This window comes from Monodelphis domestica, chromosome 8, assembly GCF_027887165.1.
Source record: "Monodelphis domestica isolate mMonDom1 chromosome 8, mMonDom1.pri, whole genome shotgun sequence".
Taxonomy (NCBI): domain Eukaryota; kingdom Metazoa; phylum Chordata; class Mammalia; order Didelphimorphia; family Didelphidae; genus Monodelphis; species Monodelphis domestica.
In genome coordinates this window covers 70,180,454-70,245,599 of record NC_077234.1, presented here as the reverse complement: position 1 = coordinate 70,245,599, position 65,146 = coordinate 70,180,454, and the positions used below count along the sequence as shown (strand labels likewise).

The 65,146-nt window shown below is 45.4% G+C and overlaps 3 protein-coding genes and 1 non-coding gene across 20 annotated transcripts; 1 reads left to right on the top strand and 3 right to left on the bottom strand.

The window, feature by feature from the left end:
- Positions 1-17,945: 17,945 nt before the first annotated feature.
- Positions 17,946-28,142, top strand: DNAJB2 (DnaJ heat shock protein family (Hsp40) member B2). 15 transcript variants are annotated; one of them, XM_016425075.2, is made up of 11 exons: positions 17,946-18,104; positions 21,583-21,683; positions 22,816-22,925; positions 23,371-23,424; positions 23,617-23,730; positions 24,269-24,346; positions 24,621-24,720; positions 25,043-25,113; positions 25,452-25,877; positions 26,629-26,708; positions 27,018-28,142. In XM_016425075.2, the coding sequence occupies exons 2-10, from the start codon at positions 21,616-21,618 to the stop codon at positions 26,664-26,666; spliced, it is 1,059 nt and encodes a 352-aa protein (XP_016280561.1). In that variant the 5' UTR covers positions 17,946-18,104; positions 21,583-21,615; the 3' UTR covers positions 26,667-26,708; positions 27,018-28,142. The 15 variants fall into 15 exon arrangements, with proteins under 15 accessions (XP_016280561.1, XP_056663529.1, XP_007501729.1 ...); XM_056807551.1 differs by lacking the exon at positions 26,629-26,708 and having other exon boundaries at positions 26,918-28,142; XM_007501667.3 differs by lacking the exon at positions 27,018-28,142 and having other exon boundaries at positions 26,660-26,709.
- Positions 28,143-30,694: 2,552 nt separating this feature from the next.
- On the bottom strand, positions 30,695-51,539 carry PTPRN (protein tyrosine phosphatase receptor type N). Of its 2 annotated transcripts, XM_007501660.3 has the most exons (23): positions 50,975-51,539; positions 49,293-49,343; positions 48,930-49,043; positions 47,402-47,498; positions 46,441-46,690; positions 45,971-46,346; positions 45,436-45,567; positions 44,839-44,873; positions 44,199-44,464; positions 43,568-43,654; positions 43,232-43,311; positions 43,003-43,067; positions 40,204-40,422; positions 39,362-39,562; positions 39,078-39,225; positions 38,786-38,859; positions 38,226-38,303; positions 37,940-38,059; positions 35,643-35,809; positions 32,548-32,601; positions 32,104-32,168; positions 31,802-31,875; positions 30,695-31,497 (listed from the first exon to the last, which is right to left on the bottom strand). In XM_007501660.3, exons 1-23 carry the CDS (start codon positions 51,069-51,071, stop codon positions 31,426-31,428), a joined length of 2,922 nt encoding a protein of 973 aa, XP_007501722.2. In that variant the 5' UTR covers positions 51,072-51,539; the 3' UTR covers positions 30,695-31,425. The 2 variants fall into 2 exon arrangements, with proteins under 2 accessions (XP_007501722.2, XP_016280558.1); XM_016425072.2 differs by lacking the exon at positions 39,362-39,562.
- On the bottom strand, positions 34,689-34,778 carry MIR153-1 (microRNA mir-153-1). Its single transcript, NR_034980.1, has one exon. It is a non-coding gene; the product is annotated as a microRNA mir-153-1 (primary transcript).
- A 4,626-nt stretch (positions 51,540-56,165) lies between the features above and the next one.
- On the bottom strand, positions 56,166-63,921 carry DNPEP (aspartyl aminopeptidase). 2 transcript variants are annotated; one of them, XM_056807536.1, is made up of 16 exons: positions 63,695-63,893; positions 63,422-63,493; positions 62,953-63,046; positions 62,763-62,851; positions 62,477-62,590; positions 61,020-61,145; positions 60,472-60,602; positions 60,020-60,095; positions 59,826-59,933; positions 59,671-59,748; positions 59,325-59,408; positions 57,408-57,568; positions 57,287-57,326; positions 57,033-57,134; positions 56,699-56,866; positions 56,166-56,315 (listed from the first exon to the last, which is right to left on the bottom strand). In XM_056807536.1, the coding sequence occupies exons 1-16, from the start codon at positions 63,698-63,700 to the stop codon at positions 56,265-56,267; spliced, it is 1,500 nt and encodes a 499-aa protein (XP_056663514.1). In that variant the 5' UTR covers positions 63,701-63,893; the 3' UTR covers positions 56,166-56,264. The 2 variants fall into 2 exon arrangements, with proteins under 2 accessions (XP_056663514.1, XP_056663515.1); XM_056807537.1 differs by lacking the exon at positions 63,422-63,493 and having other exon boundaries at positions 63,695-63,921.
- Positions 63,922-65,146: the final 1,225 nt, after the last annotated feature.

The following is a 65,146-nucleotide window of genomic DNA, read 5'->3' as shown; positions in this document are numbered from 1 at the left end:
CCACTAGACTGGAAGCTCTTTAATGGCAGGACTATTTTTTAACTTTATATACCTACAACTTAGAACAATGATTGGCATATTTTTTGTTACTGTTTAGTAGTTTTCAGTTGTGTCTGATTCTTAGTAACCCCTCTCCTTTTATTTGGTTTTCTTGGCAAAGATACTAGAGTGGTTTGCTTCTCTGGCTCATTTTTCAGATGAGGAAACTGAGGCAAATGAGGTGGAGTGACTTGCCTAGGGTTACACAGCTACTAAGTGTCTGGGGTGGTATTTGAACTTAGATTTTCTGACTCTAGTCCCAGTGCTCTATCCACTGTGCAACCTACCTGCCCCTAATTGGCATATGATAAATACTTAAAATGCTTCTTCATTGCTTGTTTACTTTAATTGTTTAGGGGCTAAGCTTGGTCATTTTCATATCACAGCATTCACTTTCTTTTTCTTTTTTCAAAAAACTGTTACCCTTCTGTTTTATAATCAATATTGTGTCCAAAGCAGAAGAGAATTAAGAGCTAGGCAACTGGGATGAAATGATTTGCCCAGGGTTACAAAGCTGGGAAGTATCTGGGCTCTTATTTGAATTTACCACCTCCTGTTTCTAGGCCTGGCTCTCAATCCACTGACCACCTAGCTGCTCCCCTGCACTCACTTTCTATCATTTAGTTTTTGTTCTTTCCATTTATATCATTGTAGTCATTTATATTATTTTCCTGGTTCAGATTATTTTACTTTGTATCACCTCATTTGTCTTCCAATGTTTCTCTGTATAACATCATGAACCACAGCATGTTTAGTACTTCATCAACAGACGATCATCTACTTTGTTTCCAGTCCTTTGATACTAAAAAAAAAATGACACAAATCTTTGTTGTGTATGGATAATGTGTGTTTTGTTTTCCATCATTGACCTCCTTAGAGTACATCCTTAGCAGTGAGATCTTTGGATCAAAAGGTATGGACAGTTTAATGACTTGCATAATCCCAATTACTCATTAGTTCACAAATGCATTATTATGTGCATTATTGTGTCTGCCTTTTCCCAACCCCTCCATCAATGACTATTCCCATCTTTGCCAATTTTCTGGGTGTGAGATGAAATCAATCAACAGTATTCATTAAGTCCTTACAAGTAGCCAGGCACTGTGATTGATAAACACTAGAAGATTAAATTTAAAAAAGCAAACTAGAACTTTGATTTCATTAGTGTGGGGTGCTCTGAGCAAGGAACACCCTTACTAATAATGCAATTCAATTCTTTTTCTACAACTTAAGAGTTGACCAAGGGCACTGAGAGGTCACACAGCTAGTGTGTATCAAAAGTGGGACTTGAACTTCCTAACTGAAAGGGCAGTTGTACCCACTGTGTTCTGCTACCTCACCAGTAAAAGTTAATAATGCAAAGACAAAAGCAAAATGAAGTTTCTATTCTCAAAGAGCTTCCATTCTACTGGAGAAGATAGCATGTAGCAATAGAGGGGTACACATACATACTTGAATACATTTGTATAGATGTATTACATAATTGATATTATGCATTTACATGTATACATTCTGTGTATAATATACACATATGTATATATGATATATGGATGCATACATACTTGCATACCTGTATTGGTATATAGATAGGTATGTATATATGCATATATGTGAATATATGCGTATATATACATATTACATATAAGGTAACCTTAGAGGGCAATAATATTTGTAGAGAATTGGTAAAGTATTCTTGAAGAAGGTGATGTTTTTGTTATCTTTATCTTTTTAAACCCTTACCTTCTGTCTTAGAATTGATATTATGTGATGGTTCCAAGGCAGAAGAACTATAAGGGCTAGGCCTATTGGAGTTATGTGACTTGCTTGCCCAACTATCACACAGCTAGGAAGTGTCTAAGACTAGATTTGAACCCAAGACTTCCCAAGTCTAGGCTTGGCTCTCTCTCTCCACTAAAGCACCTTGAGTTGAGTCTTGTGCAAGGGGCAACTGCCTGTATATACAATATGTAAAGTGTAATCCTGGAAAGCAGGACAGACTCAGCTTTTGAAGAGTTTATAATGACAAACAGAAGAATTTGTAGTTGTTCCTAGAGGTAATAGGGAGCCACTGGAATTGACTGAGTAGGAGGCTGTGTGTGTGTGTGTGTGTGTGAAGAATGACATGATCTGCCATCTTGTACTCACCTTGGTATCTCTGTACAAGATGGATTAAAGTAGGAAGAGACTTGAGACAAGGAGATTAATTAGAAATTTATTGAAATAGTCCAAATGAGAGGTAAGTGGAGAGATATATTCAAGAGATATTGTGGAGATAGAAACAAAAAAGATCTGGCAACAGATCTCTCACCTGATCGAGAGAGGAATGAAGGATGTTACCAAATCTGTGAACCAATGTGACTGGAAGAATGGTGGGGCCCTATACAGCAGTGGGGAAAAGATAATGAATTGTTTTGGACGTATTGAGTTTAAGATGCTTATGGGACATCTGTACAAAATATCCAAAAGACAGTTTAGGATGCAGGAATGGAGCTTAGGAGAGAGTTTAGAGATGGATATGTAGATCTGAGAGTTATCTGCATAGAAATGAAAATTGAAGGAGCTCATAGGAGCTCATGACATCATGAATTGAAAGAATATTTCTATAACTCCTCTATCACTGACTATATTCATTTGTATGATCTTTGCCCAATATTCTAGGTACAAAGCAAAATAAATATAAAATAAGTCAAAATTATGAGCATTAAAAAGGATGAATTTATAGGAGCCCTAGTTCTATACTCAAGTGATCTCTGTGGTTTTGCTTTGGTGTGAATGGGGTTTTGTTGAGACTAGAACGGCTCCCCAAATCTCAGTCAGGAGCCAGGGTGTCTCCTAAATCACCAGCAAGGATACATACCAATCTACTATATGACTAAGGCAAATCAAAGTCATCTTCTTAACTACATTGTAACATCTGGGATACTGTTGTCTTAACAGAAGGAGGTATGGTCTTCTCTGAGTCTAGAAAAAGCAGAGCCAACTGGTAAGAATCTGTCAGCATAAACCCAGCAGTGCCTGGAGGAAGGAGTGCTCTGGTTCTTCTAGGTGATTAGTACCGTACTTTAGAAAGAGCCACCCCCAGTGTGAAGGATAATTCATCGCATTACCACAGCTTGATGGAAGGATCCCTAAAGAAACTCAAGTTGGTTTGTTCTAATTCTCTGCTCACCAAGAAAACCTTCTGGTTCTTTGTAATTTGGTCTCCTGAGTGGACTTAACCATCAGGAGGGAGAGCCCATGTAGACAACCAGCCCTGGCTTTCTCGCCAGCTAGATCTCCTTGTATATTAATAAATTGGCATAATGCTTTATTATGTCAGTCTCTTGTGTGTCTGCTATATGAGAGCCAGTTCCTCAGAGCCCCAGGGTAGGCTGAAAAAACTGAGCTGCTTAGTCTGCAGGGTTGAACACCTGGCCAGGAGCTTTCACACCAGTATCACCAAGGTAAGGAGGTGTGGTCTTGTCTTTCTCCTCTTACTTCATCTCACTTTTAGCTTCATTTGTTCTTTCTGATCGCACCACCAGAGCTGACCTTCCAGGTTACAGTTTCCTCTACTTCTCCTGGCCGGCGTGTTCTCAAATCCCATTTCTCCTTAGGTTAGCCGAGACTAGGTGGGCTTTTCAAAAGGAAATGAGTCATCTGCATAGAGGTGAGAATTGAACCCATGAGACTTAATGGCATCATCGATCCAAAGAATCTTTCTATAGTCCCCTTATCATTGACTATTTTCACTATCTATGCTCTTTAATAAGAAATGAAAGGGAAAGGGGGAAAACAGTAGAAATGCATAAAAAAGGATAGATCCCGAAAGAGTTCTGAGACAGAAAGGTCCCTCACCCACTGCTGTTTGTGGTAGCAGAAAACTAGAAATGAAGTAGATGCCCATTAGTTGGGGAATAGCCAAATAAATCATGCTATGTGAATGCAATGGAATGTGACATATGGAGATGAATATGAAGAATTCAGAGAATCCTGGTTATGTGATTAGTTAATAGGAAACATGTCCAAGAGCCTGAACCTGGATTCAAATCCTTCCTCAAGCACTAACAGTGTGATCTTTGCAAATCATTTCACTTTTTTGTGCCTTAGTCTAGAGAGAGGCAATTGGACTCCCTGGTCTCTCAGGTACTTTCCAGCTCAAAATTATTTCATGAGTTGATACAGAGTGAGCAATACTGGAGAAATAATATACAAAAGGGCTACAATATAAATGGAAGCAGCAACAACAAAGAAGTATACATTGTATAATTATAAAGACCAAGCTTGTCTCTGGAAGAGAGCTGACAGTGCACTTCTCCTTTTTCTTGGTCGAGGTGAGGGATTATGGGTGTGAACTATAGCATATAAAATCAGATTAGTTTAATTTTGCTGAAGTCCTTCCTCTTCCCCCACCCCCACTCTTTTTTAGGTTTTTGTTTTGAAGGATAGCTCACTGGCTGGGTGTTGGTGTATAGTGAAGGTGGTGGTGGTGGAAGGTGTGGTCAGAAAGGTAAATCATATAAAAATATTTATTTATTTTACCAATTACATGTAATAACAAATTTCCACATAAATTTTCCTAAATTATATGATTAAATTCATCTCCCTCCCTCCCCTGTCTTCCCCCTCCTAGTGCTGGCAGGTGATTTGATCTGGGTTATGCATTTATTTTCACATAAAATACATTTCCATATTGTTCATTTTTGCAAAAAAAAATAAAAACAAAAAACTCATTTTGTAAATGAGTAATCTTATAAAACCAAAACCCCCAAATATAAACCCAAATAAATTAAAAGTGAAAAACCATGGAATTTCATCTGTATTCTGACCCCAACAGTTCTTTCTCTGGCGGTAGATAGCATATTGTTATAAGACCCTCAGAACTGTCCTGGATCACTGTATAGCAGATAGTAGTTAAGTCTTTAAGTGATATAAAAGATAAGTGATATAAAATAAAAGATATTGACAGAAATGAAAAAAATTAAATTAAATTAAGATTAACCCCCCCCCAAACCAACCTGACAAAACATAACAATAAAAGAGTCTATAAACATAGAAAAGGATGAGTTTACAGAGCATATATTTCTTACTCAGATACTCAGAATGCTTCTTCAGCTCATTGATTTGGATGCTTTCTCCATGATGACTCATCCGTGTCATCCTCTGGGACTCTTGTCCTTGTCCTTCCATAAATTCACCACAGGGGGTCCACTCAGCATGCTGGAGGCCTTCTTATCCTAATTTTATTTTTAATATTTTATTCCCTTCCATTACATATAATAAAAATTTTAAACATATATTTCCCCCAAAATTGAGATCCAAATTCTTTCCCTCTCTCCCTTTCCCTCCCTGTTCCCTTCTTATCCTAACTTTATTTATTTATTTATTTATTTGTTTGTTCAGGGGGGGGATTTTATTTAATTAATTAATTTAGAATATTTTTCCATGGTTACATGATTCATGCTCTTTCCCTCCTGTCCTCCCACCCCACTCCCATAGCCAATGAGCAATTCCACTGGGTTTTACATGTGTCATTGATCAAGACCTATTTCCATATTATTGGTATTTGCACCCAGGGTGATCGTTTAGAGTCTACATCCCCAATTATCTTAACTTCAGATACTGTAGAAGTCATCCGTTGGCTTGAATTTGTCCAAGAATGCTTCATTCAGTTCTGTTCTGTTCACTTGAAGGGGGCTGAAGAGTCACTTTAGATTCCAATTTGCATTGTTGTTGGCCCTAACAGTTTTCTCAGTTCCTCCCAGACTGCTTCCTTTCTGTGCTATGTTCCTGTCACATTTCTGCTCTGTTTTGGCCTTCAGAAATTATTCCCTAGAAATAGGTATCAAGGAATAACACATGTATAACCCAGGGGAATTGCTTGTTGGCAGGGAGGGAAAAGGGAAGGGAGAGAAAATGAATCATGTAACCATGGAAAAATATTTTAAAATAAATAAAATTTTAAAAAAGAACAATATGATTACACATACAAAATCATTCCCTTGTCTTTGAGGGAGAATGTTGCTTTGATCCCATGATTCTTCTACTGGGCTGTCTAATAGAAAAATCTCATATATAACCCAGTGGAATTGCTTGTCAGATTTGGAAGGGGAGAGGAAAAAGTGTGTGGTGTGGGGGGTGGTGAGATCATGAATCATTTAACCATGGAAAAATATTCTAAATAAAAAAGGAAAAAGAGAAAAAATAAAAACCTCAGCATTACTGTCTCCAATATCTTCTAAGTCTCTGTGGTTCCCACGACCTCTGGAAGTCTCATCCTCAACATTGGTTTATTTATTTATTTATTTTTTGCCTCATTCCTTTTATCCAAAACTGCCATGCTGTCAAGGTAACTTCGATCTGAAATGGAGTTTAGCTAAATTTAACATTTAAATTGAGTAAATTTAAGCAATCTCAAGATCAATGTAGTTTGCTGGGAAAGCAAAAGTATGTCAATGCTTATCAGAGAAAATTCCCTATGCTCTGTATCTTGTTTGAATAGATGGTACATCTTTACTATGTAGCACCTATATCCTACTTTGATTTTTCAATATCATACAATCACTTCTATTTTAGATATATTTTTAAAAATTCATTTTATTTTTCTCAATGATCAAACATTAATCTCTCTCAATCTCTCTGTCTCTGTTTGTCTGTCTATCTCTCTCTCTCTCTCCACCCCACCCCTCTTTTTACTGGGTTATGAAATCAAATGAAAATGTATATAGCTCTTTAAAAGAACAACTTTAGGGGGCAGCTGGGTAGCTCAGTGGATTGAGAACCAAGCCTAGAGACAGGAGGTCCTAGGTTCAAATTTGACCTCAGCCACTTCCTAGCTGTGTGACCCCTGGGCAAGTCACTTGACCCCCATTGCCTAGCCCTTACCACTCTTCTGCCTTGGAGCCAATACAAAGTATTGACTACAAGATGGAAGGTAAGGGTTTAAAAAAAAAAAAAGAACAACCTTACCTTCCATCTTGGAAACAATTACATGGAAATAAGACAGTATTGGCTCCCAAGGCAGAAAAGCTATAAGGGCTAGGTAATTGGGATTAAATGACTGACCCAGGGTCATACAGCTAGGAAGTACCTGAGAGCATATTTTAACCCAGGACATTCTGCCTCCATGCCTCACCTATATCTAAAGCAGAAATTTCATAATAATGAAAAAATTTAAAAAATATTTTCCTGGGACAGCTAGGTGGCTCAGTGGATAGAGAGCTGGCCTGGAGATGGAAGGTCCTAGGTTTAAATCTGATCTCAAATACTACCTAGTTGTATAACCCTGAGTAAGGCACTTAATCCCAATTGTCTAGCCTCTGTCATTCTTCTGTCTTAGAATCCATGCTGAGAGAGAGGTAAGGGTTTCATATATAATATTAAATAAATAAATATATATTTATATATACACACATATAGATGTATTTCTGCACTTTGCTAGCATAGCCACTCAGAATAGAGTATTTCTTTTGATTTTGTTGCTTTCTTACATAAAATAAACTATCTTACAAATCTACTTGTATTTTTATTGAGATAGCTCTCTTTTTGGATCCTACGTGCTTTGCAAGTAAAAAAAAATCCTTTGACTAATGAGTAAATCTTGAGCTTTTCTTTCAGCTATCACAATATTCTAGTTGGCTGAAACTTGACTTGTTCAAGAATTATTCTAAGTTAACATCTAGGCCTAGTTTTCCCATGAGCCCTTGTGGCCTTGATTATGGAGATCATTTTCCTTGGAGCCTGTCTTCATTGTACCAGTTTCCTTCTGTGTCAGAATCTCTGTCTTCTTATTTTAAAGCTAATGCTCCCTTTTGAGAGTATTCTTAGGTTCCTATCTGTAGGATGTCTCCTGTTCTTTACTCCCTTAAAAAAGCAGAAGACAGACATCTCTATCAGACTCATCCAGGCCCCCCCTCAGGTTACAAATCTCATACCCACTCATCCTGGGTTCTCTCTCTCTTAAAAAAAAATCCCTACATTTTTTTCTTAGAATCAAAAGGAGTATCAGTTCCAAAGGCAGAAAAGCAACAAAGGCTAGGCAGTTGGGGTTAATTGCCTTGCCCAGGGTCACACAGTTAGAAAGTATCTGAAGCTACATTTGAATTCAGGTCCTCCTGACTCCATGACTGGTGCTCTTTCCACTCTGCTACCTAGCTGCCCCTAGGATTCTCTGTAGCAATTTATTGCTTCCTCACAGACAGCAGAATGACTTCATATATAAAATACAAAGGCCATTTCTACTAACATTCAGAAAGTGAGCTTCATTTGTTCTTTCTCACTTCATGCAATGGTCTAGTACCTTTCCTATTCTCTTAAGGTCAGGGAACCAAGTTGTGAGGAAGAAATCAAGAAAGAAAAAAAGGAAAAAAGAAAGGAAGGAGAGGGAGGAAGGAAGGAAGGAAGGAAGGAAGGAAGGAAGGAAGGAAGGAAGGAAGGAAGGAAGGAAGGAAGGAAGGAAGGAAGGAAGGAAGGAAGGAAGGAACTGGAGCAAATTGTCCAATATTCTCTGACCATCTTCATTATCTCCCTGAAACCTTAACAAACCTGCCCAAACCTTCACCTATTCATCACTTTGAGACCTTTCTTTATCACCTTAAATAATGGTACTCTTCCTTTCTATATTACTTTGTATTGTTTTATATATACTTTGTGACTACATATATGTATATAAACTGTATTCTCTTTCCTCCTACTCCTCTCTTTTTAAAAAAACCCTTACCTTCTGTTTTATAATCCATACTAAATATCATTTCTAAGGCAGAAGAGCAGTAAGGACAAAGCAATTGGAGTTAAGTGACTTGCCCAGGGTCACACAGGTAGATCATGTCTGATTACAGATTTGAATTCAGGATGTCTTGTCCCCAGGCTTGGCTCTCTATCCACTGAGTCACCTCTTCCCCTTCCCCCTACTCTCTGAACTGTAAGCTCCCAAGGGTACAGATTAGTTTCTTTTTCTTTCTTTCTTTTTTCTTTCTTCTTTCTTTCTTCTTTCTTTCTTTCTTTCTTTCTTTCTTTCTGTTCTTTCTTTCTTTCTTTCTTTCTTTCTTTCTTTCTTTCTTTCTTTCTTTCTTTCTTTCTTTCTTTCTTTCTTTCTTTCTTTCTTTCTTTCTTTCTTTCTTTCTTTCTTTCTTTCTTTCTTTCTTTCTTTCTTTCTTTCTTTCTTTTTTTTGTTCTATCCTCTGGGCATATGACAGTATCTTGACCAATATTAGGTATTTAATAAATATTTGTTGGATTGAATTAGAGTTTAAGTTTTATCATAATCTGAAAGAGAAGGGAAGGAGAGGGGATGAGAAGAGGAAGGTGAAAAGGAAGGTGGGAGAAATGATACAGAACAATTAGCTCACTTCTAGAAGTGAGCAATGAGAATCAAATCACTTGAAGAGAAATCAGGGCCTTCATTGCTTCTCTTTCTCTTAAGCCCTTTCTCTGTCCCTTTGTTGCCTCCCCCTCCTGTTTGGGGGTGGTATAGCTGACATTCAGTCCCCTTCCCTATCTAGGATAGGGAGGACCCCATCTTTTCTGATGCCTTTTCTTGTGGGTCCACTTGATATTTTGATGCCCAGGTTGTGACTCAATCATCCTGGAGGCAGGGAAGGATGTTTACCTCTCACTAGTCAAGACACCAGGAAGTCAAAAAAATAGGGACACCTTAATCTAGAGAGGGGGAATAACAAGAGATTCCCTAGGACCTGAGGTGGGGTTGAAATTGAGGCCATTTTAAAGAGGGTAGATGAGGGGCAGCTGAGTAGCTCAGTGGATTGAGAGCCAGGCCTAGAGATGGAAGGTCCTGGGATTAATCTGGCCTCAGACACTTCCCAGTTGTGTGACCCTGGGCAAGTCACTTAACCCCCATTGCCAAAGACTCTTCTGTCTTGGAACCAATACACAGTATTGATTCCAAGATGGAAGGTGAGGATTAAAAAAAAAATAAAGGAGTAGATGAAAGAGGAGATTGAAATAACAGGGAAAGGAAGAATTAGAAGTAAGGAAGGGAGAGAACAAAAATGGCTATTTGATAGAAGGGGACCTAGAAATTGGGTGAGATGTCACCAGAAGTCTTCCCATGCTTTAAGAGGTTTGGGAATGTTCCAAGTTTCAAAATGTAACAATATTACTTGATGTAGAGTTTTTATGTTGGGAAGAGTTTGTTCTTGTTATAAAAGCACTTCCCAATTACCCAAATGTAACTGAGCCCACTGTTTTCCTCCTGCACAATTATGAGCCCAACTCATCACACACATGAAGTGTCTGTCTTTGATATATTATGTACTCTCTCACTGGGCTGGCTATCCAAACTGCATCTCATAGTCTACAGAATAGACTAGTTTTTGCCATGTTGTTTTTCCTTTGTAGATTTCTTTCCTTTAGAGATTGCTAAGCCACTTTTTTTTTTTTTTTTATTAATCATGAATCTCAGGAGGAGGCCTAGAAAGGTCTGGGGTATTGATTTAATCACTCCATTGATATGCAGAACAACCACCACAGTTGGACTCTTAACCCTACAGTCTCTTGTATGTTATGTGAGAAAGGAGAAACAGTGTTTTAAAAATACAAACTTAGGAAGAATATTTATACAAGTCCAGGTAAATACCAAGGAAATTTGTGCTAGAGGTGATACAACATGGGAGCCAAGATGGCAGAAAAGGTACACAGACCACCTGATCTCTATGAAAGTACCCTCCCCAAACTATGATATAACATTTCAAAACAAATTCTAGAGCAGGATAGAACACAAAAAACACAGGGTAAAATAAAATTTCAGCCCAAAACAACTTAGAAAGGCTCTTGGAGCTCTTAGTCACAGATGGTAAAGGGGGTCAGACATCTGTTGAGAAGGAGATTATGAGGGTCCCTTTGCTGGCTCTAGGTGCAAGACTTGTTAATTGCCCAGGCAAAGATCCAGGTCACAGTTCTGGGTCAGAGTCTCAGGGTGGGGAGGAGTACAAATGCAGACCATCGCTTGCAGCCATAGGCAATCAGGGGACCCTGGTCACAGTTCCAGGGGAGAAAAGAATGCTTGTGGTTTCTCACAGATCATAGCATAGATCAAGAGAGTATCAAATCACCTCTCCTTATATCATACCACTGTGGAAGAATTGAAAGCAGATAGATCCCCAGTGCCAGCTCTGAAGGCAGCTGCACAAAGAACCTGAAACTTGGAACAGGGCTCCCTTCCTCACAGTTACAGAGGCCAACTTGAACAGTTTTAAGTTAAAAGAAAAGAAAAAGTCTAGAAAACGAGAAAGCAACAACAAAAAAAGGAACAACATAGAAAGTTTGTTTGGAAAGACCAAAACACAAATTTAGGAAAAGACAGCAAAATCATCCAAAACCTCCAAGAAAAATAGGAATTGCTCTCAATTAGAATTAATGGAGGAGCTCAAAAAGGATTTTAAAAATCAAATAACAGAGGAAGAAGAAAAATTGGGGGGGAAATGAAAGTGATACAGGAAAATCATGAAAAAAGAATCAATACAACTTGATAAGGGAGACGCCAAAAAATACTGAAGAAGTTAATACTTTAAAAAATAGGATAGGCTAATTGGTAAAAGACGCACAAAATTTCACTGAAAAGAACTTCTTAAAAACCAGAATTGGCCAAAAGGAAAAAGATATTTTAAAATGCATTGTAGAGGTGATACAACATTAAAAACACTATGGAATCATTTAAAAAGTTTTCTCAAGAAGGCATATACCAAAAAAATGGGGAGTGGGACATGCATTTGCTTTTATTACTTAAAAAAAAGGAAATAAAGAGAGGATATCAATAATTACTAAAGCAGAGACTGTTTTCCTGTCTTAATAAAATCTCTCTGAGAAAGATCTACACTAATAGCAAAAATAATCTCAGTGAGAACATGAAGGGACAGGAAGTTTTTATAGCTCATTAAAAAAAGTTTTAGTGATGTATTTTGTTCTGGAGTTTTAGATCACATTTATTTCCAAATATATCTATATCTATCTATCTATCTATCTATCTATCTATCTATCTATCTATCTATCTATCTATCTATCTATCTATCTTCTCTACTCAGATCCAGCAAATTGTCTTCCTTCCTTCCTTCCTTCCTTCCTTCCTCCCTCTCTTCCTTCCTTCCTTCCTTCCTTCCTTCCTTCCTTCCTTCCTTCCTTCCTTCCTTCCTTCCTTCCTTCCTTCCTTCCTTCCTTCCTTCCTTCCTTCCTTCCTTCCTTCCTTCCTTCTTTCTTTCTTTCTTTCTTTCTTTCTTTCTTTCTTTCTTTCTTTCTTTCTTTCTTTCTTTCTTTCTTTCTTTCTTTCTTTCTTTCTTTCTTTCTTTCTTTCTTTCTTTCTTTCTTTCTTTCTTTCTTTCTTTCTTTCTTTCTTTCTTTCTTTCTTTCTTTCTTTCTTTCTTTCTTTCTTTCTTTCTTTCTTTCTTTCTTTCTTTCTCTTTCCCTCCATAATAAGTATTGGTTCTAAGGCAGAAACGTGTTAAGAGCTAGGTGATTTACTTGCCCAGGGTCACAGAGCTAGGAAGTATCTGAGACCAGAATTTAATCCAAGATATTCTGTCTCTAGGCCTGGCTCTCTAACCACTGTGCAACCTAGATATCCATCAGTAAGCTTTCTATAATGCCAAAGGTTAAAAAAAAAAAAGACTTAAAAAATTCAGTTCACCAACTAGGTTCACTAGCATATATTTCATTCCTCCTTTCCAGGAAGAGGAGAAAGGTATTACAAGACTGAAGAATGATAAACTCATTCCCATTTTCAAAGAATGGAAGAGACCAATGAGTAAATTATAGGGCCATGAGCTTGACTGTAATTACTGAGGAAAAATCTAGAATGGATCATTAAAGAAATGCTAAGCAGACAGATAGAAAAGGAGGAGTGATATAACCATCATGGATGTATGAGGAATAACTCATTCTAGACTAAATCTATTTCCTGTTCTTGACAGGGTTACAAAACTGATAGAACAGTGAAATCTGATAAAATTTATCATACCATTCTCATGGAAAAGATGAGGGGATGTAAACTAGATGAAAATGTAATTAGATGAATTTGAAACTGGTTGAATTTAAATTTTTAAAAAGTAGTTTAAAAAAACCTTATCTACCAAATTAGAAACAACACTATGCATTGATTCTAAGGCAGAAGAGTAGTAAAGATTAGGCGATGCAGGTTAAGTAACTTGCCCAAGGTCAATCAGATAGGAAGTGTCTGAGGTCAAATTTGAACCCAGGGCATTTCATCTGGCTCTCAATCCACTGATCCACCTAGCTGCCCCTTCAAAAAGTAGTTTAATAGTTCAACAGCAACTTGGTAAGCTTCCATTCAAATGCCTCAGGGAAATATACTTTGTCCTCTGCTATCTAACATCTTTATCAATGGCTTGGCTACAATCCTAGATGATACTAACATCAAATTTGCTGAGGACAGGAAGTTAGGAGGAATACCTAATAGACCAGATGATATAAGACCTTGACAGGAGAGGTCATTGGGCTGAACCTAAATTTAATAGGGTAAATGTAACATTTAATGGCTGGCTTAAAAAAAATCAGCTTCAGAAATATGGTGTGGGATAATGCAATTTTAGCAGACTGCAAGCTCAATATGAGTCCACAGTGTGATGTGACAGACAAAAAGGGAATATGATGTTTGGCTATATTAAGACAGGAGAGCAAGTTTCAATGGGTCTATGAACTTGGATGGGAAAAAGTACATCTTTATTTTCATTGACTTCTAATGGAAATTGAGTATGTTTCCTCCAGTTACAAATGTAGGAAAGAAATGTTATTCTGAAAATGGGTCTTCCTTAGACCCAACAATACCACTGCCCAATCAATTTCCCAGGGAGATCAAGGGAAAAAGAAAAGAATCAATGTGTTCTAAAATATTTATGGCGGCTTTCTTTATGGTGTCAAAGAATGGGAAACCAAGGGGATGCCCATGAATTGGAGAATGGCTAAATAGAATTGTGGCATATGATTGTGATAGAATATTGTTGTGCCATAAGAAATGATAAACCGACTAATTAAAAACAATAATTGGAAACATCTATAAAGGATGATGAACAGCAAGTTGAATAGAACCAAGAGAACAATATCCACTGCCACAAATTTAATACTTAAAGAATAAATTGTGAAAAATTAAAATAAAAATAAAAATGAGTAAATTATGAATGTTATATGCAGAGAATGAACTGGAAAAATAGAAACATGAAAGATATTATTTTTATATTCTTATCTGTCTCATAGATGATGCCTTCCATAATGTGGGGAGGGGAGGGAAAGGATGAGACATTTGTAAATAAATTCTATTAATTAAAAAAGGGACCTATAGGCTCCACTAAATGACCAAAAGGATCGATGATAGCAAAAAAGTTTAAGAGGGGCAGCTAGGCTGAACTGTTGATAGATCACCAGGCCTAAAGTCAGGGTTCAAATCCGGCCGCAGATACTTTTTACCTGTGTGACCCTGGTCCAGTTACTGAACCCTGTGAAATTAGAATCTGTTACTCTAAAAAACTATGATTCCCCAGCAAAAACTATGATTCCCAGAACCCCACTCACTTCCTGATGTTACATGCTGCCATAGACAGGATAAATTGGGTGAAGTTCTGTGTCTAGCTTTCTTTCCTTGCTGTTAGCGGTTTTGATGGAGCAGGGATTTTTGAGCAGGTAGAAAACTTAGTCACATGTTTCTATTTTGTCAGATAATAAACTTAAAAAAAAATAATACTTGAAGTATTGGACATTAATTTAACTCTTACAACCCCCATTGTCTAGCCTTTGCTTCTCTTCTGTCTTAGAATTCATACTAAGAGAGAGAAGGTAAGAGTTATAAAAATAGTTATAAAAACTATGTCCTGACCAGATTACATCTGAAATATTGTGTTCCATTCTGTGAATGTGAAATCCCCTACCTGCCCCACCCCCATGATTACATCATCAGTAGATATGATAGGTATTTTACATCTTATTTTAGGTATTTTAGATATTTGCAAATCCTAACAATCTACCTATGTAAATACTAGCTATGTAAAATATTTGGTGGGCTGTCCTGTGAAAGAGGAATTAAACTTATTTTGTTTGGGCCATAGAAGGTATATTTAGAAATAATGAATGGAAGGTAGCAAAGTGGTGTAATGGATCAAGTACTGGGCAAACAAGTCAGGAAAACGAGTTCAAATCCAGCCCCAAACACTTACTAGTTTGTGACCTTAACTCTATTTGGGTTAAGAGAGAAGAAGTGGAAGTTGCGGAAAAGCAAATTTATATTGGATGGGAGGGGGGGAAACCCTTCCCTACCCTTAGAACTGTCCAAAAGTGGAATAAATTGCCTCAAGAGGCTCTTCTTTATGGGATGTCTTCTAGTAGAGGCTCATGACCACTTATTTAATATTTTATTATACTGAGCATTCATTCATAATATGGGTTACCCTAAATGGCTGTTGAGATCCCATTCAACTTTAAAATCACATGATTCTGTGATTCTCTCACCTCTCTCTCTCTCTCTCTCTCTCTCTCTCTCTCTCTCTCTCTCTCTCTCTCTCTCTCTCTCTCTCTTTTTAAGGTACATAGGATTAAGTGACTTGGCTAGGGACATACAGCCAGTAAATGTCTGAGTCTGAGATTTGAATTTAGGTCTTCCTGATTCTTAGCCTGTAGCACCTAGCTGTCCTCACCTCTTCTCACACCTTGGTAATGATCATCAGAAAGCATTCTGCTTCATTATATTCCCCCTTTCATTTACATTGTTGTCATCTCTGTGCCTGTTGTTTCCCTGGTTCTGCTTACTTCAAGTCAATTTTCCCATATTTCTCTGAATTCCTTAGATTTGCTGTTTTATATTCCCCAATTAAATGATACTCACTTGGTTTCCAGTTTAGGTATGGAGTGGGATTACACATGGGTTTTGTTTCCTTTGCTGTTTCTGGTGATATCTGGCTCAGTACTAAAGGCCTTGTCTTTGGAAATGAAGAAACAATCTCCTTATTGGGTCCTTCATCTCCTGACAAGAGAAAGGGAGACTGGGCTTATTTTAGCGTCTTAGCCATTGATCCAAAATGAACCATTCACTCAGTAGACTTTGATGGGAGAGACAACCTCCACTCTTGCTTTTTTCCTTTCTGACTCCAGGAAGTTGGCATGGAACTCTTTGTTATTTCACATGAAGGTTGGGGAAGAAGACCTCCTCTTAACCTTAAGCAGTGATGCTTCCCAGCTAGAATGAGCACTGTCTACAGGAACCTGAGCCTGGGCTGAAGAGATACAATAGATTTTGGAATGTGCTGGCCCCATCTCCTCTATGCTTATTGGTCTTTTATTTATCTTTCAAGGCCTAGTTCAAGTTCCTTATTTTCTATGAAACTTTCAGCTCATAATTATCTCATTCTCTTTTGAACTTCTTTTGTACTTGCTGTCCATACCAAGCTTTTGATACTTTGACATACCACCCTGAATTTATTTTAATTCAGCTCATATTTAATAAGTGCCCAAGATACTGTGCCAGATGCTGGAGATTCAACTCATGGAGTTTTCATTCTACAGGAAGGCAGGGATTTGACACATGAATAAATGCAAGATAGGGTGTTATGGGAACAAAGGAGTACAAATTGTTCTAGGAACAATTCTTGTTCTAGGAATAAAAGGAACAAATTATTCTAGAAAATTCAAGGAAGGATAGAATATTTTGAGGCAGTTAGGTGGGGAGCAATGGATAGAGTTCTAGGTCAAGAAAGAAGATTTATCTTTGTGAGTTCAAATCTGGCCTCAGACACTTACTTGTTGTGTGATCCTGGGCCAGTTACAACCCTTTTTGCCTCTGTTAGATGAGTATCTTTGCCAAGAAAACCCAAACTGGGGTCACAAAGAGTCAGACTTGACTGAAAAAAAATGAGTGAACAACAACAAAGGATATTTTAATCTGTGGGGACCCTAGAAAGCTTTAAGGAGGCAGTGGCATACCATCTGTGTCTTAAAGGAAGAGGAGCATTCTGAAAGTCAGAGATAGGAAGGAAGGAAATTTTTAGCATAGAAAGACAGGTTATACAAATTTATGTAGATAGAAATCAAGCTCAGGAAACAACTAGAGGTCCAGTTTGGGTGGAACATAAGGTGTATTAAGGGGAGTGATATGAAAAAAAGGTCAGGTTATATGGAGGACCACTGAGGTGGCTCACTGGATAAAGCACCAGGCCTGGAGTTGGGAGGGTCTGGGTTCAAATTTGACCTCAGATATTTCTTAGCTCTGTGACCCTGGGAAAGTCATTTAACCCCAATTGCCCTGCTCTTATTGCTTGTCTGCCTTGGAACAGATACCTTTATTGATTTTAAGACAGAAGGTAATTAGGAGAAAAAAAAGCAGAAGATAATTAGGAGCTGGATTTGGACTGTGGAAAACCTTAATTACGTAGAAACAATGAGGAACCACTGAGGTTTTTGAGCTGAGAGGTGTGTGTAGTATAGGTAGAAGGATAATATGGTTAGATCTGTGTTTTTGGAAGATTTCATTTGTGGTTTTTGAAAAAGGGACCAGAGTAGTGAGAGACATGAGGCTTTTAAAATAGTCTAGGTGAGAAGTGATGAGGCCCTGGATTAGAATTGTAGCAGTAGGGGGCAGAGAGAGGGGAGAATGAATGCAAAAAAAAATGGTGTGTAAATAGAATTTATAAGACTTGGCAACTTATCCAACTTAGCATGTGAGAGTGAAGGGGAAGTAAAGGATGAGGCTGTGACTTTGACCCTGAGCTACCAGAAAGATGCTGGCACCTGACCTCAATAGGAAGGGAGAAAGTGAGAGGAGGTTTAGGAAGAGTTGTCTGGTCAGGGCCATTCTGAGCTTGAGGTGCTTGTAGGATGTGTGGGTGGATATATGCAAAAGCAGCTGGTGATGTAGGATCAGAGTTATCAGAGAAGAGATCAGGGTTGGGCCCGATGCCTAGGTTTTTAGCATGTGCAGAGAGGTGACAATTGAATCCATGGAAACAGAATGAAATCATCAAAGAAAAGAGTGGAGCAAGAGAAAACCAGGATCAGAGCTTTGGGGGACACCCACACTTAGGGGTAGGGAAGAAGATGGTGAACCAGTAAAGGAACCGACAAAGGAATCCAGAAAGAAGGTAGGAGAATAATAGAGAGAGTAGAAGCCAAGGAGGAGAGAATGTTTGGGAGGAGAGGGTGGTCATGGGTTAAAGGTTTCAGAAAAGTAGGAGCTAAGCCAGAGAGACTTTTCTTTCTCACTAGCTTTTGAAAGCTCTAGTTCTGTGTGTTTATAGTTTACTTTGACTTTTGGGTTGTTAACTACAATTCAACAAGGATTGAAGTGCCTGCAAAAAGCTAATGTACTGAGCATGGGGATAAAAGGCCAAAATGAAAGTCAGTACCTGCCCTCAAGGAGCTTACATTCTGTGGGAGAGATACATTAATACATATACATATAAGTACATACAAGATTATTTGAGGAAAGAGAGGATAAATTGCTCAGGACATCAGAATTAGTTTCTAATAGGTATAGCTTGAATTGAGCTTTGAAGAGAGGTGAGGATTGCAAGAAGCTGAGAAGAATGAATATGGCCAGTTGGGGGGAGTTGGGTAAGACAGCTTGTAAAAAGGGGAAATGAAACTTTGAATCTGGGAAAAACAAAACAGGCTAGTTTAACTGAAATGTAGGGCTCTCAAAAAGGAAGAACAGGAAATAAATCTGGAAAGGTTGGCTGGTGTCAGATTATGAAGGATCTTCCCCATGTAAGAGTTTGCAATTTATCTTAGAGCCAATGGGAAGTCATATGTTCCCTGGATAGGAGAGTGACTCAGTCAGATCTATACTTTGGGAAGATAATTTTGGCAGATTTTGGAGGATAGATTGATGAGATCAGGGACCAAAATCAGAGAATACAGGTAGGAGGCTATTAATTTATGTCATGCTTTATCAATATTTACCTCACCTGATCCTCATGACAACCCTGGGAAGTATGTACGTGTTATTACATCCCCATTTTACAGATGAGGAAACTGAAACCAACAGAAGTTAAGTGACTTGGCCAGGGTCACACATCTGGTAAGTGTCTGAGGTCAGATATAAACTCAGGTCTTCTTGACTTCATATCCATTGCTCTCTCCACTGTGTGATCTAGCTTTCTCTGCACTATTATACTTATCTAGACAAGAGCCCAGACAAAGGTGAGTATAAAGAAAGGGATGGGTTTAGGAAATGTGGGGGTAGAACTGACAACACTATACAACTTATTGGGTATGGGGAAGTTAAGGAGAGGGAAGAGTATGACAATGAGACTGCAGTCATGGGTAACTGAAAGACATAGATGCCTTAAACAGAAATCAGAGAAGTTTCAAGGAAAGGGAGGTGGGTAGGAGTAGGGCCAGATAATGAGTTCCATTTAGGGACTGTTGGGTTTGAGATGACTGTGGGACATCAGAAGGAAATGTCCAACAGGCAATTTGTGATGCCTAACTAGAGCTCAAGGGAGAGATTAGAGCTGGATATATAGGTCTGGAAGTCATTTACCTAGAGATGATAATTAAACCCATGGGATCTGATGAGATCAGTAAAAGAGAGGGTGTAGAAGAAGGAAAAGATATCAAGCCTTTGGGGACACTTAAGAATAGGGGCAGGACCTTGAGCACCCAGGTTATATCCAAAAGTTTTCTGTATTCTTCAGTTTCCAACACACTGTTGGCACAGGGCAGGTGGTGAAGAAATATTTGATTGAGGAATAGATAAAAGTAGACAGAAGCTCAAACTTAGCTTTCTGTGCTTGCATTAAGGGGTGGAAATCTGATGATTCTGAATTAAGAGGGAATATAGAAGCAATAGGTTTGGGAAGTAGACAATGAATTTAGTAAGTTTCTCTTCTAAGTTTCCTTTAGAGGCCTTCCTCCTAGTATTTGCTATTGCCAGAATAAATTAAGCTCCTTGAGGGGGATTATTTTGAGAGTGTGTGTTTGTTTGTTTTCATTTCAGTATTTCCCACATCTAGCACATAAATGCTTGTAAAATCACTTTGAGTTGAAGGGATTGGTACAGTGGAAAGAATGCTGTGGAACATGGCTAATGCAGACATTTGTTTGCCATGATTACACATATATGTATTTTTAAATCCTTTCCTTCCATCTTAGAATCAATATCGAGTATTGGTTCTAAGGCAGAAGAGTGGTAAGGGTTAGGCAATGGAGGTTAAGTGACTTGCTCAGGGTCACACAGCTAGGAAGTGTCTGAGGTCAAATTTGAACCCAGGACCTCCAGTCTCTGGACCTGACTCTCAAACCACTGAGCCATCCAGCTGCACCCGACTATACATATTTGTAGTGGAACTTGATTTTTTTTTTCCATTGGATTTTTTTCTTCCATTCTCAACCAATAAGGGAGGGGAGAGGGAGAGAATTTGGAACTGAAAATAAGATAAAATATTAAAAAAAGAAAGCACTGGGTTTGGAAACGGTGGTCTTGGGTTAAAATTCCATTTTTTATGAGCTATGTGATCTGCTACAGTAGAAAGCAACGACAGGCACTTAATACAGGTTTATTGACTAACTAACTGGAATTAGAGAGACTGGGTTCAAATTCCCACACTGCAGAGTATAGTATCTCTGTGCTCTTGCATAAGGCCCTCTCTGACCCCTGGTTCTTCATCTGTATAATAAAAAGTTGAATTAGAATGGTTTCTGAGATCCTTTCCAGCTCTGGAGCCAGGATCCCTAGGTTTGGTGTTTGTGGGATCCTTGGGCTGTGCGTCCAACTTTGTGTGAAGTGTATGTGTCTGGGGAGGATTGTTGCTACAGGCACGCAATGAATACCAGAGGGAGATGGGCAACTTGTTTGTATGAGCCTGTTTGCCTGGCTGGTCCTCTGTTTTAGAGTGTGCGTCATCCTTGGAGCGTGTCTGTCTCTGCCTAGGCCTGTTGGTCCCGTCGCTAGTGTCGTCATGGTACGAGCCCAAAATAGCTTCGGCTCCGCCTCCACCTTCGAGCAGCCTCTGCTGCCTGCCTTTCTTCCCTCCCACTCCCACCCCCACCCCATCCCGTCTCCCAGGCAGGCTGGGCGCCAGCTATTCGCAGTCTAGTAGCTTCCTTACCTCCAGCGCATGCTCGGGCCCTTTGGCTAAGCTAGCGCTGGGCCGAGCTGCGCAGTTCGGGAGCCAGAGCCGGGAGCGGAGGCTGCCAATGTTAGCACTTTTCCTTGACAGGGGGCGGGGCGGGGCTCCACCGCACTGGAGGGCTGGCCTGGGCTGGGGGGTCGGGGTGGCCCCTCGGGATTGGAGGGGGAGGTAGGGATGGGGATGGGGATGGGGATGGGGATGAGGAGGGGCCGGTTCTGTTTCCTGGGGGAGAGGGCTACAGGGAATGAGCGCAGGGAACTCTGATAGGGCTATCTGAGCCTGGGCTCTGTGAGCTAAATAGGTAAGAGCCAGGGCTGGCGTGTTCCTGGGGCTGACTGATAAGCCTCTGGAGAAGGATGGTGTAAGCGAAACCCAGTGAGGTTTGAGCCGCCCTTCTGCCTAGGAATTCTCCGTGGAGGAGTACGTTCCTCCCCAATCACTTGGGGAAACTCTCATCTCTTACTGACAGACTCCTTTTCTGCAGCTTCATTAGGGACAGATAGACAGACGTGCTGCTATGGAATCTTCCTACTACGAGATCCTGAATGTGCCTCCAAACGCCTCCCCTGATGACATCAAGAAGGCGTAAGTGCCCCTCTCCCTGGGCATCAGCGAGGCTTCTCCTCTCAGGAAGCTTCCTAAAGTCAAGCCTGCACCAGGGGGTATGCCTGGCAGCAGCAAAGAGGGAGCAAGGCCCTGTGGAGGATCTGGGGCTTTCTCAGTCTCCTGGATTGAGGAATGATGACCTGGGGGGCTGCCTTAGGAAAGGGGAAGCCAGTTCAGTGCTTGAGCTGTAGCTCCTGGAGTGATAAAACTGAAGCAAAATGAAGGTGGTGTGATACAGTGAAACAAGTTCTGGACTTGGTGTCAGGGGGTCCTGGGTTTGAATCTAGATTCTGTTACTAACAGCTGTGATCAATGACAAGTGAGTTCATCTTTTGTAGAGTGAAGGGATTGGACAAGATGATCTGTTTGAACTCCATGATCCTGTGCAAATACTCATGTGGGTTGCACAGAGGGTTCCCTCTCTGAACCCAGCCCCATTAAGTATCAGATTTCTCCCTTTACTGGAGATGTCCATGGACAGCCTGCTTTTGGATTCATGGAGCCTGATTATCATGAGACAGAGTCAAAATGAAGCTGAGGTAGAAGGGGCAATACTTAGGGAAACAGAACAATTGACTCTGCCCTCTCATTGGTTACTGCAGACTTACTTAAAGACTCCCAAGTACATCTGGGGAGATCATTGGGTGGGATAAGAGGGCTATTCTTCCTTTGATTTCATTATCAACAGACATTTTCTCAGTACCTACCAGTTCCAGGACATAGTGCTAAGTGTTCTAGAGGGTAGGGTAAAGTGGAAGGATAGATCCCAAAGTACAAAACACAATCCTGTTCTCCAAAAGTTTACACTGTAGTTGGGCAGGTGGGATATAGCCACTGAAAGAACATAAAAACACAGTAAAAACAAACATGGCAAATCACTCCAGTGTCTTTGCCAAGAAAACCCCAAATGAGGTCAAGTAGTCAGGACTGGACTGCAAGGAGAGAAGTAGGAGGGTTGGGGTGAATTGCCTAGTAAGGCTTCCTAGTGGAGAATGGACTGGGAGAGAAGGAACCCTGGCAACCTTGGGCAAACATTAGAAACAAGGAAGAGATAGGAAGATATTGAGTGTCAGCAGGACCCCCTCACACTGTCCCGTATCCTTCCTCCTAGCTATAGAAAGAAGGCACTAGAATGGCATCCAGATAAGAATCCTGATAACAAGGATTATGCTGAGCAGAAGTTTAAGGAAGTTGCAGAAGCCTATGAAGTGCTTTCTGACAGTAAGGGCCTGAAGCCTGTTTACCTCATTTGGGACTAGAATTTTCATCAATCCCTGTAGCCATTACCTCTTATTCCTCCTCACTCCCCCTTGCCTGCTTCTGTTTCAATTTGCATGTCTCCCTGGGATAATCAATGCTCTACCACCCATCTGGAGGGGACTTCTGGGATATCCTCTCTCTCTCTCTCTCTCTCTCTCTCTCTCTCTCTCTCTCTCTCTCTCTCTCTCTCTCTCTCTCTCTCGGCTTTAGTCTTCATTCATTTTGCATATATCCCTCCTGTCCACTGACCCAAGACAAACCTGATAGTGACAACCTCAGTCAACTCATGGATGGTCTCAGGATTGTGGCAGTTGGGGGAGGGAGGGAGTAGAAGGACATGACTGTGTTGCTACCACAGCCATTGGGGAGAACTGACACACATGTTTTTCTTTTTTTTTTTTTTCAGAGAATAAGCGGGATATCTATGACCGCTATGGCAAAGAAGGACTCTCTGGGACTGGTAGGTAGAGTAGTTATATGTTGTATGAGTTCCTGTTGAGGCAAAAAGGGGAAATGAATGAGGATGGTCAAGTTTAGTCACTTCCTTCTGGCTTTTCCTGGGCAGCAGTTGTGTATATCCTCCATATGGAGTGTTACTTGGAGCAGTAAGTGAGTTATGTGTTCTGTCCTGTCCTGTTCTCCAACTCCTTAGCAGATTCAGGAGGTCCGTGGGCTGGATCCAGGGGATTCTCCTTTACTTTCCGAAATCCTGATGAAGTCTTCAGGGAATTTTTTGGAAACCAAGACCCATTTTCTGAAATGTTTGGTGAGTAGGTGACCAGATATGCCTCTTCCATCCTAGTGATGTTTAAAACTAAGGGTGGGAATGAGAAGATCTGAGGTTTTTGGGGAAAAAAAGATTTTCAGGTATGAGTTCCAGAACTGGAAAGAGGGGGATTTCTTTGCAGTCTCTCAGGCAAGGGTCTTCAGTGGAAAAATCTACATGAAATTATGAAGAGTAGAATGAGTAGGACCAGGAAGGAGAATGTTATATACAGCAACAGAAATATTTTTTGAAGAATGACTTATGTATGTCTAGCTCCAGAGAAAAAACTGATAAATAGAAATAAGCAAGACATAGTTTTATACACATATACATATAATCTTTTGGTCAAAGTATGCCTTCTCTAGTTTGGTGAGGGGAGGGAGGGAGGAAAGGAAGGAGGGAGATACCTGAGAATGTCAATATAATAAACAAATTTAAAAAAAGAAAAAGATAGGAAGCTAGGAGTAACCCTGATGATAGGAAGAGAATCTTTCTCTCCTGTTCAACCAATATTGAGGGAGTTGTTTGCTGTTTGCAGATGACCGAGGCCTAGGACAGGGCCCAACGAGTCGTAGAACCTTCTTTTCCTTTGGGTCTCCCTTCTCTTCCCATCCAGGTAGATATTGCTCTTCCCTCACATTTTAGGCCCTGATCCCACCTTCCTTCAGCTCTAACCTTGGATCCTTTCTTCTGCTCGATTCCCAATATTTGTTCAATTGATCCATAGGCCCCTAGTCTACTCCACTCTGACTCCTGAAGTCTTTCTACTTTTGACAGAAGGCATGCTCATTTGGTCCCATAGCTGCCTCCTCAGCCCAGCCCTTTCTTTGCTGGTGCTTCCAGTCATTAGATAAGTTTGATTTTGTCCTCTCTTCCCTTCATCTCTACAGGCTTCGCTTCATCCTTTTCCTTTGGTACTGGAGCCCATGCCCTACGTTCTGTGTCCACCTCTACCACTTATGTGGACGGTCGTCGAATTACAACTCGACGGTAGGGCTCCCTGGGGCATCTGATGTAGACAAAGAATATAGTCATGGATTGGGAGTCTGTAGATGTAGCTTTTCATTCTACATCAGCCCAACTTAATATTTGTGTCTCCTTAGAAGGCATTACATCATCTCTCTGGGCCTCAAGTGCATCTTTTATACAATGAAGGGTTTCTTTGGGGTCCCTACAGGCTCTAAAATGCTCTAATCCTAAAAACAGGGAGGAGAGTGTGGAGGCAGGAGTTTAGAGATTGTGGCACTCTGGGGAGGAGGATGTCTGTGAGCAGGGCACAACCCAACAGAAATAACTGTGCCTTCTGTTACAGAATCAGGGAGAATGGAGAGGAACGGGTAGAGATTGAGGAAGACGGGCAGCTAAAGTCAGTCCTTGTCAATGGTAAGAGATGGCATGGTCACAGAGCTCCCAGATGGGAATTCCTAGCTTCTTTTCTTTTGGGGCTTCTCACTGGGTGGGAGAAGTTGCCTTTGGATTGTTCATAGGGCAGGTGTGAGAGGATTAGGGCTCCCCGTGGGCATGGGAGGGGCTCTGAGAAGGTACCAGCCTGGTGACATGGGACAGAGGAGGAGAATACAAACAGACATTTGGAGGGTTCTGCTGGAGACACAATTAGTGACATAGATGAGAGAGTAGGTGAAAACCTGTGGCATGCATGACAGAACGTGCAAGGTTTTGGCATAGAGGTCAGGCAGAACTGATTCCTTTTTCTGTTATAGGAGTCCCTGACGATTTGGCACTGGGCCTGGAGCTCAGTCGTAGAGAACAGATGCAGTTGGACAGTGAGTCTAGTGATTCTCTGCCCAGGGCATTCCGTACTTTAGGCATCTCAGACAGTGAGCCTTCTGATGAAGATGAGGACATGCAGCTTGCCATGGCCTATAGCTTATCTGAGCAAGAGGCAGCAGACAAGCACACAGGTGGTCGTCGGGTTAGCCAACGGCATGTAGGTCCTGGGACTTGGACTCAGGAGGCAACCCAGAAGAAGTCTCCAGGTGGGCAGCGGGCCAGTCCACGACTCCGGAATACTGGGACCCGGGCCCAGGATGGAGCTGAGAAGAAGTCTGCAGGTGGGAGGCGGACCAGCCCACGACTTGGAAGTCCTGGGACCCGGGGCCAGGAATCACCCCAAAAGAAGTCTGCAGGTGGGCATCGGGCCCACCAATGGCAGGGAAGTCCTGAGGCCTGGGACCAGGATTGGGATGTGGGGATGGTTCAAGAAGGAGCCCAGGGAGAGTCCAGAGAGCCCAGCCTGGCCTCTGAGGATAAGGCATCTCGCTGTATCATCCTCTGAAAACTTTGAGAAGTTCTCTTCTCACAGCTGGGGCTCAGCTCACACCCCCCTAACACTGTCTAAGCCTCCATGGCTCCCTGGGCTTCCCTTCTTAACCATTAGCCCTGTTTTGGGCGTGAGTCCGCTATGGCCATAGGGTTTTCTGCTGCTCTTGCTTCTGTTGTTGCTTATGCCCAGCACAGAAGAATCAGGCTCTGTCAGATGAGAACTGGGCCTAGTCACTGAGGAGGAAAAGGTCCTCTGGAGGAAGGAGATTATCCTTGGGCAGGGGTCAGTGGGGTCCTTAGGAAGGGCTCATCCTGGAGTTATTGGGGAGCCTGTCTGGGGTGGGGCATACTTTGTGGTCTGGGAGAGTTTGTCTTAGATTGATGGTGGTGAGGAATGCGGTGAATATCAACCTTTGTTCCTCTTGTGCAGTTGTAGACCATCTACCCCTTGCCACTTGGGTGGCTCTGGGGTGAGGCCTCAGGTGCAGTGATGAGATCTGACTGTCTCTGTTGCTTGCCTCCTGCAATTCCTTGAAGCTGTACCCGCTGCCTCCTTCCTCAGACATCTCTCTCTCTCTCTTTTTTCCCCTATTCCCTGCTGTCTGGCTGGCTAAGATACCCCTCCATTTCCCTCTTCCCCCAAAAGGCCTTGACACTGATTGAGGAAGAAGCTGGAAGGGCCATGGGTCTTCAGGGTAGGTTGGCTAAGGTGGCTAGAGTACATTCAGTAGTCCCTTGACTCTGAAACCAGCTCCAGTCCATTCCCTTCTTCCTCTAGCTGTTCCATCCCCTGTTGGGCTTTTGCACTGGAGAATAGAGGTTTCCAGAAGATAGGGGGGTGGTCTGGGGTAAGGGATGATCACCAAGGCTTGGCCCAGATGGGGACCCCTCCTTTGATCCCCAGGATGAAGCTTCAGGGGGACCCGTATACTTGGCTGCTCTGCTGTACTCCAGGCTGCTTGGCGCTGACCCGTTCTTTCCTGTATCCCCTGCTCTCTCCCCAGATGTATTCTGAACTGGATGTCCAGGACCCAAAGCCGTCGCAAAGCCCCTCCAGGATGTCGCCCTTCCCTGGGTGCAGGGTGGGGGGATTCCCCTCCATTCCTCCCCCCCATCCATGCTGAGCTCTGAGCCATGTCCTGGAAGGTGTGCTTCAGGGGCAGGGGGGAGGCGGGCTTAGTAGCGGTAGACCACAGACTTCCCAGGGGGATGTGTTCAGTAGCCCTTGGAAACTACGTGTCCCATAATGCTATGTACCCCTTCATAGATTGCCTGGGTGAAAGTGTAAGTGGTGTTGGAAGCAATGCATGTTAGGACATGCAGTTTCCACTAGTACCAGCCACGGGCTGCCTCTCCAGCCCTGTGACGGCACAGAGGGATCCTTATCCCTCGAAGAGGTGGAGAACGGGTGGGTACATCGAGGAAGGTGGGGAGTCCCGGGTTGGAGTTCGCCGGCTGAGCCCCTAGGCTCTTTCGACTCGGTTTCATCATTGGATTCCACTAGTTGGGGGAGGAGGAGGAGGAATCGATCCCTCAGAAATGGGGTGGGGGGGGGAGAGAAGGGGAGGGAGAAGCTCTATTCATCTGCGCCAGGAAAACAAAGCAGCCACACCCCCAACGAGTGCCTGAAGGGCAGCGGGACCAGCTGACCAAGAAGAGGCCTCTGAAGGCTGAGTGGCGGCGGCGGCGGCGGCGGCGGCGGCGACGGCGGCGGCGACGGCAGCGGCGGCATGGCGTGGCGTGGCGTGGGGAGGGGTAGGGGAAGGGGAACAATCGGGTTTTTGTTGGGTGCGGTGTGGCGTTAGGAATGGGGTGCGGAATGGGAAACTGGAACTGGTCCCCACAGGCTGTGAGTGTGAGTTGTGCTTGGGACAGCCGAATGATGGTGGTGAAGGGTTTGTCGCTGCATGTATGGCCCTCAGCCTCTAACGCGTTCCCGTTCGTGATGACGCGAGCTGCCCTTCCTCTTTCTGGCCGAGTGGAGGCTCAGAGGGGAGGAGGTGGGGGTGGAGGAAGTATGAGCGCCCCACTAGGTCTGGCTTGGGAGAGCCTGCTGGGTCCCTGTGTGCTTAGCCCAGATTCACAAAAGAAACACTGGAGTCCAATAAAGCTGATATTCGAAGACTGCACTGGCTGTCCTCTGAGCCTCCTTTCATGGGCCAGCTCAGGGGAGGAAGGGAGAGGCCGTTCAAAAGAACCCTTCTTCTGGTCTGATGACTGAATTTCGGAGAATCTGTGGACTTCGGGGACAAATCTCCCCTTTTCTGAATCCTCTGGGTCCTCAGAAGCTGAGACTTGAGTCTATTCTGAGCTAAACATGGAGTGAGAAAGGATGGGACTTTGATTTTAAATTTGATTGTTACATTAAAATATCCAGTTTACTCCCTCCCTCCCTTTCTTCTTCTCTTTCGAGAAGGCTTCTTTTATCAGAAAGAAATAATGTATGGAACTTTGGATAGAGCACAGGACTCCTGACATCAGGGGACTCTGGATTCAAATCCCCTCTCACCTAGATGTATGACCTTGGGCAGGCCATATAATTTATGAGTTGCAGTTTCCCCATCTGTAAAATGGGATTAATAACATCTCTTACTGAGTTAAGAAATCAAATGAGAATGTATATAGACTTTAAAAAAAAACAACTTATCTTCCATCTTGGAGTCGATACCGAGTATTGGTTCCAAGGCAGAAGGGTTAGTAAATGGGAGTTAAATGACTTGCCCAGGGTCATACAGCTAGGAAGTATCTGAGGTCAAATTTGAACCTGGAGCCACCTAGCTGCCCCAAGAATATATATATATATACATACACTTCACCAACCTAAAGTTGTAAGCCATTATAGATTTAGGCAGATGGTCACATCCAGGTGGACCTTCTGAGCCAGGATCTGGGGATGTCCTCCAGGAACTGTAAGGGCAGATTCATGGAGAGTTTTTGCCATCTAGCCAACACCTGTTTCAATAACACCTGCTTGGGCAGGAATGAGGGAGAAGGATGAATTTCAGTTTGACCCTGATTGAAGCATCTCAAAACCAGTATCCAAATGGATTAACTGCAGGGGTCCAAGTAAATCTATCTAGCACATTGCACATTATACATGTATGTCTTAGTGGAGGGACCATTCAACTAAAATTGACAGGCTCTGGATTTAATGTCAGCTCTGCTGCTGCCTGGGACCTTGGGCAAATTATTTCCCTTTTTGAATCTCAGTTTCTCTAAATATAAAGGGAGAATGCCAGATTCAGTGTGCTCTAAGGTCTCTTCCTACTAAGAAGAACATGAAACAAACTTTGCTTTGGGGTGAACAGTGGATAGAGTGCCAGATCTAAAGCCAGGAAGATGACAAAGTGTTCTAAATCTCTTATGGTCAGAGAGATGCAAATCAAAACAACTCTGAGGTACACCTCACACCTAGTAGATTGGCCAATATGACTGTAAAGGAAAATAATGAATGCTGGAGGGGATGTGGCAAAGTCTGGACACTAATACTCTGCTGGTGGAGTTGTGAATTGATCCAACCATTCTGGAAGGTAATTTGGAATTATGCCCAAAGAATTTTAAAGAATGACTGCCCTTTGATCCAGCAATACCACTACTATGTTTGTGCCCTAAAAGATAATTAAAAAGGGTTGTACAAAAATATTAATAGCCACACTTTGTGGTGGCAAAAAATTGGAAAATGAGGGGGTGTCCCTCCATTGGGGAATGGCTAAACAAATTGTGGTACATGATGGTGATGTTGTAAGGAATGATGAACTGGAGGATTTCTATATGAACTAGAAGAACCTCCATGAATTGATACAGAGTGAAATGAGCAGAACCAAGAGAACATTGTACACAGAAAGTGAAACATTGTGAAACGATCAAATGTAATAGACTTTGCTAATATTGTCAATGCAATGATCCAGGATAATCCTGAGGGACTTATGAGAAAGAATGCTATCTACATTGACAGAACTGTGGGAGTAGAAATGCAGAAGAAAAACACATGACATCACTTGTTTATTTGGGTATATGACTTTTGGGTATATGAGTTTTGTTTTCAAAAGATTGCTCTATTGCAAAAATGAATAATATGGAAATATGTATCAAGTGATAACATTTGTATAATCCAGTAGAATTGCTTGTTAGCTCTGGGAGGGGGGCGGGAAAGAAAATGTATCATATAAACATGAGAAAATATTAAAAAAATAAAGCCAGGAAGACTTGTCTTCATGAATTAAAATCTGGCCTCAGACACTTACTAGCTATGTGAACCTAAGTAAGTCACTTAACCCTGTTTGTCTTAGATCCTCATCTGTAAAATGAGCTGGAGAAGGAAATGAAAAATCATTCTAGTATTTTTGCCCCAAACCAAACAAACCCTAAATCCACATGGGGTCACAAAGAGTTGGACACAACTGAATGAATGGATAACAACAACATGGATGGGAGACCTCCTGTAATGGAGAGATTGGAATGTCGTCGGAGACCACAGGACATCAAGGTGGGACAGAAGGTGGATCGAGGGTGCTGATGTATCAGCACCTCAGAAAAAAGCTATATGCTTCTTACTAATGAGAGGAAGATGAACCTGGCAGGTAATCAATCCCTCCCTCCCCCAATGACTGGAGAAAACAGATAAGAGGCTGAGAGTGAGGTCTTGGAAGTCAGACAGAAAGAGATAGGCAGGAGTCAAGAGTTGCAGCTGCACAGACAAAACACAGACTTTATTCACATTGATACAAAATTAGATCTTTCTAGAAAGGGTGATGGAGGGAAAAGGAGCCTAGTGGCGGATTCTTGGTAGGTTCAGGGAGTGGGGGGGGGGGGGGGGGAAGAAGGATGGCCCAGAAAGGGAAGGATGCCAGAGAGCCACAGTCTAGGAGTGGAGAGCTTGGACCCCTTTTCCACAGTGGGAGTTTGGGTAGCAGTTATTTTGGTCCCAGGACAGGGAAAAAATTTTTATAAGGTGGGAAAATCTGAGAGTTGGGGGAGGATGGCTGGAAAAGAGGAGTAAAGTTCAAGACTAGAAACTCTCCTGATTCCCCAACTTTTGGCCATACCAAAATTAGAGGCCCTCATGACCTTAGGGAGACAGGAACTGGAAGGTCAAGCAGAAGAGAGGAAGAGGCCTGTAGGCCTCCTCCCACCTCTCCTACTTTGCAGACAACTGTCCTTTAGCGGGACCTGGGGTTCCTGCATGTGGGAACCCCTGAGATCTGGGTAGGATATATAGGAGAAGGTCTGACCTCCACTCCATTTTGGAGAGGAGTTCAGGTTCAGCTCTGAGAAGCCCAGGGTAGAATGGGGCTAGAGATACAGAGTAGGAGATGCTGGCATAGGGTAGAGATGCTTGCAGAGAGCATGAGGGGACCACAGGGATTGAACCATGCCCACAAGAATGGAAGGAAGCAGAAACAGCTGGGTTGTTCACTGAGGCAAAGCCTTCAGGATGGCATTCACTTCCTCTGCTACTGCTGTCAGCGCAAATTCAAACTGGTCCTGGTGAGGGGGAGAGAGAATTGTGTTAGAGGACCAGGATTTTCCCTTGGAGAGCCAGGGCCCAGGCCTGGAGGAGACAGGCAAACTCCTACCCCAAAGAACAACCTGTATAATTTCAGGACTGTAACAAGAATAGTTGGGATCACAGGATAGAGCCATGTGGGAGAGAGACAAGGACAGGGATGCAGAATTTCATGGACATCAGCTATACCAGTGGGCACATGGTAAAAAGTGTGAGCCAGGGAGAGAGGAAGAAAAATCAAGAAGGTAAATCGAGTCCAGGGAGAAAGGGGAAGAAAACTACCTTGGTACGGACAAGCCCTGGCCGCTGGTCTCGAACATGCTCCAAGGTAGCAGCAATGTCAATCTCCTTCACTCCTGATAGAGGGAGAGACAAAGGAATTTGGGGGGAGTGGAAGAGACCCCTGAGGAAGAAGGGTTTTAGTGGTGTTGGGCATCCCAAAGGGACACTGAGAGAGAACCTTCCAAGGTCCTAGAGGAAGTGGTAGAATTGGATTTTGTAGATGGGAGTTGGGAAGACTTGGGGCTCAGATGAGTAACTGAAGATAAGCCAGAGGTGAGGGAAAGGGAAAGAAAAGACCTCACCTTTTGCCATCCGGTTCAGCACCATGTCAATGAGAATGTAAGTACCGGTCCTTCCCGCTCCATCACTGAAATAAAATGGTTTGGGGTGGTAGTAGTTCAGGTCCAGTTTGAAAGGGGAAGGAAGTACAGAAGATCATATCAAAGTTGGAAATGTGTGTTTGTGTCAGAGATTTGAGGGTTGAGATCAGAGGAGGCCAAAAGTTGAAGAAAAGACCAAGAAAAAAATGAAGCTTGGAAATCATGGATCAAGGATCAGAGCTATTCTGGGGATACTTGCATTAATAATTCTATTATTAGAGAATGATTTCTTTAATTTTCTATTACCTCTACTCTTCTTTCCTTCTACCCTAACATAAGGGGATAAGAAAGGGCCAGTGGGGTGGGGGTTGCAAGAAGAAGCAGCCTTTGGCCACACACACACACACACACACACACGAATATTACCTGCAATGCACAATGATGGGGCAGGACCGTCCTCTGTAGCACTTGTTCACTTTCCTACAACAAAAATTATGTGTCAGCCAGAGGCATAAGTCTTCAATAAATATCTATTAAGTACTGACCATGCCCATCCCTGAGAGAACAAAGGGAAGAAACCACCACTGTCCCTTCCCTCAAAGAGCTCACATTCTGCTGATGGGATAGGACATGTATACACTGTTAAGCATAATACAAGGTAATGAGTGGTGAAGGAAGCAAAGGAAAGATTTTCAACTACATACTAGAGTTATAGTAAAAGAGGAAGAGAGTGCTTACTTCCAGGGGATGGGGGAGAGGATTTGGGGGAAATAGAGAAGGGTGCCCAGGGAAGAAAGCCCCCAAATAGAAGAGGGGGAATCTCAAAGGCAGAAAGAGGAGGAAGTGACTTCTGGGCTTGGGGTATGGCTTATAAAATTGGGGAATGGAAGGTAGAATTTGAGTAATAGCTAAGTAATCCAGTTTGGGTGTATGAAGAAGAGTAATGTGCAGTTTTTATTCCTTCTCCCACTCCAATGGAAGGGAACAAGAAAGAGCCAGTGGGATGGGGTGGAGGGGTCACAAGAACAAGCAGCTGAAGACATAGGCTGAGACCACATTGTAGAGAGCCTGAAATTCTAGACTAGGGAGTGAGTCAGTTGGGAAGGGGAGAATAGTTTGTCTGTATCTTTAGGGACCCCTAACATGGCATCCTGGGAAGTGTCAGGCCCTGCCAGAAATGGAGAAGCATACAGTAAGTTGCCTCTTTGCCCTTAATATCTTCTTATCACTACTCTGTTTGGTCCTGCTTGGGGTGTGGTTCCAACTGTCTGGGGACTTGATAAGACTCCTGTGAAATTATTGGAATTAGTCCTAGGGGTAGGTTGATGGAGGACAGCCAAAATAAACTGGGGAGTAGGGAAAGAGACTGGGTAAGGACTAGAGATCATACCTCATGTTCATTGCTATTTCAGAAGGCTGGACTTGCCTTTGGGAAGTAGGGGTGGAGGGATGGATTCTAAGCCTCTAGAATCATCCCCACATTGGGAGAGTTCTAGATTTCTTATATGCCTCTGTCGGAATCCTCTCCCTGACCTGTTCCTGTCAATCAGGGCCAACTCTTATTAGAGTCTTCAATCTCTTGGGATCACTTGATAGTTCCTTTCCCCCATCAGTTCCTTCTCAATACCATAGGCTGTTTTCCCCTTTGCCCAAGCTCTTTCATTCTCTGAATCCCTCCTTATCTAAGGGGCCAGCCTTGGGGATGGACACTTGTCAGAACCTGATAGGGGATGAGTTGAATGGGAAGGCATTAAACTCCAGCATGTTATGTTACTATGTACAAGGAGTCCCTTTGTAAATAGACTCCCAGTTTAATAGCACTTTAAACATTTTAGATTTATGAAATTGAAAATTTTAAATGGTTTTATTCTTATGGCACTACATAGCTAAGTTATATGTCCAGGAGTCTTATAGTCCATTTAGGGCTCAGATTTTCTGATACCCCCAATCCTAGTTCATTCTGAAATCTCTCCCAGTCCCTTGGGGGAAGATGGATGGAGCTTTCAGCCAGGTTTGGGCAGGTGCATCCTATGGGTTAACCTCCTTCTGAGTCTGGATCTCTACCTGATTGTGGGAGGGAGGGAGTAGGGTCATATAGCTTTTCCAGCACAGGAGTCAGATAGTTATAAGGATACCCCTGAACACTTTGCCAAATGCTTAGGATTTGAACCCAGATCTCTAACTCCCATACCAGACTCAGTTTCCCTTTTCTCTTTTTCCAGTGACTAGAAATTTTGTGGATGAAGTATAGGAGAGATCAATATGGAGGAGTAAAAAAATGGGAGCAAGGAGAAGAATCCTAGAAAGCTGCCTGCCCAAAGGGGAGCATTCCACAGAGGTAGTGGTGGTGGTAGGAGAGATACCACAGGCAGCTCCATGGCTTTTGTGACCGAGTGGGATTCCTTCCTACCCACATCCCCAAAACGGGTCCACCAAAGCCCTAAGAAACAAGAACAACTTCTTTCCTCCCTCTCTTCTCTGCTCTCTGTCAGGGTCCCCCAAAGCCCTATCCCCTCAGGCGGCCTGCTGGGGCTTTCCTGGGGCCCATCCATCCTGTCCGTGCAGCAGCCACACCTGCCAATGATCACTTTTGTGACTATGCAACTGAAGCCAGAATACTAGCTGCAGATCACAAAAATGACACTGGCAGCTGTGAGGGAGAGAGGGAAAGAAAGAGGGTATGGGGGGGGGGGAGACAGACAGACAGAGATGGAGAGGCAACTGAGGAGATAGAACAAGCAGGGAAAACAGAGAGATGGAAATGGAGAGGGACAGAGAGTGGCAGAATATTGAGAGAATTAGAGGAGACCCAGAAAAGACATGGGCACAGATAAGACAGTCCTGAATTGAAGGATGCTGAGAGGGGGAAGCATCCCAGGGTGAGAGGTCAGAGATTGAGTCCCTAAAGTAGGAAGGCACAATGTGGTGTACAAAGAGCTATGGATTTGGAATCAGAGGTCTTGGGTTCAAATCCTGCCTCTGCCATTCTCTGGGTCTCAGTTTAACCATCTGGAAAATGGAAGGATTGGACTAGGTGACCTTTAGGTTATCTTCCAACTCTTAAGCTCTGATCTTAAGTCTCAGATGGTTCTTTCCTTTGCACCACTCATTTTTGGACTGAAAGATGAGGCAGGGCTTCCTAGGTCTTATGAACTAGTCCTTGGAGGAAAGGAGTAGTATCCTGGGAGATAATGGGGAACTTGTACCTGAGCCTCATTGTGGGTTCCATTTCACAAAACACATCTCTCTTCCCCCTGCACCTCCAGCCCCCCTTCACCTTCTACCAAGACAAGGAGCTGGAGTATTGCCAAGGTTCTTAGACATATATGAGTTTCTCCCTTGATCCTGGTTCCTTAGTGTTCCAGGACTCCGTGATAAGGGTGTCTGTGCTGTTGCCTTTTGCTAAATTGCCAAATTTCCATGCTCCTTGTTTCTCTCAAACTAGACCAAATCTAATTCTGGCTCCATCCCATCCCAGTCCTCCTTGCTCTTTATCCCATATCTAAGGGTCTGGTGCTTACCGACGGAAGTCCAGCAGGGGCCGTGTCGAGGTTGGGGTCCCCTCAGCTGGCCAGCTGAGGAAGTGGAACTGGGTCAGGGTGCGAGTCTCTTGGGATTGCACGTTTTTCAGGTAGAAGCTGCGCACCAGGAAGTCCTCACACCAGATATGCTCTGAAACCAGGTTCACCTGCATGGAGAAGGGGCTCAGTGTCCTGGAGATCCTCTTTGTTAATGGATTGGGGGGGTGGCTGGCTGGGGAAGGTTTCTCTCACTGCACCTAGCCCATAGCTTGTGCTTTCCAATCTTTTCACCTTTGATCCTCCATTCAAAGACTATCACCCTCTTTTCTTTCTCTTTCTACTTATTGGAATCTTTCAAGGCTCTGCTCCATCCTAATCTTGTTCTTGAAGCCTTCCTTAACCACCCTAATTGATAGGGATCTCTCCCCCTCTTCTGAAAGCAGTTGCTATCTTGAACTACTCATCTGGCACTGGTGATAGCATCTGCTGTTAGAATATATCTTGTACATTCAGTTTATATTTTGTCTCCCTCATTAGAATATGAAATCATCTAGGGTAGGACTGTTTCTGCTTTTCTTTGTATGTCTTATGCTTGATTAATAAAATGTTTGTTGAGGGGTAGCTGGGTGGCTCAGTGGATTGAGTGCCAGGCTTGGAGTCAGGAGGATCTGGGTTCAAATTTGGCCTCATTTCCTAGCTGTATGACCCTGGGTGGGTCACTTAACACTATATACCTAAGGCTTGTCTTTCTGACTTAGAGTTGTTACTAAGACAGAAGGTAAGGGTTTAAAAATAAGTAAATAAAATTATTGTTGACTTGACTGCAATGGTCCTTAGAGATCAAATAGATCAACCTTCTCGATTTGTACTGGGACTCTGAAAGGGAAAGCTAGTAAAAGACAAGACCAGGATTTGAATGCAAGTCTTTTGACTGAATCTAGTGCGTTTCTCTACCTCCATATCACTGTATAGTCTCTGGCAAGTCACCCAGACAACTCTGAACTCCTGTTTTTTAATTTTTAAAATGGGAATCATAGAACGTCTAAGGTATGCTGTTGTCTAAGCGAAATCATAAACTCCTGGAGGGCATGAATCACCTCTTAATCTCCTTCTATCTCCAAGGGGCACTTTGCTGGGCAAAGAACAGTGCTTAAGAAACACTGACAGACTCCAAGATAGCCAGGAGGGACTCGTGATGAAAATGCTGGCTACATCGAAGAAGGAACTATTGGAGTCTGAGTGCAGATTAAAGCACGCATCTCCTACTAGATTTCCTTCATGACATTTCTATTGTATGTGTGATATGTGTCTTCTATCATGACATGAACAGTACGGAAATATGCATTATATGAAAGCATGGGTATAACCTAGATGGGACTCTTTACCACCTCAGGAAGGAGGAGGAAGGAGAAAATATGAATTTTAAAATGTCAAAAAACAATTGTCAGGGGCAGTTGGAAGCTTCAGTGGCTTAAGAGCCAGGCCTAGAAATGGGAGGTTCTGAGTTCAAACCTGGCCTCAGATACTTCTTAGCCATGTGACCTTGGGCAGGTCACTTAACCCCTCTTGCCTATCCATTATCACTCTTCTGCCTTGGTACCAATACACAACATTGATTCTAAGAAAGAAGGTAAAGGTTTAAAAATAATTGTTAAAAATTGTTTCTAGGGGGCAGCTGGGTAGCTCAGTGGATTGAGAGTCAGCCCTAGAGATGGGAGGTCCTGGGTTCAAATTTGACCTCAGACATTTCCCAGCTGTGACCCTGGGCAAGTCACTTAACCCCTATTGTCTAGCCCTTACCACTCTTCTGCCTAGGAACCAATACACAGTATTGATTCCAAGATGGAACATAGAGGATTAAAAAAAATTTGTTTCTAAGTATAAATGAAAACATTAAAAAGAAAAACATTTAAAAAAAGAAAATTAAAAAATACAGATTGAGGGTTGAATAGAGTGCCAGGCTTGGAGTAGGAAGCACCTGGGTTCAAATCTGGCTTTTGACACTTCCCAGTTGTGTGACCCTGAGTCAGTCATTTAGCCTTCTTTGCCTAGTTCTTGCTAGAGTTGTTACTAAGATAGAAAATGAGGGTTTTATAAGAAAAAGAAAAGAAATACTGATTGATAGACATGTCCGTGGATGCCAGTGAGAGGAGTTAGCTCTCTAATCCCAATTTCCTTCTTTCCTTTCTTTAGAGGGCCCAGAGTTTGTGCCAGGTTCTGGCTTTTCCTTGTTCTGTATGACTTTCCTCCTCCCTGTTTGTTTCCTTCTTTTCACCCTCCCTTTCCTCCCTCCCAACCTCATAGACATGATAGAGGGATGAGCCTTCATCCGGCCAGTAGCGGTCACACTGCTTGACTCCATCCTCCACCAAGGGTGCCAGCATCACGATGACTGTGCAGCCATTTTCCCACACCATCTGAGGGAGGAAAGATCCCACAGGGTCAGACGATCAGGAAGCCAGGACAATTTCTTTGTTACAGCTTTGCCCACTTCCCATTTCCTGGGCTGCACCCAAGTGGTGACATAGATCATCCTCTGGGGAAGCCCTCCTCATTTATTAGCATCCTTTTCTGGGAGCTCACCTGCCAGAAGTCTGAAATAGTGTGGGACAGTGGGCCCTGGGTGGCAATGTAGGCTGGCATCCGTGGGTCATGTTCAATCTAGGGGAGGTACGTCATGTTGGAGTAGAAGAGAAGCACAATCAGGAATAGGAAATCATACCAAAACAGAAGGGGTTGGGGTTGGGTTTGAACTCTAGTTTAGCTGCAAGAGGAAGCTGCATCACATAGCAAAAAGGAGACTGAATTGAGGGTCGAGAGAAATGTGTGTTCAAATTCTAGCTCACCAGTGGTGTGATTCTGGGTCTCAGCTTTGCTCATCCCTAACATGGAGATGATGATACAATATCTATTCTCACTGGGCTATCGGTGTTTTGTAGGCTTTAAAGCAATCTAGAGCTGTGAGTTATTACTGTTATCATTAGAATAGATAGGCAAAGCTTTTTAGAGGATCGGGGCCAGGGCAGAAGCCAAGATAAAGTGGAATTCATGACAGAGATGACCAGCAAGGAAAAAGCGAAGAATCTCAGGTCAAGATGGGAGCTGGGATTGGCCTTTTTGCTGATGGGGAGTTCAGTACTCACAATGGGGCTAGCGTTGATATAATCACTCCGAGAAGGGCTGCTTTCCACCTTCAGCTTGATTCGGGCATGGTCATCTGCACAGAACCCACCCCACAGCCCATCTTTGGGTCATCAGGGTACCAACAGCTTCCCCACTGGTCAGCCCTCCACCAAGAAAACGCTTCCCATTAAAGATACCCAGGCTGCTCACTCAAGCCCCTTGCCCGACAACCCAGAAGCCAGAACAGGAAAGGGAGTGGGCAGGGGTAATGGGCAGGGCAGGGCTACTAGGATAGGGCCAGAGGCCACTCACAGGGCACAAAGTCAGGGTTCCTATTCTTCTTGAGGTTGGTGTCACCCTGGGCTATGCTACAAGCATTGGGCTCTGCCTGGTAGGCACACAAAGCCTGCCATTCCTTGGCCAGCCGGTCACGGTTTCTCAGGTGATCCTCCATATATGCCTGGAGAGTAGAAGTCACAGCCTGGTATCTTTCCTTCCCCTAGGTACCACTTTCCACCAAACTAGTTCAAATCCTTCATGTGCTAGCCCTTGCCCTCCCTGCTGCAGCCCCCTTGATCCTTAGCTTCCATCCTGACCAGGATCATGTGTCCTGTGGAGATGTCCATGTTGGCTTGAGCAGGCTCTTCACACCAGGATGGAGTGCTGCTGTGGGAGCTGGGACTGGCCTGAGCAGCATCACTGAACTGAGAGGAGATGCTGCTCACCCTTGAAGGCTCTGGTGGCCCCTCAGACCGGCTAAACAGAGACTTGCTGGCCATGTGCTGGCGGCACAGTTCCTGGGGAGCCAGAGGAAGTGAGCCTAGGTTCAGGAGCCACCGGTGGGGTCCAAAGATATCTTTTAGCCTTCTCATCAATATATTTTGTATATTGGGACATTTTGTTCCAAGGTTTATCTTTTCTAGTAATAATTTCAATTCTAACCCTAACCTCAGAGTACAGAGGGCTGGGTGGGGTGCTAGAAGAGATACCAAATGTAGATAAAATGGTGTTGGTTCTCCCAGAGCTTAGTCTACTGGCTTTGGTTGATTTCCAAATGAACACAGTTCCAGTGAGAAGAATTATTTTCTCTGTGCCTCTTTTTAGAGCAGAAGATCTATCTGAATGGTATTTATGATGCATGGAACTTTGGAGTTGAAAGAGATTTTAGAGGCAATTCAGTACAGCCTTCCCTAAAGGTAGGCATTCACTCCACTGCCTTCTAGAGGGGGTGGTCAACATCTAGCCTTTCCTGGTACATATTTAGGGGCAGGGGATTTACGGTTTGTGATGCAGCTAATTTCCCAATAGTCTCATTCTCTCCATATTGTGCCCTACAGTTTGCTTGGTCCAGCCCACCAGACCCAGGTGTCCTGGCCATTTCTAAGTTCCTCTCTCCTCCCATGCCCATCTCCCCTCCAGATCCCTAGGGAGCACAAACCTGATACTCCAAGGTGGTATCGGCATGGGCTCCCTCAGGCCCCAGGGCTGCCAGACGTTCCTTCTCCCGAAGTCGCCCATGCTGCCGCAAACAGATGGCCAAGGCTGCAGCCACCAGCAACCCTGCCACACCTGCCAGGGCCACCAGGGTCAGCAGCACAGAACGAAGTGGGGGAGCCCCTCGGGCTGGCCGGGGCAGCACTGCAGCTGCTTCTTCACGCTGTCAACACAGTGTTTTGTAAGGGAGGTGAGTTTACTGAGTTCAAGGGAGGTGGAAAGGAAGAAGCCATGTCACTTCCCCCATCCCTATTCACTTTCCATTTGGTCAGGACAGAAATGCTCAGGGGTGAAAAAAGCCTTCTCCTTAGTCTCAAGCTAAATTGATACTCCTGGAAGGAATCAGTTAAAGAAAATCCCTGGTGATGCCTTGGTCCTCCTGCCCAGCCATCTATCTGCCTGGTGGTATAGGGTGAAAGCAGGACAGGTACTTGGAAAACGTGTGAAGTCATTAATATTAGTGCCCAGGCTCTATTAATAATAATAGGTAACTTTTATATAGCATCTATTAAGAGTCAGACAATGTGCTACCTGCTTTATACTTATCTCATTTGATAACAATTCTAGAAGGTAGGTACTATTGTTATCTCCATTTTACAGATGAGGAAACTGAGGCAAATAGAGGTTAAGTGATTTGAACACTAATAAGTGTGTACGGCCAAATTTGAACTCAGTTCTTCCTGATTCCAGGTCAAGAGCTCTATCTAACTGCCCAGATTAAACATTTCCTATGTGCCAACCACTTCTGATAGCATGTAAGCTCAAGGGCAGGGACTAATTCATTATGGGCTTGTATATCTTCAGTGCCTGGCACCTAGTTAGCATTTGATAAATAATTGTTGATTGAGTTTCTTCCTTTCAGCTCTACTGACTGTCAGAGGCTAGAAATGCCCTAAGAAATCCAACTCCATCATTTCATATATGAGGAAACTGAAGTTCAGAAGTGACTAGCCAAGCCACCCAGCTTATAAGTGGTCTTCTGGCTTTAAGTCCAGGCTGCTTTCTCCTATAGTAACTATACCATCACCCTTTCCTCCTGAATATCACAGCATCATAGAATTTGGAGCTGGAAGACGTCTCAGAGATCCTCTAATCCAAGGACTCTTAGCCTGGCATCCATTAATGTGTTGCTGTCTTTTTAATAGTTTGAAACTGTGTTTTTATATAATTAGTGTCTTTTGCAATCTTATGTATTTTAGGTATGTAAGAATATAGTTCTAAAAAGGGGGCCATCTGCTTTGCTGGACTGCCTAAAGGGTAGAATACCCAGAAAAGGCTAAGAACCTCGGATCTAATCTAACCCTTCCTTCTACTGAGGAGGAAAAAGAGATTATGAGAGGCTAAGAAGTTTGCCCAAGGCTAGCCAGCTAATAAGTGACAGAACCTGCATTCAGACTCAGGAACCTAATGCTTTCAGGCCAAGGTTGAGCTCCATCACAGCAGCTATTGTTCTGACAAAGATTATCTACATTTTAATAGGGGAGAAGGTGATAGTTAACCCATAAAGGAACAGACTGGTGAATTTCAGCCTTGGTGGTAAGGCTGATCTTACTTAGGGAGAGGTAGCTCACTCTCTCTTTTTTTTTTAATCATGACCTTCTTTGAGTTGATATTATGCATTGGATCTAAGGCAGAAGAGCCATAAGGGCTAGGCAATAGACACTAAGTGACTTGCCCAGGATCACACAGCCAGGAAGTATCTGAGGCTAGATTTGAACCCAGGGACATGGGTCTCTAGGTCTTGCTCTCTATCTACTGAGCCATCTAGTTGCATCTGCAGCTCTTTTTTTTTTTAACTCATTACCTTCTTTGAATTGATACTATGCAAATTGGTTCTAAGGCAGAAGAATAATAAGGGCTAGGCAACAGCGGTTAAGTGACTGGTGCAGGGTCATAGAGCTAGGAACTATCTGAGGTTAGATTTGAACCCAGGGACATGGGCCTCCAGGTCTGGCTCTACTGAGCCACCTAGTTGCCCCTGAAGCTCACTTTTTCTGGTTATTTCCATTTTAGTCCAGATAGCTATAATAGAACTTGTAAAACAAACAAACAAACCCTCTTAACCTGCCCTACGTTTCTCTCTCTGCTTCCTCCCGAATCTATCTCAAACATAGAAACACAGATGTTGCTGCTCTCATTTGGCAAAGCCAGCAGCACCCCCTGCTGGTAGGAGAGAGAACTGCGCCATCTTCTCCACAGAATTAAATGATGTCAGATCTGGAAGGGAGCTTAGGGAACATGTAGTCCAAACTCCTCATTTATAGATGCAGTTACTGAGTGCCAAAGAAAGTCAAGTTGTCTTCCCAGAGCCACGCAGCTTTCTCTCTCCTCTTCAAGACTCAGCAGGGGTTTATCTCTTCTGTAAAACCTTCCTTGATCCCTCCAATTTGTTAATGCTCTCCCCTCTTCAATTACCTTGGATTTATTACCAGTACACTATGTATTTGTGGGCCTGTGGGCATCAGACTTGTGTATATGCAGTTTTACAGCCAGAATATAAGCTTGAGAGCAGAGACCATTCCCTCACCCTTTTGTATATTTTAGCACCTATTGTACTCCATAAACCTTTGTTTATTAATCGCCTGGCACTGAACCCTTCTTAAGTCCCTCCCAGGGGCCAATCCTTTGATCCTAAATCAATTCTCTAAGTTGTACCTCAGTTTCCCCTAATAGACTTTCCCTCATTCCCTTAGAGACCCTGGTTCTGGCATCAACTCCAGCCTAAAGAAACCTCCTTGCATACCTGGCCCACTCCTGTCTGCACGATTCGGAACCCTGTCTCTGCTTCCAGCTCTGACTTCACCAGTCCTAGAAGAAGGAGACATTTTAGGCTTTTTTCAGCCTGCAAGGATACTCACACCACCCCATGCCATGCCATGCCATGCCATGCCCTGTGGGTAAGCTGGGTTAATCAGGATGATGGTGAACGGTCCTGAGTCAGGGTTCAAGATACAGCTGGGGGTGGAATTTACCAGCTTGCTGCGTCACATCGGCCAAAGACATGTTCTGCTCATTGTTCCGGATTCGGAAGGTGAGGGCTGATCCCACCACACTGAAAGGTAAGAGCCACATTATGGTCCCACCCTCCAAGGCTCAGTCACTGATGGTAATTTGGTTGGACTGAGGAAGGGATAAGTTAAGCTCTCTACGGGAAACAATAAAATATATGAAGCCAATTCTAGATTAGTGTGCTATCAATCCCAGGTGGGGCTCCATCCAAGAGAGAACAAGAAGCCCCTCTGGCTTCCCTCCCCTTCTGCCCACATCACCGCATTCCCCCATCCAAAAGTTCAGGGCATCAGTCCCACCTGATATTGATGAAATTCCCAGAAGACATGTGGATGTGTTCTGCCAAGATTTCCAATAGCCTGACACCAGCAGTCAGTCCCAAGGGCCTGGGATTAGAGGAAGAGGGAGGGAGGGACTTCTCAGTTACATCATCTTGGAGGATACCTTCATTTCATAGCATTGAGAGCCCAGTAAACAGCTTCCCTGTCTTTACCATGACCTTCCTCTCCCACCTTATTTTTTTTTGAAAATTTTATTTAATAAATTAATTTAGAATATTTTTCCATGGTTACATGATTCATGTTCTTTCCCTTCCCTCCTCCCACCCCTCCCATAGCCAACATGCAATTCCTCTGGGTTTTACATGTGTCATTGATCGAGACCTATTTCTATATTATTGATATTTGCACTAGGATGATTGTTTAGAGTCTACATCCCCAATCAGATCCCCATCGACCCATGTGATCAAGCCTTCTCCCACCATATAATCATCAATCAGTTCCTATCTTCCTTCAGGTCTAATGTCCTCTTTTCTACCCATAATGATGTTGCCTTTGCTACAAGGCAAATAGTCTACCACCTATCTAACTTCTTCTTGCCCCCTTGCCTGCCTCTGGGTTCTCATGGTCTTCCCTCTCCAAGAATTCTTACTTCTGGTCTGTAACTATGTAGCCATACTCCTCTGCAGAATGAGCTGGGGGCTGCTCTCCCCCAGAGAGCCCTTTCTGGTCCAATGGACTCTTCTTCTCCATCAGGACAGGAGTAGCATGGGAAAGTGGGGACTTGCTAGGGCCTTCCACTTCAGTTCTCTGCACATGAATTGGGGTGGTGCTACCAATAGGGAGTTCAGGTAAGGAAACCATGGCAGAAGGAGCTTCTACTCTTTCGACAGTGAGCTGCATGTCTCCTTCCACTGCCTGCCCAAAAGAGTAAAGAGAGACTTGAGAGGTTGATCCAGATTGGTAGGATTGCAAAGGGACACCCAATATAGGTGCATTTAGGACTTTGGGTCAGGGAAACCTCATACAATGAGGCTGGCATGGGTGGTATGACAAAACATGAAATTATGGAAAAACCCCAGGTTAGTAGTCAGAAGAAGATTCTTGTCTTGGCTCTGCTATTGGGTAGCTGGGTCCAATTAATCTGTGATCACACTTTTCCTATTTGTATATAGTGATGTTGGATTAGAGGCAATCACTAAAGTTTCTTCCCAGGTATAAAATTCCACGGCTCTATGAGAAGGTGAGAGGTTGATGGGGTAAATTCAGTAGTTTGGGCTCTATCTGCTTACTTTCTTCATCTCAGCATCAACATTTCCAGCTTCACCTGTGAAAAGGATAGAAAAGGCTTATGAGGCAAAGGTGAAGAGAAACCAGATGAAGGTATTTGTTCTATTGCCATTCTTATCATTGACTAGAATACCATCAATGGTGCCACTCAAATTGTTGCTCTGCCATTGTTTCTACTTTCTCTTCATTTTTTGTTCTTGGCTGGCTCCTTCCTTTCTTCCTATCAATACTGTGTATTGGTTCCAAGGCAGAAGAGGGACAAAGGCTAGGCAATGGGGGTTAGTTAAGTGACTTGCCCAGGGTCACACCACTAGGAAGTGGCTGAGGTCAGATTTGAACCCAGGACTTCCCACCTTTAGGCCTGGCTCTCAATCCACTGAACTACCTATCCACCTCCTGACTGTCCTATTTCTTCAACTACTACTACTTTTCTGTTCCTTCTGCTCCTATTTTGCCTTTTCTCACCATGGCCCTGCCCTTTTCCATGAGATTTATGATTTTCTTCCTATTTCCTGGCTAAAAAGCCATGGGATACTGACCACTTCCTTCCCTAGAGCTGCCTTTCCCAGAATCCTCAGATCTCTCCACTGGACACTCACCCTGGCTCTTTCCCATACCCTTGGGCATCAGCTGCATCAGAGTATAGAGGCTGGTGAGTTGCTCCCGGCTGAGCTGCTTTAATTCCACCCCATAGTTAGCCAGCACTGCTGCCAGTCTCTGCAGAAGCACATCTTGGGGGGGGGGGGAAGAGAGGAGAGAAAGAGAAAGAGAGAGCCCTCAGAGCTGGGGTGGGAGGGGAAGCAAGGAAGTGGTGTCATGGGTACAAGGGATGTAGAAGAGTACAAAAGGAGGCTCAGATTTGCACAGCTTCAAATAGTATAGTGAGGAAGCCAATCTTGTCTCCAGCTCATCCCATTTCCAAGGGTTCTGAGAAAACTACTCATGCCAGAGACTAGAGGCATTCTGGCTTTCATTTAGGGGGCCACAGTCCTGGACAGGCTGAGATCCCCATGAGACAGGGAAGTGCGAGGCTGAAAGAAGAGAAAGATAGATGGATGGATGGATCGATGGATAAATAAGACTAAGGATGGAAAGAGAGAATAGAATAGTAGGCAGGCAGGGAGACTCACTTACCTGGCTGGGGGCCTGGGGTTTGGGATGAGAAAGCAGGAGACTCTGGTTCCCGCTCCCCAGTTCCCCCTATCCCTTCCTTCCCATAGGTCTGTGGATCTTCTCCCTGGCTGTTGCCTCCCTGTTCTTGTAGTCTTTGACCCTTGACCCTAGTTGAGGCAGGGGTCTCCTGAGCCAGGTAGAGGAGTCCAGGGTCCTGGAAGAGCTGGGCAGGTACAGGCCCTGGAGGGTTCCTGTAGGAGAGGCTGGGATGGGCACCAAACACATTCTTAGAAGAAGCTCTGCTGAAGAGGGCTGGGGGCTCCGCCTTTGGCTGGGGGACGACCGTGACCAACCCTGGGGAGTTCTCCAAGGCCTGGGAACTATCCTGGGAGGCAAACTGTGTGGGAAAGCAAAGCTTGTGGTCAGAAGAAAGTTAAGGGTGCGTTAGAAGGGGTGACTGCAGACAAGGAATGGCTGCTCTTAGGTCTCACCTGGTGAAATAGGTAGGGTTGCAGCAGTGTGGGCTCATAGCTCAGGGCAGGGAGTGGGGGCTGTGGGGGCAGCAGCAGATGCTCCAGGAGTGGAGGCAGCAGTTCAGCTGGGAGGGAAGGCAGCAGAGCTCCACCCCCACCCAGCAGAGGCCTCGGAAGCCGATGCTGGGCTGCAGGGGCAGAGCCTGTTGGGGGGTCAGGTGGAAGCAATTCCCCAGGGAGAGCAGGTCTCCTGGCTGCCAGGCTGGACCTGGGGAGGAAAGCAATGTGTGTGGTGGGGAAGGAATGACAGGTAGCAGGTGGGGCAGGAAGAGCAGTGGTACAGAAGGGCCTACAGAAGGGCTGGAGGATGGGACATCCACTCTAAGGGGGCAGCTGCAGCCCAGGGCCCAGGGCAAGGCTAGGGTAGCTCCCATGACTTGATCATCCTGCTACAAAAGCAGCTACCAGGAACAAAGTGTGAGAGTGGAAATAGAGAGGAGGGACGGCAAATCTCTTCTCCCAATCACAGCTTCCAAAGCTGTGTCATTCAGATGCCCACCATCCACCACGCCATTGTTCGATATGTGTATCTCAATGTTCTTTGTACCCCAGTTAATGACCCTCATTTCCCCACTGCAAGAGAAGAAAACAAGCCATTCTTGTGGCCCATCCCTTCCTAGCCCAGGAATGTCATATCACATATGTGAAATGAGGATTGGGCAGGAGGGCAGTTGACTAAACCAATAGCCAACTCCTGAAGCAGCAGGCCAGCTGAGACCAGCAAAAACTTGCCACAATCCTGCCTCAGTCCTACAAACTCTGTCTATAGATCTTCAGGCCACTTCTCAGACCCTCTAGTCTTCCCTTTTTCAGCACAAAAATTCTTTCAGGTGAGCTACAAAATCCACCCATCTATACTGGGGTTTCCTTGAGGGTAGAGGTGATTATTCTTCTTGTTCCACATGACCCCAGGTCTTACCTGTCCTTGGAGCCAGGGTCTGGTGGTCGGAGCCGGGGGATCCTCTCCATCTCCTGGGATATCACATACTGGGTGAGGTCATCCTGCCAGGATAGGCCTGAGAGGGTGGAGAAACCCAAAGAAGATGGTTAGTTCATCCAGAGAACCAGAATGAGACTAAAAATAATTTCCAAAAATCTATGTTTTATTTTTTTTAATTCTTACTCTCCATCTTAGAATCAATATGAAGTATTGGTTCCAAGGCAGGAGAGTGGTAAGGGCTAGGCTATTAGGGTTAAGTGACTTGCCCAGGTTCATACAGCTAATATGAAAGTATCCGAGGCTAGATTTGAACCAAGGACCTCTATCTCCAGGCTTGGCTCTCTATCTACTAAGCCACCTCCCTCCCTTCTCCCTCCATACATATGTTGAAGAGAACATCGTTCAAAGGGAAAATGAGAAAGGTTCAGGGCTAGTACATTTTGTCTGTCCTTGAATATATCTTCTAATTCTTCCTTCCTTCCTTCCTTCCTTCCTTCCTTCCTTCCTTCCTTCCTTCCTTCCTTCCTTCCTTCCTTCCTTCCTTCCTTCCTTCCTTCCTTCCTTCCTTCCTTCCTTCCTTTCTTCCTTTCTTGACACCAAATCTCCTCATCTCATTCAGGTTGAAAGTACAATGTCTACTCAAGACATTCCTGGGAACCCATCTTATTAGTGCCATCAGCTACAGCCTTAAAGAAACTAAAAATTCTGAATTCAAGAGATTCAGTAGCCTCAGATTACCCATAGTATCACCAGGCTGGGCTTTCTAAACTATCTTTGATGATCCTGAGGCAGCTCTCATTTCTGTCTCTCCCTGGATCAAAAAGGGCTCCTGATTTTTAGCTCCCAGATAAGTCAGCATATAAAGAATCATACATGCTCCATCATTCTTCTTTTTTTTTCTTTCCTGTGTACTTTGCCCTGACATTACTTAGATTTCATTAAAAAAAAAAAAAGGTTCTTCCAGTAAAATCACTTTTAGGTTCCTGGTCCTGATGGTCAGGTAGAACTCAAATGTGGGGCTGGTCAAGAGCACTGTATGCTGGTCCTAGTGGCCTCTGTCTTGGTCTAAATTGCTCTTTTAGAATCCTCTAGTGCCCATTAAAAGGTAATCTACCTGGGTAGCTCAGTAGATTGAGAGCCAGTCCTAGAGACGGGAGGTCCTAGGTTCAAATTTGGCTTCAGACACTTTCCAGCTGTGTGACCCTGGGCAAGTCACTTGACCCCCATTGCCTAGCCCTTACCACTCATCTGCCTTGGAGCCAAATACATAGTATTGGCTCCAAGATGGAAGGTAAGGGTTTTAAAAAAAAGGCACTCTACCTAAATGCTGACTTGGCTTTCCTAAGTAGAATGGATGATTATAGATGTAAGAGTGTTAGAAATGACAAGGGTATATTAGGACAGGAAAGAGACATCTTTTGTCTAGGGAAAGCTTCAACTCTCATTTCTTCCGTCCTTAACTGACAGGTCCCTGCCCCTCTCCCCAATCTCTTTCTTCCTCACTTACCTTGGGACATGAGCTGCCGAAGCACCCCTTGCAATCTCTGGAGGATGGGTGAAGTGACCTGTAGGAGGGGCCGGACTCTTCCTGCACCTGTCTGGCACTGTCCAAACAAACCATCTAGGGGTGCAAGGGGTGATATTTCTAGGACACCTGGCAGGTACCACAAGTTTCACATATTCCATAGCCCTGGGACCACCCCCCTCTTGACTCCTGCCAGGTTATGAAAACCTTGTTCCTTGTAGACAGGGTGGAATAGGACTCTTCCCCCTGGCCCCTGATACAATCAAGCATTCTCTCTCCACCCCCCTCTTTCCTCTCCACAGCTTTCATTGCCACGTGGCTGACTTGTCTTCCTCTTTCACTCACCCTGGATACAGACCTCCTGGTGAGAGCAGAGCCTACGGTCAAACAGGCAGCCTGTGGATAGACAGATGAGTCCAACAACTTACCAGCCAAACATCAGATAGTCATACAGATGGATAAAAGAGGAGGGGATAGGGAAGGTAATTTGGATCCATCCTAGGGAAGGATGCTCGTATAAGAGAAATGGTGCAGGGAGGAGATCTGAAATCTTCAGGAAAGAACCTAAGCCCCAAGTTGATCAAGATCTTGGCAAAATGATGCCTGAAAGCCTCAGTTTTCCCATATGGTCAGTGTTTATACATATTCAGTATTGTACAGCTCCTCCTATGGGCACAACATTCAGGAGACCTGCAAGACATTTATATGTTATGACTAGCGAGTTAGTGGGACAGGAAGACCAGCTCTGCTACTTTGAGGGGTCCTTCTGGGTAGGATGTGAGGCCTCTGGCATAGAGGGCTTGGAAATGGGGAGGGCTTCCCACTCACATAGGGAACAATGGGGGTAGGAAAGAGGAAGGGGAGGAGACCAATAGTCTCCGATGGGGAAAAGGACCTGGAGGGGGCAGGAAGGGCTTCTGAGGGTGGGAAATAGGAAGTGTGGGACAGAGGGGAAAACGAAGCCGTCCTCAGGGCTGCTCAAGAGCGGACCACGCGCCCAGAACAGACTCTGCCACTGTCCAGGGTGCTGACGCTCAGGACCGGGTGGGGCCGAGGGTTTGGAATCCGGCTGTTCTGGTGAGAGATCTGCTTCTCTCGAGGCATCTGCGTGAGGCCTGTTCCCATCCCTACCATCCGAACCCATATGGTCACTGGATTGTCTCCCCTCGAGCCCTAAAGTCAAGGACTGGTCTGAAAAGGGGGGCGCCAGACAAGGAGATGAGGAGTCAGCCTGCTCACTCCCCTTACCCATGCGCCCCTCCTTTCCCGCCCTCAGTTAGTGAGTCAGCGACTGACTCTGTCTCCGGCCGCTCAGCCGTGAGTCAGCGCTGGGCCTGGGGGGGAAGGGTTGGGAGCGGGGGTGGGGGGTGGTGGGAGGGAGAGGGAGAGGGGGAGAGAGAGAGAGAGAGAGAGAGAGAGAGAGAGAGAGAGAGAGAGAAGAGACCCTCTCCCCCCCCCCATCTTCTACCCCTATACCCTCAATTTCCCTTTAGCGCTGGGAATCCCCAAACTGGACTGACTCAGCCTCCCTGGGAAATCTTGGTCCCTCTTCCGACTCAGTCTTTTCTTCCAGAGCCCCAGAATCCCCTAGTCGGCTTCCCCAGGCTCCTGCAGCCTGGGATGCTCAAACTCCTATCTAGAATCTATTTACGATTCCCAAGAGAAGCCCTTCTCCTCTCTCCACTTTACTGTCCCGACTTCTTCCAGGTCTCACCGTGATCCCCTTGCATTAGCCTCAGTCTTAAACCCTTCAGATCTGAAAAACCCCTACTCCCTCCTTCCCAGGATCGAAGGCCCGACCACCCCCAGAGCCCACTTCTCCTAAGGTCCCGCCTCCGGGTCCTGGGCCCCACCCCCAGGACTACGCCCCCTTGTTCCCTCCCCCCCACAAGTCCTTTTATTCCCCCCACCGCCCCCAGTTCCTATACGAGTTCTTGCCCCCTTCTCTCTAGAATCTGTACCCCAACATCACTTAGGCTGGGATTCGCCCCCTTCCCATTCCTCCAACCGTTAGGCTTCCTCCTGACCGTGGGCACTGGTGGCGCTGCTGCCCCTAAGGCGACCGGTCAGTAGCAGGAGGCAGAAAAGCAGTCGGATCCCCCAGAACCCCGGGAGCCGCCGCATCCTCCTCCGCTCGGTGCGCGCAGGATCCCCCGGCCGAACCGCAGCGACACTGGCGGGAGCCGGACGCAAGGGGCTCGGGCGGGGCCACGGCGCACCCCACCCACTTTGGAGGTGGGTTTCATACGCCCCTCATGGTGTTGCTTGTCCAATCATGGGCAGTCCCAGCGTCGTCTCTTCCACCTTTCCATCCCTTGTTTTCCTAGATTGACTTTTGCGTCATAAATGTCGTCATACCCCTGCCCTCGAGGGGGTCTGCATCATGAAGACCCTCCTCTAATAGCCACTCCTTAATACAAGCCACACTCCCAATTACCCCTGCTCCGTCTCTACGTCAGGCTCCACCCCCAACTCAGAAAATGAGGCGGTGGGGGCACCGGGGGCAAGGTGCGAAAGACAATTAGGGTGAATTAGCTTCCGCATCATTCACATTTCCTTTCCAGCCCACTCGGCCTAAAAATCTCCCTCTAACCCTGAGAGTCTTGAAGGGCGAAGAAGGCTATTTCTTTAGGATATCCTGAAGGACATCCAGGGTAGAACCCAGGCATCCTAACAGTGAAATAGGATACAGTCCAACCAGGAGAACCGAGGGAGAGCTCATCCATTCAGCCCCGATAGTACAGATGCCACTTCCCACTCAAGGCCAGACTTCAAGGAGCCAAAGAGGCCCTCTAAAAAGGCCCTAATTGAGGAGAGAGTTAATAAACTTTGACCTGACCTGCCTGGATGTTTGGACAAGACAACTCTAACCAATTTTTAATAGTTGCTCTTAGCAACAGCACTAAGAGCCAAGTGTCTCGGAAATGAGCTCAGCTTTCCTCCATGCCAGTCATTCAATCCAGCTGCTGTCAATAATCTTAATTAGCAGAAGACAGCTTTACTGGTAGCTTGTGGTGCAGTAGAACGCTGGTCTTGGAATCAAGAAAAAAGTTAAAATTTGACCTGATACTTACTGGCTGTGTGACCTTGGGCAAGTCACTTACACTGTATTCTAAACTGTAAAACTGGGATAATCACAACACCTATTTTGGAGGGTTGTTTTGAGAATCAAATAAGATAATATTTGGCTGATAGCAGGCACTATATAAATGCTTCCCCTCCTACTATTTTTGTACTCATCTTACAGAAAAACAAGCTGATGCCTAAGGAAGTTAAGTGACCTGTCCAACAGTTGCTGATGAGCCAATAAGATAGCTGACAATTTATTTCTAGAGTATCTTAAGGTCTGCAAAGTGTATTGGCCTTCACAAACTCATGGAGTAAGGTAAGTATTACTCATTTTACAGATGAGGAAACAGGCTCAGGCCAGGTTAAGTAACTTGTTATTTTATAAGGTGTTGGAGATAAGATTCAAACTCAGGGTTGGGGCTCTTTTCATCAAATCAGGATGAACAAACTTGCCTTTGCCCTCAAGGCCAAACAGGGAATTCCAGAGTTCATCATTCCAAAGGAATGACAAGTTATATAGATCAAGTTTGTGAATTCTTTTGGATGAATACTTTTCTCTTTAAGGGGAGATGTGAAGAGAAAGGGTACAGCAGGGCAGCTAGGCTGTAAGGTAAGTGCTAGACCTTGAGTTGGAAGGATCTGGGTTCAAAATTGGACTCAGATACTTCTTAGCTGTGTGATCCTGGACAAATCACTTAACCCCCATTGCCTAGCTTTTGCCACTGTTTTGTCAGAATTGATACTAAGACAGAAGGTAAGAGTTTAAAAGGGGGAGGGTTTACAGGATTTTAACCCATGTTGTCCTAGTCACACACCTAAGGATGAAAAAATCTTGACTATTCAGGGGCAAAGGAACAACATAACTAACTCAGCCATAGCACATTGAAAACCAAGTCCATCATTACCCTCTGCCACCTCTCAAATCAGCTTCTTTTTCTGACATAATTTCTGAAATAATGCCACTGGATTTTTTTTCAGTCATCCACCCTCAAAACTTTGTCACCTTTGATTTCTTTCTCCCTCAACCACAATTACCCACCAGCCCAATCCTGTTTCCTTCTTTGAAATGTTTTTCACCTCTGCCCTTCTCCCTGACCCTCCCCCACCCCCCCAACTTGGAGAGGCAAAGATTATGGGACTTGGAGTCAGCAGAAAAGAAACCTTTGGCCATAGTCCTGCCTTTGACACAAAGTAGACAGGTAAACCACTTTATAACCTCTGAACCTTTTCATCTTTCAAATGAAGATAAAATTGTACCAAGGCACTTGGAAAACCTTATGGCTCTCCATACTCAGATACCCTCAACTGGACTAAGGGTCTCCATATGAAACAAGACATTCTTGATATCACTATCAGACTAATTTTCCTAAACCACAGCATCCTGCTGGCATCTCCTTAGCTTTAAAATTGCCACTAAGTAGTCAATTGAATTCTGTGACTAAACACCTACTGTGTGCAGTGCTAGAGCTAGGAATAGCTTACAATCAAACTGTATTCCCACTTATTTTATATTGTAGACCATCTGCCCTACTTGTCATTGACTAGGTAGGTTTTAGGTTTTTCTAGCTCCAAGACTATCCCCATCATTCCTCTGACCCTCCTTGACCCTGTCCATGAAATTTCCCAGTTGGAAAAGACACCAGTAGTCATCTACCTTCATGTATACCTGAAAAGGAATCCCTGAGACAATACACCACAAAGGGGGTCAACCAATTGTTGCTTGAAGACCTCCAGTAAAGGTGAACCTCCTTAGGCAGCCTATTCCATATGGGGAAAGATCTAATTCTTAGAACCCTTTCCTGAATATCAAGCCTAAATTGCCCTCTTTTGACACTTCCACTTAACCACCTCTAATTCTGCTTTCTGGGACCAAACAAAAAGAGTTTAATCCCTCTTCCATGTAGAATTCATTCAAATACTTGAAGACAACTATCCAGTTTTTTGTTTTTGTCAAACAGAACAAGTTTAATCCCTCTCCTACCCAAGTCTTTCAAATACTGGGCTTGAACAACCCTAATTCCTTGAACCTATCCTTAGTGGGCATGGACCAAAGTTCATCACCATCTTGGTTGCTCCCCTGTGGATGCTATTTGGTTTATCAATATCCTTTCTAGGCTCTAAATGAACACAATATTCCAAATGTAGTCTGACCAAGATGGAGTATTCTGGCACAATCATCCCGATTTCTGGAAGCAATGCCTCCCTTAATGCAAATTAAGACTTCATTAGCCTTTTTGGGCAATGCTCCCCCTCCCCTCCAATCACAGTCTACTCATATTGAGCTTGTAGTCCATGAAGTCCTCCAGATCTTCTTCAGACAAAATGCTAATACTTCCCTCAACTCATAGTGGCAGTCAATTAAAAAAAAAAAGCTTAAATTGTGTATGTGTGTTGGGGGGGGGGGGAGCCTCAACAGGTGATTAAAACAAACAAAAAACCTTACTTAGTAATAACTCCAAGCTAGAAAGGCAAGGGCTAGGCAGTGGGTGTTAGGTGACTTGCCTAGGGACACACAGCTAGGAAGTATCTGAGGCCAGATTTAGAACCAAGGATCTCCTGTCTCCAGATCTGGCACTCTTATCCACTGAGCCTCCTAGCTGCCCTTCTCTCTGTGATTTTTCATTTCCTAATGTGGAAACTCTCTCCAATTTTTTAAACCATATTTTTAATTTATCAGTTTAAAAAACCTTGGGAGGACCAGTGAAATGATGTATTCATTGCCACATAGTCAGCATGTATGGGAGGTGGGCTTTCTGGATTTCAGGGCCAGCCATCCCTCCATTATCACTTGCATTAGCTCTTATTACATTTCATCTTGGTAGATTCAGCTCCATGTTTGAGCTATTGGACCCAGTCAACCTTTGAAGTCCATCTCAGTTGTCACCTCTTTCATGACATCTCCTGATGATCCAACCCAGGCAGAAGCAATTTCTCCGACCTCTGAATGGTTCTATTCTCATGGCATTATTGCATACTGCTCTCCCATGCTAGATGTTCTAGAACTATAAGTTCTTTGAGAATAGGGTCTTATTCATTTTTGTTTACTTTGTAGTGCTTTCTTTCCTTCACATCCCTGCTTCCTTCCTTTTCTTCCCTTACCATCTTTTTTAGAATTGCTTGATCCTAAGTATTGATTCTAAGGCAGAAGAGTAGTAGAGTAGTAAGGGCCAGGCAACTGGGGTTAAGTGACTTGCCCAGGGTCACACAGCTAGATAGGATCTGGGATCAGATTTCAACCCAGGACCAACTCCCTATCCACTGTGCCCAGGATCACAGTTAGGAAGTGTCTGAGGCCACATTAGAACCCAGAACACTTTTCTTTTCTAGAACTGGCTATCTAGCCACTGAACCATCTAGTTGCTCTGGTCACTGGACTTTGACGATTCTGGATTTCATAGCTCTCTCCACCAATCCACTGGCCTCTGTCATGAGCTCTCACCTACCATATCTCTGGCACCCTAGTGGGGTACAGACAAACTATATCCCTACCTTCAAGAAAAAATATAGGGGTAGCTGGGTGGCTCAGTGGATTGAGAGCCAGGCCTAGAGATGGGAGGTCCTGGGTTCAAATGTGACCCCAGACACTTCCTACTGCATGATCCTGGGCAAGTCGCCTAACCCCCATTGTCTAGCCCTTACCACTCTTCTGCTTTGGAACCAATGCACAGTAACTCATTGCTAATAAGTTAGAATGAGTTAATTAGAATTAGAATGAGGTAGTAAACTCTTTGCTAATGCTGAATTCCTAGGAGGAAGTGGGGCTCCAGGGAGGCTGGTCCTTCCACTAGGTCTCTGCAGCCTAGCTCCTTGGATGGCTGCTTTTGGAGAGGGCCCCTGATGTGGGAAGGTCTTGGGGAACCCTGCAAGGTGCCTGCAGCCTCATCTCCTGGGCTAGGAAAGAGGAAGGAAAGAAGGTTCTGTAAAGGCACAGAACAGGCAGGAAATAGCCTCTTTTCTCCACTCCTGAAGAGAAAACGAAGCCATGGATTTGGAGTGGGCACTGACTCTACATAGTCAGTCCCATGCCACCCCATCCTTCTGTCAGCTTACCTGTGGGGTAAAGGTGGGAACAGACCGCCCCCTTTCCTCAAGCCACCTTCCTTTTGGCCCTCCAGGGTTCCCCTCTCAAAAAACCCAGTAGGGCAAGACTGAATGAAAAATCCACTTTAATATTTCAGCTCAGTCAGGTAAGAACTGACAATCTGGGGTTCACAGGGTGAGGGGCGGAAGGGAAGCTCTCGAGGGACCTCAATTGACTGCAAAATTGTGGTTCACAACAGGAAACAGCTCGAAGAAGCCCTGCGTGGGGACAAAGTAGGTTAAGGCAGCCGTGATGACTGGCGCCTGGCCCAGCCTTTCCACTCTTGTTCCCAGTTTAAGAGCAGAGGGAATCCTGGTTTAGATCAGTCAGAGGATTCCTAGGATGGATGGACCGCCGGGATGACAGCTAGGTGTTTCCCTCTCCCTCTCGTCTCCCACTTTCTTTCCCATAATTCCCCCCAAGGAGTCTGGAGCTTGGCCTGGGTCCCTTAGCCTGGAGAAGACCGGTCTGATTCGGCCTGCTGTAGGGGCTACCCGGCATCACCATGGTGACCAGCCGTCACTGTGGGATGGCGTTGTCCCAGCAACCAATCCCGGGAATGGAGATGCTGCTGTGACGGAGGGAGGGCATCCGGGATTACCTTAAAGAGAGTGAGGGTCTGCAGCACACTGGAGGTGCAGGCCATCTCCCGGATGGAGTGCATGGCCAGCTGGGGACTGCCGAGGTCCAGCACCCTGAGCCCCAGGCGAGCGGCCAGGATGGGCCCGATGGTTGAGCCACAGGGGGAGTCGTTCCGAACCATGAACTCCTGCGGGGAGGGGAAGGGGCTTCTGTGCGTGTGGCCTTGGGGGAGGGCTAGTAGGGACCAGCCAGAGAACATCGCAGGAAGCCTGGCCTCGGGACGGGCTGGAGAGCCCCCAGATGAGGGCAGGGGCTGGCACGCTGGGTCAGGGAGGGCCTCCGATGGGGCTCACCTGAAGGGGCACCCCGACCCGGCTGGCCACCTCTCGGATCAGGGCCTCGGACACGGCGTTGGAGGCGTAGCGCTGCTTGTTGTTCACCTTGATGACGGGTCCCTGGGGGAGAAGGGGCCGCAGAGCCGGCACCAGGCTGAATCAGCTCTCAGGAAGATCCTTTCCTGAGAAAGCTGGGCTCCACGGTGCGGAGAAGTGGGAGCAAAGGGGTGAGGAGGGGCCTGTGGGGGTGGGAGAAGGACTAGGGAAGCTACCTTGTGGAAAAGAGGGCGGTGGTTCTCCTCGTGTTTGTCCCTAGAGGAGAGAGAGGACGGGTTAGGGCCTGGGCCCACCTCAGGGCATGACAGGGTCCCCCACGCCGCCCTGCAGACTCACATGTAGTTGGGGTGCACGGCGTGGGCCATGTCGGCGCTGATCATGTAGGACTTGGGCACGGCCTCCTCGAAGGCCGTCAGGTTCTGGGGTGAGGCCGAGATCCGCCGCAGCACCAGCTCCGTCAGCAGGGATGCTGCTCCGTGGGAGCTCTCTGACCCGACCTGGGGGGGCAGCAGGGGCTCAGCTCAGGGCAGAGAAACCCGAGGCATTCCAGGGAAGGGGGCATCAGGATTTACACACTCAAGCGGCGTTGGCCTCTTGCTGCCCTTGCTGGAAGTGCCTTTAACAACACGATGACAGCTTTTAAACGCTTGCTTGTCTTGGTATTGGTTCTAAAAGAAAGGCTAAGGCAGTTGGGGTTCAGTGACTCATCCAGGCTCACATGGCCGGCAAAAGTCCGAGGTCAGATCTGAACCCAGGATGTCCAGTCTTGTGGCCGGCCCCTCCTCTGGCTCTGATGACTCTGCAGAGGTGTCTCTTCCTCATAGCCCCCCAGGATTCTCATCCGTGTTGCAGCCTTTGTTCCTGGCTGGCCCGTAGGGGGAGGGGCCAGACCCCCGGGCAGAGCCGGGTTTGAATCCTGCTTCAGAAATGTACTGGTGAGCGCTTGGCATCTCCATCCCTAAGCCAGGGGATGCTGGGGTGGCGGTCCTTGGTCTGGCAGATTTAACGTGGGAGCCTTGTCCGGCGAGTTGGGCCTGGGCTGGATGCCTCGGAGCCGGGCCAGAGCTCTGGCTTTCCCCCAGCCTTCCCTGCTCTGGGCTTTGAGGCCCGGAGACGTCCTGGAGCTCGTCTCCCTTCCCTGGGGTTGGTTCTCCCTCATGGGCACTGCTTGGGTCCAGCCTGTCCTTCCTGCTCCTGCCACAATTGCCATGTTTCAGCCCCGTTGCCTCTTGCAAGACTCCCGAAGGCTTCCGGATGGCCTCCTTCTGCCGGGCTGGCTGGGCCGCCTCACTTCCTACACAGGAGACTTTGGGGCTCCCCATGGCCTCCGCACGCCTGTCTGGCCTTTGGTGATCTGGCCCTGGCCTTGGTTTTCTGCCCGGCTGATGGGGCCAGCACGCTGTTCTCTGGGTACACCATGCCATCTCCTGCCTCCAAACTTTGGCCCAAGCCTCCCCCGTGCCTGGAACACGCGTCCTTCCTCACCTCCCGTCACCCTCTTCAGAGCTCTAACCCGAGTCTGCTCCAGCACCCCCTCTGGGACTTTCTTGGTAGATCCTGGGGAGGCCGGCCCTCTCCTTCTCCAGCTCCTTTGACAGTGACTGGCCCAGGGTCACTGAGCTGGAGTGGAAGTCAGGCTGAGGCCCAAGCTCAGCTCAAACACCTTTCCTGATGCCCAGATCTGTGTGGTGCTGCTGGGCACTGCCACGGGATGGGGCTCCTGGTGCCCAGAGCCTGCCTGGCCACCCTGTGCCCGCCACAATCCTCACCAGACGAGCACTCCCGGCCCTCCTCTGCACTCCATGACCTGCGCAGCGCCTTCCCTCAGGACGAGGTTCTGCCTCTCACACGGTCATTATCTCTGGCCAGTGAGGGCAAGAGGGGACAGCCAGGCTTCTGGCCAGTCACTGACCCCCACAGTGCCTGCCTGGGACTTAGTGAGGACTGGAACGCAGATGCCAACCAATTTGTCTGGGGTCAAACAGGCATGTGGCATGGGCAGGACCTGAACTTGGGGTTTTCTGGCTGCTCGGCTGCCTGTCTGCCCCCTGAGCAACATCACCTTCAGGGAGGGGGTCTGGAAGGGAGGGTGTGTGTGTCTGGCTCTGTATGTCTGTCTGTGTCTCTCAGCCTCTGTGTGTCGGGGGCCTCTGAGCCGTGGGCAGAACGCCCTGTGCCGGCCCCTCGTGCTCCCCTTCCCCACAGGGCCCAGCCCGGCCCAGCCCCCCGCCTCCCATCCGCCTCTGGCCTCACCTCCTCGTGGTCATAGAGCGCGATCATCCGAACGTGGGGGTCCGAGGCAAGGGAGGCGGGGGCCGAACAGGAGTCGATCAGGGCCTGCGAGCAGAGGCAGGATCTGCTGCTCAAGAAGCATTCACCCCCCTTCCCTTCCTTCTTAGGGGCAGAAAGGCACCCAGGGCTCGGGCCCAGGGTCACGCAGCCAGGGCCAGCCTGGAACCCAGGACCCCCGACTGTGCCCCACGGCTGGGCACCTTTGACAGCTAGGCTGTGTGTGTCAAAGGAAAGGTGGCCCCTGGGGAAGCCCCTGGCTCCCTCCTCAGCCCTCCCTCACTGGGGACTCCTGGAGATGAGGCCACACCTGGAGGGCGCAGAAGCAGCTGTGCAGGTTGTCCAGGCGGGGCGCGTAGATGAACTCCTCGTAGGCACCTCCCAGGACCTGGAGAGACGGGATGGTCAGCCCTGGCCAGCCTGCGCCTCCTCCCCTCGGCTCAGGCGCCCCCCAGCCCTTCTCACCCCGGGCTGGGTGTCTGCCAGGCACAGCTCCATCTCCACGATGTCCTCAGCGCTCTGGCCCAGCTGGGCAGACAGCAGAGACATAAGCACCGGCTGGTGGCGGTCTGTCTGCGGGGCAGGGACGGGTCAGAGGGCGGCCCCTCGGCGGCACGGCCCCGGGAATGCCGCATGACCCCGGCTCTCGCCCTTCTCACCTGGTTTGTAGGAGCTCCTGAGTCGGGCAGCCCCTTCTCCAGCTCCTCCTGGACCGCCGTGGCCAGAATGGGCAGTCTGCAAGCAGGGGGCAGGGGGCCGCGTGAGAGCCCGTCCTTCAGAGGTCAGGACAGCCGGCCTCTGAGCACCAACCCCCCAGGGTGGCCCCCTCTCTCCCTAAACAACCCCTCAGCCTGGGCCCCCACCTGGGGGACCCCCTCAGGGTTTCTGCCAGGGGCTCCAGCATACAAAAGCCCCCAGAGAAATGGAGGATTTTTAGTCTTAGTTGTTGGAATCCATAACAGGCTCCTTAAAGCCTCCCTGAATCTGCCCTAGCTTTTTGGCACTGTGGATCTTCCCGTCAGATAGTGCCATCCCTCCGGGGCGGCCGCACGCCTGTCCCCCCTCCCCGGGGAAGCCCCCCTTCGGCCCCCCTCCTGGCCCGCAGCCTCACAAGTGGGTCTCAGGGTTGGGGCCGAAGTTCTCGTTGATGTTCCGCTGAAGATGGATGGCCAGGTGAGGAATTCTGAGTATCGGCCTTTCCACGTGCACCAGGCGCTGCTCGATCCGGTCCGAGGAAGGACTCTGCAACCAGCCGGGCAGGGATGGGTCCACACAGAGCGCAGGGCCTCGCCAGGCCCATGACTCGACTCATGCTTTTAATGTTCCCGTGGCTGGAGGCCCGCAACCCCCGACTCTGGGGGTCCCCAGTACCCTTTTCCTGAGCAGCTCTCCAAGGGGATCCTGGGGGTGCATCTGGGGATAGAGAGCCAGGCCCAGAGAGGAGGGGGCCTGAATCTAGCATCAGATGGCTCTTAGCTGGGTGACCCTGGGCAAGTCACTTAGCCCCCTTTGCCTAGCCCTTAGCACTCCTCTGCCTTGGATCCAGCACACAGGATTGATTCTAAGATGGAAGGTGAGGGTTTAAAAACAATAAATAGGGGAGATGCTGTAAGCGTGGAGGGATGGGTTCTAGCCTAACCCAGAAGGCCCGATGCCTACCTTGATAAGAACTCGCCCAGCCACAGTGAGGTCACGGTCAAACCAGGTGCTCCAAATTCCACCCCCGTACGTCTCTACACCAACCTGCTGGCAGCCAGCCTGGTTCCGGAGGGACCTGCGCTTTACCTGCAGAGGACATGCTATGAGGTGACAGGCAGGGCAGCGAGCCGTCAGACCCGGATCTGGGCCCTAACGCAGACATCAAACACTGCACAGAATAATGCTGCAATTAATGCAGTTGTGAAGATGTAACATTTATCTACATATTTGTATATAATCATATAGTTACCCATTTGTAAATATTATACATAATATTGCACATTTTCTTTTTCATTAAATATATAACTATTCTCTATTATATATAATCGATTTCCATAGTTTTTATAAATGTATAAATATATATCATTAAACATAAAAAAGATATACTTACCTCTTTATTATAGATAATATTGATATATAACAGATTAACATTATTGATGTATATAACATTGAAGTATCTTATGTGTATATAATAATTGAAATCTATATCTAATATAGAAATACATAATATTGATTCCATATTTGACATGATTGATAGTATTGATGTATATAACATTGATATATAATTTTGACATGTATATATGTAATCATATAATATATAAGTGATGCAATATTAGTTTATATGAGATATTTATAGAGATAATATAACAAATATATAATACTGATGTGTACATAATTGAAATATATATACTTATATAATATATACTTTTGATGTGATATTAATATAGAAAACATTGATATATTATCATATGTTGATAGGTATATAATATGTAATCATTATTATTAAATATTATATATATAATATTGATGCAACATCAGTTAATATACGAGATATTGTTGATGTATATAATATAAATATAATACTGATGTGTATATAATTGAATATATAATATATAATTATATAGACTACATATTGGTGTAATATTTGTTGACTTAAAATGACTGACATTATTGATATATAATTTAATATTGATATATATGTACAATATATAATTGAAATGCACAATTATTAAATATCAAAATATATTATGTGTTGTATAATTGAAATATATATATGCAATTCTATATAATGCAGAATACTGATGTAATATTAATTGATTTATAATGCCTGATATTATGGATGTATATAATAATATAATATTGGTATATAAGATTTAATCAAAACATGTAGGTAATTATACACAATATTGATGATATGTATTGCTACGGTTGATATGGATGTCTATAATATACTCTAATATCGACATGTATAGAACATAGAATTGAAATCTATATTCCATAATTCTTTCTCCCAGAGAATGGGATGAAGGCTGCTCCTAAAGCAGGCAGGATTGGGAGAGTGGGCTGAAAAGCCCCTCAGAGCAGGGTACATCCCCTTCCCTCCCCGCTCCCCTCGGAGACCCCGCAGATTTCCATACCCGAAGGGAAGGGCTGTCCGTGTGGGCTCCGATGAGGCTAAATCCATTGCCCGGGGAATACTGTCCCCCCACAGCAAAAGCAATGATGGTGGAAAAGTTCCTGGTGACAAAGTACTGGGGAGAGAAATGAGAGGGGCGCTGGGAGTGTCTGCCTGGAGCGCCCACCCGGGGCGCCCGCAGGACTCTCTCCAAGCGGTCCCCTCCCTGTGGACAGCACCCTCGGGGCCGAGGTCCTCTCTCCTCCAGCACCTCCATTGATGGGCACCCCAGCCCCACTCTTCCATACCTTGCGTTCGGGTTTCAGGTCCCACTTCTCTGCCTCTTTCAGTTCCTGGAAGCCAGCCTGGAGGAGTCGGCTTCGACACTCGGCCACCACTGCTCGGGGGGAAAGGTGACCCCCGTCACGGTCCCCGGGAAGGAGGGGGAGCGGGACACAAAGGGGCTCAGCCTCTCCTGCAAAAGGCCCGGCCACTTACCGTGAAAGGGGGAGGGTCCTTGGTTCACGAACTTGAGGAGTTCTCTGGCTGCTGTCTGCACCGCTTCCTTCTTAGCTCGAGACGTTACGGAAGCCTGGGAAGGCACAGAATCTCCGACTGCATCCCCGAGGATTGCCCCCTGGATCCCCCGTCTTCTAGGGGCTCACCCAGGAGATTTCTTTTCCCACCTCCATACCTTTGGCCTCCGGTGTGGCTTCTCCTCCCCACCCTGTATCCCCGGGAAGCCTCTCGTCCCCATCCCCTACCCAGTCATGACTCCGGAGACCGAGACAGTTCAGGCTCATTTACCCTGGGCCGGAGATGCTCTTCTAAGTCATGGTTCTAAATCGGGAAAAACTTCCCCGACCCTTCCCGGTCTAAGTCTCTTTTTGGCCTCCCCCGCTCCGCCCCGCCCTGGCCCCAAGCCTTGTGACTCCCCCAACTCTGAGCTCCTCCGAATAAGCCTTACTTCGCCTCCAGTTTCAGAGCCCCTCTCTCCGGCCCCAGGGGCCATTGTCTCCGCTTCTAGGATGCCGTCCTTCTAGGCGTGCAAGAAGAGCGAAGCCCCTTCCTGGTCCAGGAAGGTCAGGAGCCCCTTCCTGCCCCACCCCCTCGAGTCGCAAGCACTCCGTTTCACTTTCGCCTGCAGTCCCCGGGGTGGAATGGACTCCCAGAAACCCCCTGGGCTGGGGCCAGGACCCCGATAGGGGACGCGCGGGGATGTGGCAGGCTCCCGCCTTACCTGCATGATTCCTGCGTTCACTTAGCAGTCCTGGTCCGAACCGACTCTTGCTCCTGCCCCGGCTCCAGCTCCAATTCCGACTCCGGCTCGGGCTTCGGCTCCAGTTCCAGCTCCAGCTCCAGCTCCAGCTCCAGCTCCAGCTCCGCCCTCCTGTGGTAGAGCCGGGCAGCCCGGAGCCCTCTGCTGACTGGGAGGAGCTAGGACAACCCGGGCTCCCCGGCTCCTCCAACCCAGAGGAGCGCGGGAGGGCGGGGCCGTGAGGGGGCGGGATCTCTCTGTATTTAACCAATAGAGCCAGGCGCAACTCTTAAGCATCTGGTGGGTGCCCGGCAGTTCTGAAAGGAAAAACCAAGATCTTTATTGATTTGTTTTAAAAAAAAGTTTCTCACCCAATGAACTATTCCATTTAAAAAATAGCTTTGGGTATCTTTAATTTCTCATAAAATGTTTTTAAAAAATAGATTTTTGTTATTTTTTTATTTCTTAGCATTAAAAAAATAGATTTAAAATATTTTCCCATCGAATTTGAAAATACATTTAAAATATTTTCTTAGTTTCTAACTATTTATTTTATTTTTTGTTTATTAAAAAAAAACACCTTATCTTCCGTCTTAGAATCAATACTGTATATTGGTTTGAAGGCAGAAGAGTGATAAGGGTTAGGCAAGGTGGGTTAAGTGACTTGCCCAGGGTCACACAGCTAGGAAGTGTCTGAGGTCATATTTGAATCTAGGACCTCACATCTCTGGGGCTGGCTCTCAATCCACTGAACCTTACCCAGCTGTCCCCCATATGTTCTGTTTTTATACCACCTAAATTTCCCCTTGGGTCTCTCCATCTTCCCATTCTAGAGCCATCCCTCATAACAAAGAATTTTTTAAAGTAAAAAAAAAAAGAAGATAATCAGGAAAACTGATAAATTCCCTGCTGGAAACAAAATGAAAAGCAAAACGCAGTCTCTGCTTTGAAGGAACTGTAACAAGCAAAAGACAAAATGACTGAGGGAATCATCTTCTAAGCATATCAATTTATTTATTTAAAAATCCTTACCTTCAGTCTTAGAATCAATCCTGAGCATTGGCAGAAGACCAGTAAGGGCAAGGCAATGGGGGTTAAGTGACTCGCCTAGGGTCACACAGCTAGAAACTGTCTGAGGCTGGATCTTAACCTGTCCCTGAGCCTGCCTCTCAATCCATAGTCACCTACCTGCCTGCCCTAAATAAACTGAGCAATATCAGTTTATTAAACAATACATGCCAATTGCCCAACAAATCAGGACCAGATCCCTTCCTCAGCTCAAGGCTGAATCCCAAATACAGGAGAAGAATTTTATACATTAAAAAACAATTCATCGAATAAGACCAATTAATTAAAAATAAACGATGCAATGTTAGGTAATCCAATTTCTAATTGGATGAAAGATTAGGTACTTTCCAAACTGGAAGAGGGATA

Excerpts from the sequence above, each read along its gene's own strand:
- DNAJB2 (XM_056807538.1), top strand. The coding sequence starts at position 21,616 with ATGGAATCTTCCTACTACGAGATCCTGAATGTGCCTCCAAACGCCTCC. Across the intron at positions 23,731-24,268 it reads CCCATTTTCTGAAATGTTTG|ATGACCGAGGCCTAGGACAG; the intron begins GTGAGTAGGTGA and ends TGCTGTTTGCAG. Across the intron at positions 24,721-25,042 it reads CGTCGAATTACAACTCGACG|AATCAGGGAGAATGGAGAGG; the intron begins GTAGGGCTCCCT and ends CTTCTGTTACAG.
- PTPRN (XM_007501660.3), bottom strand. The coding sequence starts at position 51,071 with ATGCGGCGGCTCCCGGGGTTCTGGGGGATCCGACTGCTTTTCTGCCTC. Across the intron at positions 44,874-45,435 it reads GGGTATGGGAAAGAGCCAGG|GTGAAGCTGGAAATGTTGAT; the intron begins GTGAGTGTCCAG and ends TCCTTTTCACAG. Across the intron at positions 38,860-39,077 it reads GAACCCTGACTTTGTGCCCT|ATGACCATGCCCGAATCAAG; the intron begins GTGAGTGGCCTC and ends GGTTCTGTGCAG.
- DNPEP (XM_056807536.1), bottom strand. Across the intron at positions 60,096-60,471 it reads CCCAACCCTGAGACCCACTT|ACTGCCCATTCTGGCCACGG; the intron begins GTGAGGCTGCGG and ends CCCTGCTTGCAG. Across the intron at positions 56,316-56,698 it reads AGACCCTCACTCTCTTTAAG|GGCTTCTTCGAGCTGTTTCC; the intron begins GTAATCCCGGAT and ends GTCCCCACGCAG.